Source organism: Lampris incognitus, chromosome 5 (assembly GCF_029633865.1).
Source record: "Lampris incognitus isolate fLamInc1 chromosome 5, fLamInc1.hap2, whole genome shotgun sequence".
Taxonomy (NCBI): domain Eukaryota; kingdom Metazoa; phylum Chordata; class Actinopteri; order Lampriformes; family Lampridae; genus Lampris; species Lampris incognitus.
The window spans coordinates 46,555,800-46,627,888 of record NC_079215.1 but is presented as its reverse complement, the minus strand read 5'-3'; the positions used below and the strand labels follow the sequence as shown (position 1 = coordinate 46,627,888).

The following is a 72,089-nucleotide window of genomic DNA, read 5'->3' as shown; positions in this document are numbered from 1 at the left end:
TGCCCCGGGGCCGGGGGAACCGTCCCATGATTTTTTTCCCCAATTTTTTTTTTTACCTTCGGACCAGAACCGGTATTTTCGACAAAATAAGGCAAACGAAGTGTCTCCGCGGGCGGGATTACTTTTCTGAACGGCCGGTCCCCACCTGGAGCTCACAGAGGGGGAGAAACATTTAAAATAGGCCGGATATAGGGAGGTCAGACTGGCCAGTGACCATCCCAGCCGACCCTCCCCGCGGGTCTTTATGCTCTGGAATGAAAGGTGGAACCTGGCTAACCTGTGACTAGCAAAACAAAGTTATGTTAGTGGGCTAGCTATCATTAGCTATCATTAAATTAGATATCTCTGGCCACAGACTAAGCTGGTTATGTTCATCAGGTACATTAATAATGTTATTTTGTTAGTAATACCTTGATATGTTGATAATGGTAATAATCAATGTGTGGGTTAAAGTAACAGTAATAATGCTGTAGCAAATTCGGGGGGCAACCACAGGAACTGCCTCGGCCGGGACGCGAACCCGTATCTCCCGCACCGCGGGAGACATCGCCAGTCCGACCCTGTAGACTGGTTAACGTTTGTTGCTTGCGGTGTGGGAGACACGGGTTCGCGTCCCGGCTGTGGCGACGGTTCCCGGGCTGCCCCCTGAATTCGCTACATTGGTGTCAAAGTGGGATGCTGAGACGGTGAAGGTCATTGGAAGCGCGTGCGCCCAGAGGCGTGAAGGAGCTGATATGCTTAAGCCCGGGGACGCGCTTCCCGAAAGGGGGGGGGGTGTAGTGTAACGTGCATGGATAAGTACACACGTTGGCCCCTGGCTAACGGTGGTTGGCTACTTATCCATGCACGTTACACTACCCCCCTCCTTCGGGAAAGCGCGTCGGCGCGTATCCCACTTCTGACACCAATGTAGCGAATTCGGGGGGCAACCACAGGAACTGCCTCGGCCGGGACGCGAACCCGTATCGCTGACCACTCGACTAAAGGATCAAACCCCTTAGCCAGCGGCCAACGTGTCTACTTATCCATGCACATTACAATACATTAGCTATAATAGCTATCAAAAATAGCTAGTAGCAAGCCTAGCTTGGAGCAGACGGGTATTTTTGTTGATTTTGGATGGATTAAGCTGGCCATGGGGGTCTGCTATACTGCGAAATACATTGCTGACATTGCGCTTCTTGCGTTCTGGGTTTCGAGAAGGGAAAGAAAATTACATCCCCTCCAAACTTTTCAGATCCCTAGTATCCGATTTGCAGATCCCATAGGCACACCGTTTCAGCATTTTGCTGTCTGTTTGAAAGCTTAACGGACCGCCCACACATAGAAACCGTTGCTACGGTAGGAGATTGGACAATCACAGTTCTGGGGCAGTACTTTACGAAAGGTCAATTGTGATATTCACAGCATATAGGTATTGTTCACAATGAACTACGCCACCCGGTGGATGTAGAGAAGAAAGGGCATGTGGTCATTCACGAGCCAGAGTGAACGGCGTATAATCATGTTAATAAAGCGCGTTGTTGTTCAGTAAGAAGTCGTCCGTCTGGTGCATAAGTACAAAACAGAAATATTACACTGGTGACGAGGTGTAGAAGTAAAGACACACGAAGTCAACACGGACACCGCGGTTGTCCCGAAGAGAAAAGAGGGGGAAAAGATGGACAAGTGGACTAGTGAGGCTAAGCTAAAATAGAAAGCTAAGCTAACAAAGACAAACGTGACTGGCAGTCAGGGCACCGCAGCAAGCATGGCGGGGAACATCGCTGCTCTCTCACCTTTCGACAGTGAAACCGACCCTGTCTCTGTTGGACCTTCCTGGAATAAATGGCTGGAAAGGTTTGAAAATTACACCACTGCAATGAGATGCTAGACTGTAAGCACTATTGTTACACATAGCAGGAGAACGAGTGCATGACATTTATGACATGTTATCAGCAGACGATGACAAATGTGCAGACACGAAGCAGAAGTTATCTTGATACTTCAGTCCCAAGAAAAACATCCAGTATCAAGAGTACATTTTCAGAAAAAAAATGCAAGAACCAGGTGAAATTTTGGCAGTTTTCACACTTGGCTAAGGATGCTAGCTAAGAACTGAGTTTGCAAATGCTGAGGCAGAAATTAAAACGCAAATCATACAAAGCTGTGCATTATCCAGGCTGCGCAGCAAAGCGCTGAGGGAGCCTGAACTAAGCCTAGATGAGCTTCTTGACATGGAAGCACACTTGAACTGTTGAAATGTTGGATCAAAAGACTTGTGGAGAAGCATTCAAACAATGGTCAGTAAAACGACGTTCCGACCACTGCTGCAGGAACTGTTGAGGTAAATGTGCTCATGATGGTGAATGTCCTGCTAGAAACAAACAATAAAGAGCCTGTCGTAAACTATACCGTTTTGCAAACAATATCGCTCAAAATACAAAGAAATTAACATAAAACGACCACAAAACAAGGTTAACCAACACACAAAGGAAGTCTATCATATAACAAAGACTGCACCAGACGAGAAAATGGAGCACAACTCTTCAAGCAGTAATGATGCCTATGTTTTTGTAGTTGATTCTGACAAGGTCTCAGAGCTGCCACAGACCCACATCAAGCTGAATGGCAGTAATGTTAGTTTCAATCGATTCAGGAGCCTCAGCAAATTGTGTCAGCGAAACAAGTTTTAAGGAACTGATGTCATGTCGACAACTCAGCCCACCAAAACCAAGATCTACCCCTTCTGCTTCAAGGTTCCTTTGCCTGTTAGCGGTGCTTTCAAGTGCAGTGTGGAGAAGGGACAGAAAAAGACAATGTGCACATTCTTTGTGATTAAAGGTGACAGATTCAACGTCCTAAGCTATAAAACATCCAAAATACTGGGACTGATTAAAGTAGTCACAGCAATATCATCCACATCACAGTGTTGCACAGTTGCAGATGAGCTGGTTGAAAGTTATCCTGAATTGTTTCAATGGATGGGAAAACAAAGACTTTCAGGTTAAGCTTCACATAAATCCTGACATCAAACCCACATGCCATTCCACTTCTGCCAGAAAGACGAGAATGAGCTTCAGAAACTGGAGGCAGATGACATGATTGAGGAGGTCACTGGCCCAATAACATGGGTCTCACCCATTGTCACACCTCCCAAGCCCAAAGACCCTGACAAAGTAAGAATTTGTGTTGATATGCACCAAGCTAACACAGCCATAGAGAGGGAACGCCACATCACTCCCACCATGGATGATGTGATACATGAGTTAAATGGATCAACTGTGTTTTCCAAACTGGATCTGAGAGTGGGATACCACCAGTTAGAGCCTCATCCAGACAGCAGATACATCACCACATTCACTACTCACCTTGGATTAAGACACTACAAAAGACTTGAGTTTTGGCATATCTTCCACTGCTGAGGTATTTCAAAATGCCATATACCAAACACCGCGAGGTCTCACTGGTGTGAAAAACCTCAGTGATGACATCATTGTCTACAGTGCCTCCCAGGCTGAACATGATAACAACCTCCGAGCACTGTTCCAGAGACTCAGAGAAAGCAGCCTCACACTCAGTCGTGAAAAATGTGAGTTTAACAAATCCAGGCTCGAGTTCTTTGGTTTCATCTTCTCTGCACAAGGTGTTTCAGCTGATCCTAAGAAGGTTGTTGCAGTTCAGTATGCTGCAGACCCCCAGAGTTCAAGTAAAATCAAAAGCCTGCTGGGTATGGCCAATTATTGCTCCAGGTTTATCAAAGATGTGTCCTCAAACTCAAAACCGTTGCGCAAGCTCACCAGAAAAGATACACCATGGGTATGGAGCCCAGAACAGCAAGTTGCATTACAGACACTGAAAGACGGTCTTAACTAGTGACACCACAATGCCATACTTCTACCCAGGCAGAGACACAGAACTGATTGTGGATGCTAGCCCTGTTGAACTGGGTGCAATCCTCTGTCAAAAAGACGAAAGAGGGGTGAAGTACAGAAAAGCATATGCTAGTGGGTCTCTCAGCTATATAGAGGGAAGATACTCACAGACAGGACAGGAAGCACTGGCTATTGTGTGGCGCTGTGAGCATTTCCAACTGTACATTTACGGTCATCCTTTAACTCTTGTGACCGATCACAAAGCACTGGAAATCATATGGAACAATGCCAGGTCAAAACTACCCGTCAGGATTGAGCGATGGGGACTGAGGCTTCAGCCCTACAACTTCATAGTGGAATATAGAAAAGGAGCCGGAAATCCAGCTGACTACATGTCGCGTCACCCCATCCAATCTCAGACAGGTGACAGCACACGTGCAGCAAAAGTAGCAGAGGAGTATGTGAACTTCATCATGAGTCATGCAACACCTAAAGCCATGACACTCACTGAGATCAAGGCAGAGACACTTAAAGATCCAATCCTTCAAGAGGTTAGTGCTCATGTCAGACACAACACATGGCACAAAACTGACAAGTCACAACATGCTGACATATTAAAGCAGTTCAGACAAGTTAGCAGTGAACTAACAACCTCACATGCATCAGACACTGTACTGTGGGGCACCAGAATAATGATTCCCACTGCCCTACAGGATAGAGTGTTACAGCTAGCCCATGGAGGACACCAGGGCATTGTCAAAACTAAAGCACTACTCAGAACTAAGGTTTGGTTTCCAGACATTGATCGCCAAGCAGAAGCAGTAGTACACAGTTGTCTTGCATGTCAGGTAAATACACCAGTTGCACATACTGAGTAGGGCTAGGTATCACTACTGTTTTCCCAAAACAATTTGATTCCGATTCACAAGGTCACGATTCGATTTGATTCCTGATTCGATGTCGATTCGATTTGGGATATTTTAGTTACAATTAAAATTTTGCTTGAATATGAAAGAAATTATCAGAGAACTAATGCTGTAAATGGTACAAGGAACCCTCTAACCTTTTGCATTATTAAAAATAGCAATGTTTACATTAAGAATGGACCCCAAAGCAATTACATTAATGTAATTTTTATTCAAAATGTGATGCTGTACATGACAAGCATTAAACAACACAAGTTGTGCAACTCAAGACACTACAAAAAGCGCTTTCTTTAGTGCAGCCAGTGTAAATAAGGTGGCTACAAACATACCTGTAAACAAGACATCACAGGAAAACATACACTGTGATTGTCCTAAATAGCTTATTTGCATTAGAAATTAGGGTATTTTGGGGAACAAAAAACCTCTGGACAGTAACTGTAAAGTCTATGAAACTAAAACCCTTCATGACCGCTTCTTCATGACTGCTTTCTCACTTCTAAGATTTTTCTGCAAGAAAAGGAGCTGATCTACATGTTGCGGCATGAGGCAGCTCCTTTGTGCAGTAACGATATCGCCAGCGGTTGAGAACACTCTCTCAGAAGGCACACTGGTCCCAAGGACACAGAGGTACCACTTTGCTTGGTGAGCCAAAAGGGGATACTGCCCTGCATGCTCCATCCACCAGGCCAGTGGATTTTCAGAGATTGGAACAGGATTTACTTCCCTGTATCTTTTCACTTCTCTCTTTGCCTTGTCAGACTGACTTCTCTGGGGTACCATGGCTTTTAGGGTGTAGGCTGGTCCAAGGAGAGACATCAGTGCAGAAAATTACTTTGACCTCTTTGGTGGAGAAGGGGCATCACCCACTTCAACAGGAGGACTAAGGGCATTGTCTTGCTGCTGCACAGGTACCATTTCCTCATCCTCAGCTCCATCACCATCAGATTCTTGCTGTTGAAAGATGAAAATATTCAGGAATAAACTTAATTGGAAAATCAATCTATATTCAAATACTGTAGTGTACAGGAAAAATAAGGTATTTTTTTGATAATTTTTTATTATAGGTTTTCACACCCGCCACTATAGTCACACAAAAAAACAAACAAACAAAACAATTAGTACAACCATACTCTACTTCTACAACTTACACAAGATGCCTCTACTTGCTCCAGACCAGCAGCTTCAGTCATCAGTCTGAAGAATGTGTCCTCACAGGTCTCATCAGACAAGAAGGGCAGGGTCTTGAAGCAAGGAGCTAATGCTGATGCAACATACAGCTTGTCCTTCAGCTCCACATATCTTAAACAAATTTCACATACTTAAATCCTTTTATATCATTACATGCATACAGTTACACACACATCATTGCTCAGACAGACTAACACACATTCACCCCAAGTAATTTCTTTAATATTTTATAATGTAAAATAACCAAGCAAGTTATAAATTAATTAGCCTTTGCGAAACCCACTGATATTTGTTTCTAATCAAGGCTACCCCCCCCACACACACACACACACCGACGTTAAGTAGGCCTAAACTTACCTTGAATTCAAGTTGTTGTATACAGCAGTCTTGAGGTCCTTAATCACTGTGGAGTCATAGGGGGCACTATTCATCTCCCCCAGTAGCTGTATGTGCAGAGGTGCGATAAAATAACGGATAGAGTTGGGGACTTCTCTTCAGACATTACCGGTGTGGCTGCCTTCATTGGCCCAAGAGCTTTCACCACATCTTCTGCAACCATTATGTCAGCCTCTGTCAGAGTGCAGAGATCGTTTTCCTTCCTGCGCACTTCAGGTGACGACAGAGTTGCCGAGATGGCTAGTTGCTGCTCCAGGAAGCGTTCCATATCTCCAGAGCGCTGTTCCACCAGGTCGCCACATCAATCACAAGCTTATGTGCGGGCAGCTCCAGCATCCTCTGTTTCTCTTTGAGCTTTTGGCTTGTCGCAGTAGTGCGATGGAAAAATGAGGCACCAAGCAAGCGTGCAACAGCTGGGATTTTGAGAGCTGCTTGTGAGGCCAAGTTTAGTATGTGTGCAAAACAGTCAATATGCAACAGCTCCATCAATTGCACAGTGCAGACCATATTTGCAGCACTGTCCATTGTGATGGCTGGGTCTTTGTTTGTAAGCGCCCACTCTTGTATCGCCTCGGACAACAGGTCGGCAAGATTACTCAAAGTGTGGCTGGTTTTCAATTGCCCTAGTCTGTAGAACATGAGACATGAGACTCCAGTCGCTGTTAATTTAGTGACAAGTGATTGTCAGGTAGGGCTGGGTTAAACCCCCCCCCCAAAAAAACGATCTCCCGATTCAGAATCAATCTTCATTTCATTGAGCGATTATCGATTCATAAATCCAGAGATCGATCTTTTATGCCTTTTCCTGCAGCTTCAACCCACAATGAGATCTCGTCGCCAGATCTCGCGCAACAAGTTCTCTCATACAAGATCTTGTGGCCCAACGTTAGACCGCACTTGAATCATGGCGGGAGCTGCTCCGCTCAAGTTACCGCCAGGCCTAAAAGCAGATGTCTGATTGCTTTTCGGATTCAAAAAACATGACGGAAGAAAAGAGCTGGACAAAAGCAAAGCCATATGTAAGCTGTGCAATGTGGAGGTGAAATATTCTGGAAATACCACAAATCTACGAAACCACTTACTGAGACATCACCCAGACTTGCAATATGGAAAAGCAGATCCGAAACAAGCCTTGCTGGAGAAGACACTTGTTTGTAAATTAGCATCCACTTCTCAGTGTGCCCAAAGAATAACCAGCACTTTTGCAAGTTTCATATGCAAGGATATACACTCACTGGCCACTTTATTAGGTACACCTTGCTAGTACCGGGTTGGACCCCCTTTTGCCTTCAGAACTGCCTTAATCCTTCGTGGCATAGATTCAACAAGGTACTGGAAACCTTCCTCAGAGAGTTTGGTCCATATTGACATGATAGCATCACGCAGTTGCTGCAGATTTGTTGGCTGCACATCCATGATGCGAATCTCCCGGTCCACCACATCCCAAAGGTGCTCTATTGGATTGAGATCTGGTGACTGTGGAGGCCATTTGAGTACAGTGAACTCATTGTCATGTTCAAGAAACCAGTCTGAGATGATTCGAGCTTTATGACACGGCGCGTTACCCTGCTGGAAGTAGCCATCAGAAGATGGGAACACTGTGGTCATAAAGGGATGGACATGGTCAGCAACAATACTCAGGTAGGCTGTGGCGTTGACACGATGCTCAATTGGTACTAAGGGGCCCAAAGTGTGCCAAGGAAATATCCCCCACACCATTACACCACCACCACCAGCCTGAACTGTTGATACAAGGCAGGATGGATCCATGCTTTCATGTTGTTGACGCCAAATTCTGACCCTACCATCCGAATGTCGCAGCAGAAATCGAGACTCATCAGACCAGGCAACGTTTTTCCAATCTTCTATTGTCCAATTTTGGTGAGCCTGTGCGAATTGTAGCCTCAGTTTCCTGTTCTTAGCTGACAGGAGTGGCACCCGGTGTGGTCTTCTGCTGCTGTAGCCCATCTGCCTCAAGGTTCGACGTGTTGTGTGTTCAGAGATGCTCTTCTGCATACCTCGGTTGTAATGAGTGGTTATTTGAGTTACTGTTGCCTTTCTGTCAGCTCGAACCAGTCTGGCCATTCTCCTCTGACCTCTGGCATCAACAAGGCATTTTCGCCCACAGAACTGCCGCTCACTGGATATTTTCTCTTTTTCGGACCATTCTCTGTAAACCCTAGAGATGGTTGTGTGTGAAAATCCCAGTAGATCAGCAATTTCTGAAATACTCACACCAGCCCGTCTGGCACCAACAACCATGCCACGTTCAAAGTCACTTAAATCACCTTTCTTCCCCATTCTGATGCTCGGTTTGAACTGCAGCAGATCGTCTTGACCATGTCTACATGCCTAAATGCATTGAGTTGCTGCCATGTGATTGGCTGATTAGAAATTTGCGTTAACGAGCAGTTGGACAGGTGTGCCTAATAAAGTGGCCGGTGAGTGTACGTCCCTACAGCGTTGTTGAAAATGCTGGCTTTCAAAGCCTAATCAATGTATTAGAGCCACACTGTGTTTTACCGACACACAAACAGTTGAGTGAAGTGATAATCCCAAACATGTATGAGGATGTGAAACATGGCGTCGCAATATCACTTCAGGCAGCAGAGAGAGTCGCCATAACGTGTGACAGCTGGACATCCAGAGCAATGGATTCATACCTGACAATCACTTGTCACTATATTAACGGTGACTTGAGTCTCATGTCCCATGTTCTACAGACTAGGGCAATTGAAACCAGCCACACTTCAAGTAATCTAGCTAACCTGTTGTCCAAGGCGATACAAGAGTGGGAGCTTACAAAGACCCAGCCATCACAACGGACAATGCTGCAAATATGGTTCGCACTGTGCAATCGATGGAGCCGTTGCATATTGGCTGTTTTGCGCACATACTAAACATGGCCTCACAAGCAGCTCTCAAAATCCCAGCTGTCGCATGCTTGCTTGGCCGAGTGACGCACATCGCCTCATTTTTCCATCGCAGTACTACGGCAAGCAGAAAGCTCAAAGAGAAACAGAGGATGCTGGAGCTGCCTGCACATAAGCTTGTGATTGATGTGGCGACCTGGTGGAACAGCGCTCTGGAGATACTGGAATGCTTCCTGGAGCAGCAACCAGCCATCTCGGCAACTCTGCTGTCACCTGAAGTGCGCAGGAAGGAAAACGATCTCTGCACTCTGACAGAGGCTGACATAATGGTCGCAGAAGATGTGGTGAAATCTCTTGAGCCAATGAAGGCAGCCACACTGGTAATGTCTGAAGAGAAGTCCCCAACTCTATCCATTATTGCGCCTCTGCACGCACAGCTACTGGAGGAGATGAATAGTGCCCCCTATGACTCCACAGTGATTAAGGACCTCAAGACTGCTGTATACAACAACTTGAATTCAAGGTAAGTTTAGGCCTACTTAACATCTGTGTGTGTGTGTATGGGGGGGAGTAGCCTTGATTAGAAACAAATATCAGTGGGTTTTGTAAAGACTAATTAATTTATAACTTGCTTGGTTATTTTACATTATAAAATATTAAAGAAATTACATGGGGTGAATGTGTGTCAGTCTGTCTGAGCATGCATGTGTGTGTAACTGTATGCATGTAAAGACATAAAAGTGTTTCAAGAATGTGAAATTTCTTTAAGATATGTGGAGCTGAAGGACAAGCTGTATGTTGCATCAGCATTAGCTCCTTGCTTCAAGACCCTGCCCTTCTTGTCTGATGAGGCCTGTGAGGACACATTCTCCAGACTGATGACTGAAGCTTCTGGTCTGGAGCAAGTAGAGGCATCTTGTGTAAGTTGGAGAAGTAGAGCATGGTTGTACTAATTGTTTTGTTTGTTGTTTTTTTTTTGTGTGACTATAGTGGGGGTGAAAACCTATAGTAAAAAATGATCAAAAAATACCTTATTGTTCCTGTACACTACAGTATTTGAATATAGATTGATTTTCCAATTAAGTTTATTCCTGAATATTTTCATCTTTCAACAGCAAGAATCTGATGGTTATGGAGCTGAGGATGAGGAAACGGTGCCTGTGCAGCAGGAAGACAATGCCCTTCGTCCTCCTGTTGAAGTGGATGATGCCCCTTCTCCACCAAAGAGGTCAAAGGAATCTTCTGCACTGATGTCTCTACTTGGACCAGCCTACACCCCAAAAGCCATGGTACCCCAGAGAAGTCCATCTGACAAGGCAAAGAGAAAAGTGAAAAGATACAGGGAAGTAAATCCTGTTCCACTCTGAAAATCCACTGGCCTGATGGATGGAGCATGTGGGGCAGTATCTCTTTTTGGCTCGCCAAGCAAAGTGGTACCTCTGTGTCCTTGGGACCAGTGTGCCTTCTGAGAGAGTGTTCTCAGCTGCTGGCGATATCGTTACTGCACAAAGGAGCTGCCTCACGCCGCAACATGTAGATCAGCTCCTTTTCTTGCAGAAAAATCTTACCATCTCCAAGAAGTGAGAAAGCAGTCATGAAGAAGCAGTCATGAAGGGTTTTAGTTTCATGGACTTTACAGTTACTGTCCAGAGGTTTTTTGTTCCCCAAAATACCCTAATTTCTAATGCAAATAAGCAATTTAGGACAATCACAGTGTATGTTTTCCTGCGTTGTCTTGTTTACAGGTGTGTTTGTAGCCACCTTATTTATACTGGCTGCACTAAAGAAATAACTTTTTGTAGTGTCTTGAGTTGCACAACTTGTGTTGTTTAATGCTTGTCATGTGCAGCATCACATTTTTAATAAAAATTACATTAATGTAATTGCTTTGGGGTCCATTCTTAATGTAAACATTGCTATTTTTAATAATGCAAAAGGTTAGATGGTTCCTTGTACCATTTACAGCATTAGTTCTCTGAGAATTTCTTTCATATTCAAGCAAAATTGATATTGTAACTAAAATTTCCCTAATCGAATTGATATTGAATCGAATTGAATTGTGACATTGTGAATCAGAATTGAATCGTTTTGGGAAATCAGTAGTGATACCCAGCCCTCCTCCTGACACTCTTCTCCACCCAATCCAACCTACCTGCACTTTCTTCTTCACTGAACTCCCCGTTACTTTGAACAGCTGACCCCAAGTATTTGAACTCATATGCCTTCATGACCTCTACTCCTTGCATCCTCACCAGTCCACTGTTATTCTGTCCCCTGCGTGGGTGGCTCTACGCGAAGTGACAGATAGCTAAACAGATGTGCTAGGCACTGTAAGGGTTAATAATGACTCAGATGTGGAAGTTGAAGGCTGTTTACTTGTTAATCTTCGTCAAGTTGCTTTCTTACAATACCCAAAACTGAAAATGTGAAACGGAAAATAAATACAGAAGAAAATGTTCTTAATGTACATAAAAAGAGTGTAGAAATGTAAACAGTTGCTTATTACAACAAAACTGGACAGATGGCTGCACTACATGTGACAAAAAAGGGTTTAAGTAATTATCTATAAATCTTTACAAATATGAAATAAAACAACAACATATTCGTCAAACCTTATCTATAAAGATGTAACATATAATATAAATTTACGAACAAAGCTTCTCCAAGGCTCAACACCGGCGGATCCGATGGATTAAACAAAGAATGCTCTGGAGTACATCACCATGCAGATCTCAAAAACAAGATGGCTGGTCTGAACTATGACCCTAGCCATGTGATCGTAAATGACCAATAGGAAACAAGGACTTTAAATTTACAACAGTCTTTAAAATAACCACTAGGAAGCACTACAATGCTCTTCGTCTACATGTATAACATTACAGCCGTCCTCCCTCTCATTCACGCATATGCATTCCGTCTTGCTCCTACTTACTTTGATTCCTCTTCTCTCTAGCTCAGTGGTTCTCAACCTTTTTGGGGTCCTGGACCCCCTGCGTATTTTTGATCTACCCTGAGGACCCCCTCCACCTGATCTTGGGGGAGGGGGGTTGCAATTTGATAGAAACAGTAGAAACTGCATTTTAAATTGCATTATAGCATTTATTCACTCTTTGGGGCAAAAATAAGAGCTTTCAGTTGTAACTTAGATATAGTTAACAAAACAGAATTCTTATGCAGTAACTTTCAGATATATGTAACAAAACAGAATATGTATTCAGTAACTTTCAGATATATGTAACAACAGAATTTTTATGCAGTAACTTTTAACAATGCAAACGGGAGCGAGATCTCTTATTAAAATACAATAAATTACACTTGTGAAACAGATGTAATTAGAGAAAAAAGTCCTGTTACCCTTTATAGTTTAGGTAGATAAAGGTCTCAGTCACATTTGAGTAAAATAATCCTATTTCTATAAATGTCATAGGATCTTTTTTTTAAAGATATTTTATTTTCACGGACCCCTTGCAATTACACCACGGACCACTAGGGGTCCGCGGACCCCCGGTTGAGAAACACTGCTCTAGCACATACCGCCACCTCTCCAGACTATCCTCAACCTGCTCCCTAGTCTTGCTACAGATCACATTGTCATCCACGAACATCATAGTCCACGGAGATTCCTACCCGATCTTGTCCGTCAACCTGTCCATCACCATTGCAAACAAAAAAGGGCTCAGAGCCAATCCTTGATGTAATCCCACCCCCACATTGAACCCATCTGTCTTTTTAACCACACACCTCACCACTGTCACACTGTCCTCATCCTTCATCACTCCTACGTACTTCTCTGCCACTCCTGACATCCTCATACAATACCACACCTCCTCTTTTGGCACCCTGCTTTCTCTAAATCCACAAAGACACAATGGCCTAACTCTTTTTTTTTATAAATTAGGTGTTAAGTATCATCCTGTTACTTTTGGTAATTTTATCTCCTTTGAGGTTTTATGTTTTTTAATCACTGTCCCTCCCCCTTTACTCTGCATCTTAATTTATAGATCCCCTAATTCAGTTAGTTTTGTCTCTGAGTTTTCTGACCTATCTATTGTCATGCCAAAATATGACAGGGGGCTTATTCTTGGTGATTTTAATATTCATGTGTGCTGTCCTTCCCATTCCCTGACTTCACGTTTTTTTTTAATCATATAGACTCTTTTAACCTCATTCAATCTGTTAAAGGGACCACACATTCCAAAGACCACATTTTAGACCATGTACTTTCATCTGGTTTCTCTCTCGAATGTCTTAATCTGGTGGATATGCCTGTATCCGACCATAAAGCTGTTGTTTCCCCACTAGAGCTTGCTATTCCTAGTCGCTATCCTAAAACACACTCACATTTTCAACGCTGGCACTGCAGTTAAATTCTGTGATGCTTTTAATTCATCATCCTTTAATCCCTCTTTATTCCCCCTCAATCCAGATGCACTGTTAATTTCATTCGATGATCAGTCCCTATCTATCCTTGACCAAACTGCACCATTTAAAACGAGGAAACAAAAATCAAATAATGGCTGAATAGTGACACTTGGGCCCTTGGAAGACTATAGAAAGCCAGAATGACAATGTAAGGTCAAGAAGTCCAAAAATAGCACATAATACCCTTAAAACTCAAATGTTAACATACCAGAAGACAGTTAAGGATGAGATCAGCATACTTCTCTGAAAAAAACATCAAGGAATAACCATCATTCTTACGTTCTCTTTAGGGTGATTAATTATGTTATTAATAGTCATTCCACTTCTCTTTTTGAACCTGATGTTGAGTTGTAAAAAAAAAAATCTCACTCATTTTTTTTAAATAAGGTGGGGAATATCAGGTCCTAAATCCAGCCAGGCTGTTGCATTTATTCCATTCCATATATTAATTCTGCCTCTTTTAGCCAGTTTCAACCAATTGCAATTTCAGTGTTGGAGAGTATAGTCTCCAATATGAATCCGTCCTCCTGCATCTGATTCCCACTAAGCTGCTCAAGAAGGTATTTTCAACTATCAGCCCCAGCTCTGGTTCATTTCCAGACAGTCTTAAGCATGCCATTGTTCACCCATTGCTGAAGAAACCTAATTTAGATCCCCTATTCTTAAGTAACTAAAGACCAATCTCAAAATTGTCTTTTCTATCTAAGGCTCTGGAGAGAGTAATTTCATTTTAATTGATTTCTTTTGTGAATTCTAATAGTGTTTTTAACAATGTCTAATCTGGTTTTAGAGCACTTCATAGTACCAAGACAGCTCTAGTTTGTCACGGTCGTGTGGTTTGGGCCATCAAGGCTCACCTGTTCCCCATCTCAATTGGTGTTTCTTTTCACCTGTGCGCTGTGCCCCATTTGTAATTCTGATTGCCCCATTTACCTGATTCCTACATGACAAATAAAGTGTTCCTGATTCCTGATTCCCTCTGCTTTACTCACCTGTTCCCCTTTCTCTGGTTGGCTTTTCTGTTCCTGCCCTGCACTGCTCACCTGTGCCCAATCTCTGTGATTGGCTCCCCAATGTTATATATTCTCCCTGGTTGCCCTGGCGCTTTGTCGGATCGTCACACTCACACATACACATATATTGATGTTCTGTTTCGAGCCTTCCTTGCTGTCTGTAGTGTCTGTTCCTGCTGTCTGTAAGTTCATTTGGATTATTAAAACATTGTTCTAGCCCAGTCTGTCTCTGAGTCATGCATTTGGGTCCTCAATTCCTGCTCCCGGCGTGACATATAGCTAAGATCACTAATGACCTGCTAACTACAGACAGAGGTGACTGCTCAATTTTAGTTCTTTTAGACTTACGTGCTGGCTTTGACACAGTCGCTAACATCCTCTTACATTGCTTAGAGACTTGGGTTGGCATCAAGGGCTCGGTTTGTTACAAAGGATGATCGAGCTTTTGCAGTTAGAACCCCCACTATGGACATCTTTTTCTGTCGAACTAAGACTAACCAAGTCTCTAGCTTCTTTTAAATCTCATCTTAAAACTTTTCTTTTTATGAAAGCTTTTACAAATGTTTGATATTTATTTTTATTTATGTATACTATTTTTATTTTTACTCTTACTTATTTGGTCTTACGCTTTATTTTCGCCTTGTGTGGTTTTATTTATTTGTAAAGCACTTTGTAACACTATTTTAGAAAAGTGCTGTATAAATAAAGTCAAGTCAATTTTATTTGTATAACCAATATCACAAATTACAAATTTGCCTCAAGGGGCTTTATAGCAACACAACATCCTGTCCCTAGACCCTTGCATCAGATAAGGAACAACTCCCTAAAAAAAAAAAAAGAAAACCCTTTAACAGGGAGAAAAAATAGGATGAAATCTCAAGGAGAGCAACAGAGGAGGGCTCTCTCTCACAACGTGCAATGGATGTTGTTTACACAATTTACAGAATACAACATTGAAAGAGCCTTGTGATGGCCTCGCAGCCTGTCCAGGATGTCTCCCCGACTGCCGCCCAATGGCTGCTGGGATAGGCTCCAGTATCCCCGCAACCCTGAGAGCAGGATAAGCGGTTTGGATAATGGATGGTATATTGAAAGAGGATAAACAAAATTATAATGGAATTATAATTATTATTATTATCATGATTATTATTATCAGGGGCTATGCATATGGTTTCATGTTAAGTCATACCTGGTGTCGAGGCGTATTGTTCTTAAGGGTTGTGGCAGATTAGTCACAGAGGCAACGAGTACTAGCCAATCAGAGGCAGAGTAGGGGTGGGTCTTCGCGAAATGCAGTTGCAAAAAATAAGGCCTCAGTCAGTCACGCTTACACAGTCAAGTAACACTAAAAACATTACACTGCTGAAGTTGCTAACATGCTGCTTTATTCCATATTCCAATATACAAAATGAACATCCTTCCTACTCCACATAATGTATGTAACTTCTGTGAAACACCACACGTGACCGCTTAATCTTTCTTTCTTTTTTTTTTGTGGCCGCTTAACCTGTTAACCCTTTACCTCCTGGAGGTGACGTACACTATGTCCCTCCCCTTCTTAGACATTAACTTCCATCATATTTCAATAACAGAAACATGTAATGCTATGAAACTCTGCTCACAAATAATGTTAATATTTAGCTTTCAGTACAAGACCTTTTTCAAGTACTCACTGCGACCAATAATTCACAAATACAAGTGTTTACTGCAACTGCATAGTCAACAAGAATTCAGGCTTAAACATAAATTTGACGCCAACAAAAATTTAACCAAAACGTTTCCTTTCAATTCACACAAAACATTTTCTTTTCTTTTTTTTTTAACATAAACAATGACCCGAATGACCAAGGCCATTAAGACAATGCTGGAGATATTATGCTCCGTCATGGCAATTGTCTGTCTAAGTGACATAGTCTGTCAGATGGGCAGGCCATCGCCCAGCTCTTTGAGGCCTTTTTACTGCTGAGGAATTTCCTCTGGTGCTTGCATTTCAGCAGGTTGGTTGTTTGACCTCTCTCCAGCAACACTGAATGGTACTCTCTCTTGGTCAGGCTGAACCCAAGCTTTACAAATGACACATGACACATCATCTTCCTGCCATCCTTCTCAAGAATGACTGAATTTCCTTTTCAGTTCACAACAGTGTATGGGTGTCACTCAAATGGAGTTGAGAGTTTGTTCTGTTTGTGTTGATGGAGAAGAACTTTGTCACCCTGTTGCACTGCACTTTTTGCTCTTATCAATTTTTCTGCATACATAGGTCCTTTCTCGCCGCATCGGTTGGGCGAACAGCAACCTCCTGACCCGTAGGTCTCTGCTGGCAGTCCACTGACAGTTCAGGCAGTTCCGCTTTGATCTGGCGATTAAACAGCAGCTCTGATGGTCTGCGTCCAGTGACACTGAGGTGTGTTGCGGTAGGGCCATGAGAAAAACATTGAGCTAAGCGCACCAGTCTTTACCTTCAGCGTAAGCTGCACGTATGGCCTTACAAAGTGTCCTGTTCTGTCTTTTAACCTCACCATTTGCTTGTGGCCAATATGGTGTGATGCGGCAGTGTGTGATGCCACTTTCTTGAAGATATGTTTTGAGTTCTTTTGAAAGAAAGAGTGCCATTGCCCATCACAACGCACTCTGGGATGCCATGAGTAGCAAACGAGTGTCTCAGACATTTAATTATATTCACTGAGGCAGGCTTCGAAGGATCTCAACAGTCACCCACCTTGAATAGTAATCAGTCAGTACCAGTAGGTGGTCTCCTGATGGGAATAGTCCACACATGTCGAGAGCAAGTGTCTGCCATGGCTTAGCTGGAAGCTCTCTCCTTGTAGTAGGGACGTCCTGTGAAGATGAAAAGCTGAGTTGACAAGCATGACATGACTTAACCAACTCCTCTGCTTCCCGATCAATTCGGGGCCACCATACTTTTGTCCTTAGCATTTGCTTTGTTTTTACAATTCCTTGATGGCCCTCATGTGCTAGCATTTGCGTCTGTCGTCATGCAGCTTGTTGAATGACAATGTGTGTACCTCTCGATACTATTTTCCCAACAGTGGAGAGCTCAGTTTTGACAGTTGGATAAGCTATATCACATTTAGTCCAGTCACCAGTCTTGATGCATGTCCGCAAGGTAACTAGAGTGTGATCCTCTGCTGACAAGTCCTCCAGTTATTGTGGTGTGAAAGCATGTGGCAATGCATGTTGAGCCACAAAGTAGATGTGATCTTTAGCAGTACCAATGAGTACTGATGGGCTAACTGTGAGGTGTGACAGCGAATCAGCTGCATTCTGTGGCTCTGGTTTACACACAACTTTAAAATGATAGGGCTGCAGCCTTAATGCCCACCTTTCAACCCTGGCTGGTGGCTTGGACTTTGGCGAGTAGATAGTTTCAAGAGGCTTGTGGTCTGTGACCATCACAATGTCTTTTCCATAGAGGAATAAATTAAACTGTTCTCTCAGTCTGAGTAGTGATGCTCTATATCTGATAAGGCTCGGCTGGCATAATACACAGGTTTGTGTGTTCTGTCACTTTGTTTTTGGCTCATTATTGCGCCTAATCCCACCGGACTAGCATCTACTGTCACATGTGTCTCAGCATCCTAGTTGAAGTAGGCCATTACATATGAACTGGCCAACTGTCTCTTCAGCTCTACAAATGCCATTTCCTGCTCTGATCCCCATGTCCATTTGCAGGATTGCCTTGTGAGCCTCCGCAGAGGTTCTGATGTAATAATAAAAATAATAATAAATTAAACTTATATAGTGCTTTTCTAACACTCAAAGTCACTTTACAATAAACAGGGTAAAACAAGACAACAGATAAACATAAACATAACAGTAGTAGCCAGATTAAGAATGAATCTGCCGCCTCTGCGGTGGTGCAGCGGTCTAAGCATTGGCTTTGTGTCGATGTAGTTGCCCACCAGGGACTGGGGTTCTCGCCTCGGTCTCGCCAGATCCGACTATGGCCAGAGTCAATGAAGCAGCAATATTGGCAAATGCTGCTTCCAGAGGGGGGAGGAGTCAGCTTGTGTTCGTCACATGATATACATCTCTGTGTGTGCTGAGAAAACAGGTGTTGGCTTGGTTTGCCTTGTCACGGAGGTGGCGAGGCAGTTCCTCCAACACTGCCAGTCGGAGAGATGCAGTTGGTGAACACATACAGTACGAGGGTGGATGTTTGATCTAGAATAGGGATCAATTGGCCACTAAATTGGGAGAAAAAATCAGAAATAAATTTAAGAAAAAAAAAGAAAGAATGAATCTGCCACAGTAGTTCACAAACCCTAAGAAACTCCTCACCTCAGCAGCATTTGTTGGGCGGTGTGTGTTCTCCACTGCCTCAATCTTTGACTGAGCTGCCCCGATGCCATTTTTGGACAGCACATGACCCATGAACTCCAGTTCATTTATCCAGAACTGGCACTTTTTCCCATTGAGCGTCAGCTGCTTCTCCACCAATTGTTGTAAGACTTGGTGTAGTCTCTCATCATGCTGTTGTGTTGTTTCTCCTGAAACAACAATGTCATCAGAGATGTTGTGGACTCCTGGGAAGCCTTGTAGGACCTGTCCGATGATGTACTGATACTTCTTAGGTGCAGATGAGATTCTAAACATCAGTCTCTTATAGCGCCATAACCTGTGTGTGTGAAAAAAATGGTTATCAACCTGGACTCAGGCTCCAGCTCGATCTGATGATATCCCCACTTGAGATCCAATTTTGAAAACACTGTCGCTCTTGTCATATCCTCCAATATTTAATCTATAATGGGGATAGGTGCCATTCTCGCACAATGACTTCATTTGGCCTGCACATGTCTACACACAGTCTTGGCTATTTCTTACCATGCACTATAACTCATGGTGACACCCAGGGTGTTGACTCATTTACTCTATGACATCCATCTCCTCCAGTTGTTTGAGTTTTTCATCCACCTGTTTACTTACACTGTATGGTACTCTGTGAACATGCTGGGGTACTGGTTTTACACTGCTGTCTACATGAAGCACTAGCTGAAAATCCTTCAGTTTTTCTAAGCCCTGAAGTCTTTGTATTTCTCCTGTAACTCTGCCGTGAAGTCTGCTGTCTTTTTTTGATTGGATTGTGTTCACCTGATCAATAGGGCCTATGTGAAGAAGCCCAAACTGAACAGCAGTCTTTCACCCCAGTATACAGATCTGTGCCCCTTCGATCACTTGAATCTTTGCAGTGACTGGTTCTGATTCCTCTCTTGCTTTGAAATCAGCTGTGAAAATGCCTTTCACTTGCAGTGGTGTTGTTGAGCTGAATGGATACACTTTCTTCTCTAGGGGGTCTTAATTTAATGTCCCTTTTAGCTCTCAACTGACTGAATGTGGACACAGTCACAATGTTACAGGAAGCCCCAGAGTCTATCAACATTTCGACTGGCTGGTCATTTATTAGTACAGTTAGTGTTCCATCATTAGTGCGCTCAGGGACTGTAAATACATGGTCATCATCACTGTCACTGTGCTTAGTGGGTGTGGTTGTGGTTGTAACTCTGTTTACTTTATGTGTTTTCTTTGTTTTTGCATATTTTGGCAAAATGTCCTTCTTTGCCACCTTTATTGCACCTTTTGTTCTTTGCTATTGTGCATTCACGACTCACATGTCCTTCATGACCACACCGGTAACATTTTATGCTTTACACATCAATTTGTGACTGATCCTGATTTGTAGAGAATCTGGGAATTACCATTTTGCCCCTTCCTCTCTCTCCACTGCATTGACTGTTAATGTCTCCATCTTTGTGACTTGTTGGTCAGCTGACTCCATTGCCCTTGCAATTTCTTGGAGCTCTGCGCGTTTCAAGTCTTTTTCACGCAACAACCGTCGGCACAGTGTGTTTAAAGTGCATTTATCGATAACTTGGTCGCAGATGAAATCATGTTTGCTGTCACCAAACTTACACGTAGCTGCAAACTTCTTTAATCTACCCACCTGTAAGTTTGCATCAGAATTCATTACTCTATTGGACAATTTCAACCTCACCCATCACGCCACTTTCCCCACCCATGTCAAAGGCCATATCCTTGACCTGGTCTGCTCTGTCAATCTACTGGTACACAACATCCATTCATCTCCATATCTTCTGTCAGACCATAATCTCATCCAGTTCACTATTCCATCCCCAACTCCTTGGCCACACCTCCTCAGAGAAATAACATTCCGCAATACTAAATCTATTGACCCCCTCCAACTCTCTGATCTGCTCGACACTACTCTCCCCCTGGAACCAGCCTCTACCTCACCTGATGATCTCACCAATCACCTCAAATCCACTCTGTCTACCTCCTTCAACACACTGGCCCCTCTCAAAACAAAAACAGTCTCCTTCAACACCTCTGCACCCTGGTTCACACCTGAGCTCCGCACATTGAAACAGACTGCCCGCCAACTGGAACGACTCGTCAAGAAAACATCTCTCACTGTACATCAAGAAGCCCACAACCTCCACCTTTCTGCCTACAAAGATGCCCTCACCACCGCCAAGTCTGCCTATTTTTCCACCATTATTAATGATTCCAACCGTAACCCCCGCACCCACTTCTCCACTGTAAACAACCCCCTCAAGCCCCATGCCGATGCCCTCTCCAACTTTACTGCTGAACAATGCAACTCATTTCTCCAATTGTTTTGCAGACAAAATCGCTGCTATCAACAAATCACTGTCCCCTGCATCTGACTTGGCAGCACCTACTCTGGTCCCTCTTCTCCCCATTCCTCTTGACCTCCCTACCCCTCCCCCTGATCGCCGCCTCTCCCGGGTTGTTCCCGTTGCCCCTACCACTATCTCTGAACTCATCAGCTCATCAAAATCCACAACCTGCTCCCTTGATCCCTCCCCACCCCCTACTGAAGAAATGCCTCCCTGCCCTATGTCCCTACCTCACCAACCTTTTCAGTTCGTCACTGTCCCATGGAATTGTCCCCTCTGCCTACAAGACTGCAGCTATTACCCCAATTCTCAAGAAACCCGGTCTTGATCCATCCTGCCTCAGCCACTACCGGCCAATTTCCAATCTCCCCTTCCTCTCTAAAACCCTGGAACGCATTGTCGCCGTACAACTCCAAACCTACCTACACTCCAAAAACGTACTCGAACTCCTCCAGTCCGATTTTCGCCCACTCCACAGCACTGAAACTGCACTCCTTAAAGTACTTAATGACCTCCTCACCTCTTTTGATACTGGAGCCCTTAACATCCTCATGCTCCTCGATTGAAAGATGTCAGTCGGTATTGAAGGCACCATACTCAGCTGGCTCCAGTCCTACCTCTCCAACAGGTCACACTTCATCTCACTTCACAACCACTCCTCTGCTCCATCCACAGTCACACAAGTTGTTCCCCAATGTTCTGTACTTGGCCCACTCCTTTTCATCATCTCCATCCTCCCTCTTGGTCAGATTCTCCACCATTTCAACTTGGACTTCCACTGTTATGCTGATGACACCCAGATATACCTCAGCACCAAATCCCCTCACAATCCACCCCTTTCTCACATTGACTCCTGTCTGTCTGCAATTAAAGTCTGGATGCAGCAAAACCTTCTCAAACTCAACAGTGACAAAACTGAACTCCTCTTCATTGGCTCCAAGTCCACCCTCAGCCAAATCAACAACCTTGCACTCACCATCAATGGCACTACTGTCTCCCCTTCCTCCCAGGCATGCAACCTTTGTGTGATCCTTGATCCCACCCTCTCCCTTGAGCCACATATCCGCCGAATGGTCAAATCCTCCTTCTACCACCTTTGCAACATTGCAAAAAATAAGATCCTCTCTCACACACTCTGCTGCTGAGATACTGATCCATGCCTTCATCTCCTCCCGCCTTGATTACTGCAACTCACTCCTCTATGGCATCAGTGCTAGCTCTATCAAGAGACCCCAATTGGTCCAGAACAAATCCGCCCAACTTTTAACTTTCACCAAATCCTGGCACCACGTCACTCCACTCCTAAAAGACCTCCACTGGCTACCTATGTCCTAACGGATCAATTACAATATCCTGGTTCTTACTTATAAAGCCCTTCACAAACTGGCTCCCCCATACCTCACCGTTCTCCTCTCCCCCTACCAACCCTCTCGGTCCCTCAGATCCACCTCAGCCTCCCTTCTCTCTACCCCCAGGTCCAACCTCTGCGGCTTTGGTGACCAAGCCTTCTCCAGAGCAGCTCCCAGGCTCAGGAACTCACTTCCCCAAATCATTAGAGACTCAGAATCCCTCCCACTCTTCCAATCCCGTCTCAAGACACACCTTTTCTCCACTGCCTTCTCGTGCCCCCCCCCCGTGCCCCCCCGTCCGCTCATCCACCCCTGGTCTGGGGCAAGCTGGGGACTGAGCGCTCGACCTGTCCCCTCCCTCAACTCCCTCCCCAAGCGCATTGGACACTGCTGCGGGCTGCCGACATTTAGGTCATTGGTCGGGACTCACCTCTTCAGACTTCATCCGTGATTATGTGATTTATGATGTTTGTTTTTCTTTCCCTTTTGTATCTGTCCAAGTCAGAGTACTGCTGGCGTCGTGTGTGACTGCCACTTCTCCCTCTCGTAGCCCCCCTTCCCATCCAGCCCTGTATTTCTGTGTTATGTTCATCTGTCGTCTTGTTTCACCCTGTTTATTGTAAAGTAACTTTGAGTATTAGAAAAGCGCTATATAAGATTGATTTGTTATTATTATCATTATTATTATTATTATTATTATTAATCTACTCACAAAACTGTCCAGGGACTCTCCTTGTGCATGTTCTGCTTGCCTAATCACATGTCTCTCATAGGGGATGTTTTTCTGAGGCGCAAAATATTCATTCAACTTGTTTAATGCCAGGTCACAGTCACAATCTTCTCCCGTCTCGTCCAGCGTGAAGAAGATATGCTGGACCTCGGAACTGGCTAAGTGCAGCAGCAAAGCCCTTTTCCGTGTGTCACCATGGACTCCCAATGCAGTTAATAGAGTTTGAAACTATTTATCCATTTCTGCCCACGCACACCGGCATTATAGCTGAGTCGGACAACACATCAAAAGGAACAACTGCAGGCGAATGTAGCGCCATTCTTAACGAGTAGACTCCGCCGTTTTCCTTCCACCCCCTCTTCAGATCAAACTTCATACAGTAGCCAGTCACTCGAGCACAAGACAGCTTTCCATTTTACGTCCTTGTCACCAAATGTAATGTTCACATTCCAAGTAACACTAAACACATTACACAGCTCAAGCTACCAACATGCTGCTTTATTCCGTACTGAACGACCTTCCTACTCCACATAATGTACGTAACTTCAGTGAACAACCACATGTGACCTCTTAACCTGTTAACACTTTACCTCCTGGAGGTGACGTACACTACAGTCGCTCAGGGACATTCACTTTGTCAGGCTGGCCCACCAGTTGGTCCAGCCAAAAATACAGCAAATAAGGCTCGCGGTGTGCAGACAAATGCTCACAAGACAAATGCTCACAATACTAATAGAAAAAGAGACAAATGCTCACAAATTGTTTTACAATCTTTATTTTTCAAAAAGTCAACTGAACATTCTGTTGCATGTCACATAAGACATATCACATAGGCCTAAGCATATGAGAGGGATCACATCTCCCTGACAAATGAAATGGTGATCTTAAAGATAACCATGATAATGATACTATCAATTACTGTTTGGTAATACATAATCTTAATTAACCTTTATTCATGGAAAAATATTCCATTGAACAGTCTATTTTCATAATTAAATCGATATGTAAACATATTTCATATTTATATATCTGTATACTATCATTTTTCACTGTAAATATAGATTATAAAACAATTTGTGAGCATTTGTCTCTTTTTCTTTTAGTGTTGTGAGCATTTGTCTTGTGAGCATTGGTCTTGGGAGCATTTGTCTTGTGAGCATTTGTCATGGAATCAAGGCTCGCTCCAAAACCAGGGTGACTCGGGCTGACTCTCTGCTATTGGTGAGCAGTGAAGGACAGGATGGGGATGAAAAGTGAGTTGTGGGCTTCACATGTTGTCGAGCTAGGGAGGACGGGTGTTACAAGCTGGATGTAACAAAAGGAGACTATGCATGACTATGCACTTCCACCGAGTTGACTGATCACTGCCAGCTGTTTCAGCTTCCACCTTCGTGAGCGGCAGCTTCGTGAGATCGACAACTTTAATATTTCTTTTATTAGTTCTTTACATTCTGTCCTAACCTCCTCATTTTGTTTTGATTTAGCTATTTTCTGTGCTTAGTTCACTAATCGCTAGATTATGTAGTTTCTTTCTTATACGAATTTTGAGTTTAGTAGGTAGCTTCCCGTTCCCAGTTTGTTACTAGTTTTGAGCGTAGTCTAGCTTACCAGTTAGCTCTTATTACATTCGCAGTCAAAACAGCCTCGTTAAAACAATATTTGTGGTGACTGCTTCGTAGTTACAGACAGGTTGTCTCTACTAGAGAGACGTGTCTGTGAGTTAGAGCAGCTGCTTTCAGCTAGGATTACGTTAGATGTGACGGGCACTCCAGATAGCCTTGGCCCCGGGCCTGACAGCAGACCTGCTATTGTTAGCACTAGCTCAGCTTCATCGGCAGATGCGGCGGAGTTTGTCTCTGTTTACCGGCGCGGGAAGGCTCGAAAGAGCAAGCCATCGGTCGTGTGGCCTGGTCTGCAGTCACCTCTCCCGACTGCAAACCAGTTTTCTCCACTCACCAGCCCTGTTGGTAGCCCTACCGGCCATCGTGCTTCTCCTGCTTCTGCCGACAGAGTAAAGCAACGCACACTACTTGTAATGTCCGTAGACGCCTTGTCTTACTGACATAAGAATAATTCAAGAACGAGCCGACTTCGTAGGTTCTTAACTGTGTAGCTTTTACTAGCGTTCATCCGACATACAACCTTCATAACATGCGCTTCTAACTTCCTGTATACGTCACACGCACTGCACGTACATCCGTGAGTAGGTCAAGTTAAACACGTGACCTTTCATTCATTACATCTCCCCCTCTAAGATGATTTTCTAAACATTTCTCTGAACATTTACTGCCAACAATTTTAACCTGTATATCACCCCCCTTTTCACAAAAAATAAAAAATCCCCCGCAATACACAAGTCCATACGCCTCACAAATCCAGCCGGATTGCAGGCTTGCTCACCCTGCCAGAGCGAGTAACATATGGTGTGGAAGTTGGCATTTCTGCTGCTCGGGACTCATCCGTGTTTCCATTCTCCCCTGGAGTGACATGGTCAGGATCCCTGCTGACAAAGGTGAGTGTTTTGGGTCTGGCCAACAGGTGGCGCCTGTTCCTTCTGTAATGTTCACCTTGAGCTGTCTCCACTATGTAGGATCTGGGAGTGGAGCTCTGACTGTGAACAACTGCTGGGATTGTCCATGTTTTCTGTCCATCAAGTTTGGTGAGTACTGCGTCACCCGAGTTCAGTGGGCGCAGTGTCCGCACGCCGTTCCTGCGGTTGTAGTAGAAAGCCTGCCTCGATTTGGCTGCGGCGTCAGCGGTTTTGATCAGTTCCTCTTTAGGCCAGGCCGGTTTCAGGTTATGCTGCAATGTGGGTAAGGTGGTTCTGAGTCTCCTACCCATGAGCAATTCCGCTGGACTGGCTCCAGTGGAAGAAGAGGGTGTAGCTCTGTATGTCAACAGGGCGAGGAGAGGGTCTTCCTGCCTTAATATGCTTTTGGCTATCTGAACAGCCCTCTCTGCCTGTCCATTACTCTGGGGGTAGTGTGGGCTTGAAGTCACATGGATGAAATCATAATCCTCACTGAACCTCCTCATCTCTTCTGAAACTAGCTGTGGCCCATTATCACTAACTACAATTTCAGGGATACCAAAACGTGCAAATGTAGCCTTCAGCCTAGCTACAACCTGACTGCTAGTAGTTGTTGGTAGATTTAGGATCTCCAAAAACCTGGAATAATAGTCAGACACTATCAAGTAGTTTTGCTTTTTGTACTCACACAGGTCTATGCCAACTTTCTGCCATGGTCTGGATGGGAGCTCACTTGACATTAAAGGCTCTTTTCTCTGTGTGTTCTTGTGTTCTCTGCAGAATTGACATTGCTGTATCTTTGTTGTAATGTGCTCTGTCATTTTGGGCCACCACACTGACTGGCTAGCTCTCTCTCTGCACTTAACTATCCCCTGGTGCCCGTCGTGTATTCTGTCTAAGATCACCTCCCTCATCTCTGTGGGAATGACGATACGACTGCCTCTGATGACTAAACCATCTACCGCAGATAACTCCCCTCTCACCTGATAAAAGTCTCTGACTGTCTCCGGCACTTTATCGACATACTCAGGCCAGCCGTGTCTGATGAAGCCCAACACTGTCTGGAGCTGCAGATCCCCATCCGTGCTCTGTTTTATCTCCTGCATCCTTTGAGGTGTGGCAGGCACCTGGCACACGATGGCATCAATGTGCGCTGCAACATCATCATGAGAAGCACCATCTCCGTAGCACTGCTCTGGGCCTCTGGAGAGTGCATCAGCCACAGCTAAAGTTTTGCCTGGTGCGTATTCAGCCACTGCATTGAAACGCATCAGCCTCATTAACAGTCTCTGGCACCTAATGGGCACATTATCCAAGTCTTTGCTGTTCATGAGAGGCACTAGTGGTTTATGATCGGTGACAAGTCTGAAATTGTCAAGCCCAAACAAGTACTTCTCGAACCTTTCACATGCCCAGACGCTGGCTAAGCACTCTTTCTCGATCTGTGCGTACCTTGTCTCTGCGTCACTCAGCCGTCGGGAGCAGTAGGCCACGGGCTTCCAGTGTTCCCCGTGCTGCTGGAGCAGAACGCCTCCCAGCCCGTAGCTGCTGGCATCTGCTGACACCACCGTAGCCTTAGTGACGTCATAAAAGGTGAGTACCGGGGCGGTGGCGAGTGCTGCTTTAAGGTCTTGGAATGCTGTGTTCTGTGCAGGTCCCCACAGCCACTCTGTCGTTGCTTTAAGCAGTCCATAAAGCGGCTGACCTACAGTGGACAGCTCTGGGACGTATTTTGCCAAATAGTTCACCATCCCGAGGAACCTCTTGAGCTCCGTCACGTTCTGGGGCTGAGGAAAGTTCTCTATTCCGGCCACTTTGTCCGGGTCAGGTCTGATGCCTGCCTCGTTGATGATATGACCAAGGAAGCGGACTTGTTTCTGTTTGAACTTGCATTTCGCTTGGTTCAGTTTGAGACCTGCTGTTTCAATGACCCCCAGCGCCTCTGCTAGGCGCCGGTCATGGATTTCCTCAGTCTCTCCATGTATAAGGATGTCATCCATGTACACCTCTGTGCCCTCTAGCCCGGTCAGAGTTTCCGCCATCTTTCTCTGGAAAATCTCTGGAGCACTCGTTATACCAAATGGAAGGCGGCAGAAAGCATACCTCCCAAATGGGGTGATGAAAGTGGTGAGCCCCCTGCTGTCTTCATGCAAGGGGATCTGGTAAAACCCACTTGCTGCATCCAACGTTGTGAAGAACTTTGACCCTGCGAGCCTTGGCATTATTTCCTCCATAGTGGGCAGCACGTATTTCTCACGTTTCACTGCTCGATTCAGCCTCCTGAGGTCAGCGCAGCAGCGAACCTCTTTCTTGTTCGGTTTCAGCACCGGCACCATAGCGGCGCACCATTCTGTGGGCTGAGTCACTTTTTCAATAATGCCCTCATTTTCCATGCGCTGCAGTTCTTTCTTAACCAGTGGTACAAGTGGCAGCGGTATCCGTCTGGCTGTATGCACCGCGTATGGCTGGGCACCCTCCACCAGAGCTATTTTCACTGGGTCTGTTTTCAGCAGTCCACTTGAACCGAAAACTCCACTGACCTCATTCATCCGCTTCACTAGACCCATCTCCACTGCCTCTGGACGACTCAGCAGACAGCTGCCTCTCCCCTTGATCACATACACTGGAAAGGAGTATTGTTTCTCCTTGTAGTTGGTTGTGGCTTGAAACTGTCCTATGCAGCTGATGTTTCCACCTTGGCTTATGAAGCATGTGTCAGGAGGTCCCAGTTTTATGTTTGGCTTCAGCTTTTTAAATGTCCCTTGGTTGATAACAGTAGCGTCAGCCCCCGTGTCAATTTTAAAGGTTATTGGTACATCACTTATTGTTAAACTAACAGTCCAATCTTCCTGACTGCTCTCTTTGCCAACTTCTCCCAGAAAGTACAGCTGTTTAACCTCTTCAGTGACTTCTCTCACCGCTTTAGAGTGACATACACGCTCCCAATGTCCCTTTTTATGACACTTGTTGCACTTACTGTTCGTTGCAGGACACTTCCGCTCATCGGTGTGCTGCGTCTTGCCGCACCTCCCGCATTCGTCTACTTTGTTGGTTGCCGGACTGCCGCCACCATGACGCTGTCCGCCCTTTTTGTTTTGGCGTTCGTCCCGCCATCGGACAACATTGACGTTAGCCAGCAGGGCCTCTGGTTGGTTAGCTTGGAGGCTGAGCTGCTTTGTTATTGCCTCCGCCTGGCGCACTTGTTCAATGACTTTCACCAGAGTAAGGTCCGCTGTGAGCTGGAACTGACGGGAGAGCACCTTATCTTTTATGCCCACTACCAGACGATCTCTGATATGTTCATCCCTCTTGTCCCCAAACTCACAGTGTTCAGACAGCTCATACAATGTCCGGATGTACATCTCCGCTGTCTCTCCTGGCTGCTGGCTACGTTGATAGAAGCACGCCCTCTCATGTATGATGTTACGGCGGGGAATAAAGTAGCCGTCGAACTTTTTCAGTACGATATCATAGTCCACTTTATCACCCTCCGCCGCGAAGTCAAACGAGCTGAATATCTTTTCAGCCTCGCTTCCCATTGCATAAATCAGCGAACTCACTTGAATCTCCCCGTCGTCTTTATCCAGCTTTGTCGCGAGCCTGAAGCGCGAAAACCGTTGTCTCCACTCCGGCCATTCAACGGGGCAGTCAAACTTGAATTCACTCGGCGGATTAAACTTCGGCATGACCGCTCGTGTTCCGATACACAGACTATTCTGACACCATGTAATGTCCGTAGACGCCTTGTCTTACTGACATAAGAATAATTCAAGAACGAGCCGACTTCGTAGGTTCTTAACTGTGTAGCTTTTACTAGCGTTCATCCGACATACAACCTTCATAACATGCGCTTCTAACTTCCTGTATACGTCACACGCACTGCACGTACATCCGTGAGTAGGTCAAGTTAAACACGTGACCTTTCATTCATTACACTACTGATAGGAGACTCCATTACCCGCAATGTTAGATTAGCTTCGCCAGCCTTGGTTCACTGTTTACCCGGGGCCAGAGTCTCCGACATAGAGGCTAATCTTAGGGTGCTGGCATCACGTAGGGAGAGTCAGGGAACCCAGGCACACAGCACTACTACTTTCAGCAACATTGTTATTCATGTCGGCACCAATAATGCCAGGATGAAGCAATCCGAGATCACAAAAGCCAGCCTAGTCAGAATGCTTGAGTTTGCCAGAAAGATGTGTCGGCATCGATTAATTGTCTCTGGTCCCTTACCTGTGAGGGGTAATGATGAGATGTACAGTAGGCTCACCTCAATGAACCGTTGGCTGGCACGTTACTGTAATGAGCAGGGAGTCGGCTTTGTTGATAACTGGCCTTCTTTCTGGGGCCGCCCTTACCTGCTGAAAGCGGACGGCATTCACCCTACCGGGGACGGCGCCGCTCTTTTGTCTAGCAATATATATAGCTGTCTACGTTTACTTTGACACTAGGGACTTATCATTCAGCAGGTTGCAGGTGATTAGAGAGCCTGCTAGGTTTAAATCAAGTGCGGATGTGGAGTCAAGTAGTTTAATTAATGTTAGTCAGGGAATTTCTCATAGTGTAGATTATCAGCCTGATAGCTTGGTCTATAACATTGAGACTGTCTCCCTGCCCTGCTGTATTGCTCCTAAGCTCTCTTCTCCTAAATATGTGAATCACAATAATCTAGTAATTATTCCTACCACTGGTAGTGGTGAGATGTGCGACAAAGTACCTAATAATCTACAAAACCAAACGGCTAATGTTATCAAGAATGTGACCACATATTGTCGAAAGCGTTGGTGGCCAAAACTCTCAACAAGGTGTCTAATTCCAATTAATCTTTCACCTATTACTGGCTCTAAAGCTCTGCCTACTACTGATCACTTCCACAAGATGCTTAAATTTGGTTTCATAAATATCAGATCACTGTCCACAAAAGCCTTACTAATAAATTATCTGATTCTTGAACATAGTTTTGATATGATTGGGTTATGTGAAACATGGCTGAAACCAAATGTTTTCCTTCCCTTAAATGAAGCTTCCCCACCTGACTATACTTATTAGTCCATGGGCCAGACGATATTTCGGTACACTCAAGGTGGCAAAACTTACTTATAATTTTTGGAAGGATCCATGTCTGTAGATGATATTTTGGTATGATAACCATTCCTGAGTGGCAGCTGTATCACAGTTATCAGCTCATGAAGTTAACCACCCGCTAAACTAAATTGCATTTTAGACGCTGGTGCATATCCTGGTTTAGCCTCATGGTCAGGACATTTTTCAATGTTCTATAATATTGTCTTTGGTATCATTTTAAAGGGGACCTTCTTAGCTTTCATTCAAGCCCTGTTGTGGATATTTCTCACAAATATAGAGGTCACTTGAGCTCTTCAACCCGTCAATAACACACATCTTTCTGCAATTTTCGCCTAAACTATATACTTTCTTTTAGCCCTGTGGCATCTAGGAATATCAGGGACACAAAACACAAAAACTGGAATACTCACAGGACTGTAAAGATTCAGGAAATGTATAATATACCCATACTATTTCATTGTGTGAGGTGATTGTGAGCCTTAAATGAGAACTAGACCAAAGCCAGTTAGGTCACAAACTGGTCTCTATACATTTGTTTAAATACACAATCAAAATACATGATAAAAAGGAATACCATAGTGAGGTAATGAACTATTTTAATATTTTAAACAACATTGACATTTACATATACTTAGTCAATGATACATGTAATCCCATATCATTAGTGGGTATATGTAATGGTAATGGGTAGGGTAATGGGTATATGTGAATATGGTTACATTATTGTTATCAAGCTCTGGGTAACCAAGTCCAGAATCAACATCCTGTGCATCAATAGACTACTACCACAGTAATACCATCAGAATCATCACACTGTCATTCATCAAACTGCTCGTTTCTCTCATCATCTGACTCCCCAAGTTCAAAGTCCAGTTCTGGACCATCCTGCTGTTTTTGGTTACTGCAGGTCTGTAACCTGCACATGTCTGTGCATGGAAGTCCATTTGACAGGCACATGCAGCTTGGCATTTTGCATGAATGCACACACTTGCATGTTAGCATTTCCAAGACCACATCTGGTGCAGGTGGGGAGCGCATCCAGTAAATGGCCAGCTTGCCTTCATCGTCTGTCCATCCATACTCAGTAGGGCTTGGCACCACAGGGTTAGCCTGCAGACAGCACTTCCATATTGCTGCCTGATAGTTGGCTCGTTGAACATGCATAAAGAGACAGTCTCTACATGGTGGCAGCTGGCTGGACTCAACCTCTCCCCTTTTGGTGCAGAAGAGCTGGTAACGCAGTTTGTTCACCTCAGCAGTGCTGCTATTAGCAACATACATCCGACAGGTGAACTGCTCAATTTTCTGGAACAGCTCATCACTCACATTCCATGTCTGTCCCAGTTGACTAAAAGTCTCTTGGCAGGAAGTGTGCTTTCTCACTATCTTCAGGGCATTCAGCCTCCCTCGACCAGCGAATGCACTGACAGTGTCGCAGCCTGTGAAGGCATGTAAGCCAATTAGGCTGTCACAGATGCTGTCTCCAAGTGAACTTGCCAGTTTGGTGATGTCGACAAACCGTGTGCGGTTCTGAGTCCCACATTTCTGGTAGATGGGACAGGTGATGTCCTTCTGGAAGCCAAGACAAAGCACCATGACATCAGTGTCCTCAGCTGTGATGATAACTGACTTTGAGCCCGCATTTGCTGCATGCAATGCATGCAGGAGCAGACGGGTGTCAGCTTCTTCATGTGTGGAGTGCAGTTCTGCTGCTTCCTCACACCCATCTTCTGTCAACTTGTAGCAGGTTTCCTCACAGGTCATGTACAACACCTTGCCATGCAGCATAGCTCTGTATCGTGGGAGTTTCCACTCTTCCACCAGAAACTTGATGAGACTGGTCTTGTTGGAGGAACTGCACAGAAATTTTCTCCACTGCTGGACGTGGTGTCCCCCTGCAAGATTCTTGTACCGGAGAGTGATGTCTCCACCCCGGTTCAGTCGTTCAGCATCTTTGATCGAAGTCTGGTGATAGACATCAAAAACAACATCAATCCTCCCACTCTGTGCTCCCTCATGGAGGACCTGGGTCAAGGCTGACTCTGCCACCTGTGCAAAGGTTTTGTTGTTGCCATTCATTTTTTGGACCAGGCTCATCCCATCATTGATGGAAGTAGATGGGATTGGGATGTCTTCTGCAGGAGATACATTCTTTTCAAGCTCTCTGGCAAGTGCAGCCTTGTTTGTTTTTCGTAAGGACCCATCAGCATTTGCCAGTGCCCATGGTAGTGGGCCCACTGGGTAGGCAAGGACATCCTTCAGATTCACCTTCCTGCTTTCAGCCACCAGGATCATGTGACTGAAAAGGTTTCTATCTGCCTTCAGAACCACATCCTGTGCTTTCTTTCCATGAGCTTGTTTTGTGCTGACATTGGAGAATGTTTTCAGACTTTGCTTGGTCATCTTGTCGTGGAATTTCACAGGTGGTGGGTCTGCATCTAACCTTGTTTGCTGGAATGCTTGGTAGGCCTCTTCTCCTTTCTCAAGAGCTCTCAAGAGATCTATGGTCACATCAGGTGGAGCCATGTTGCCAGTGGAGAGGCTAACCAAATCAATCTCATCAGGGGACATAGGATTGAGCCAGTTATTCTCCATAAGGTCCATGACAGACTGGACATCTGCTTCATCTCTCTTGATCCTTGGACTCTGTAGATCTGGATGAGACCATTTGCACCTGCCTTGACCTGTCAGGTCTCTCAGCTGTCTGAGGTACATGCTTCTATACTCAGCTGTGAGATAATATTTGGTCACAGCTCCTGGCTTCAAGCTGAATCCCTTTGTCCCTCCAGCTGTTTGGGTGTCTTTGTTCACCGTTTCTTCTATAGCTTGGTCAACAGGGATTCGGCCAAAGGGATTGGTGGAGCCCAGTTGGACTGAGAAGCCTCCTTCCATGAATTCTGTGTACACATCTGGGTGTGTGATGGGCAGCTCAGACATCTGGGCGTAGTAGTAGGGGAGGTAGCATGCATAATTCATCCTGTCATAAGCAAAGCACCATGGGATCATTGCTCGAATGCTAGCCAAGTGTAGCATCCAGTCTCCCTCTCTGGATGCTCGGATGAGCCCCAACAAGATTTCAACCATGTCTAAATAGGACATCCAGAAGTTCGAGAGGCTGCCGTTTCCACCTCTAAGGAACTCACGGTAGACTTCAAATAGATCCATGATGCGTGTACAAGAGCTGTTCTCGAGGACCTCCTTCAAAGCATGTTGTGAGACTTCTTTCCCAAGGCTGTCAATGGTCTTCAGTGTCTCATTCAGGTGAACCATGTCATTCCTGTGAGTTTCTTCCAACCAGGACAGGAAACCATTCAAGGTCAGTCGCATGAGAGCCTCATACAGGAGCTTGTGTAGTCGCACTGCCCTGTTGTACTTGCGGCCATCCATAACACCAGCAATTGAGCCTTCTGCAATCATGCCAGACTCAATGCAGAGGTCTTTGAGTCCAGCATCTTGAAAACGCTTTCCTATTATTGCCAGCAGTGTGCAGATGGTGTGGAATACCCCAAGCCTAACGATGATATCATGGAACTTGTCGTGGTGTTTCCATGTGATCTCGACAGCCTTCGCATACAGGGCTTGGTCAAAGACACAGACAATCTTCCTCAGGCCTAAGCACTGCATGATGCTCAGTGACTGGTTAAGCACCTCGTTGACAGTAGACATTTGTGTCGCTGGAGCATCGATGGTAGGCAGATAGCCTATATTGTCGGGGATGACCGTCATCTCTCCTCGAGTCAGGATGTTGAAGCCTGTCCAGCTGCTGACTGACTGTTCTTCTTGTTGTGACATGCGTGCTAGGACCCAAAGAAGGTTTTTCTCTCTGGCAAGCTTAGTATTGGCTGCAGTATCGGCATCTGACTTTTTGCTTTGTGGTGGCCATACCCGTTGTCCAGCATTGTAAGTTGGTAACATTGGTGGGGGTCCATCAATGCTTCTCTTCTTTGTTTTGGGAACAGTGGGCATGGGTTGGACAGGAAGTGGGTTGACTGGCTTTGCTTGCACAGCAATCCCATTGACTCTGTGAGATGTTCCCTCACCACTGACAGTTTCTTCAAGACGGTCGATATTGTCCCAGGCTAAAGTTGTGAATATGCCAGGATGGATGTTAGCTGGAAGGGCAATGCCACTCCCTGATGATGAGAGTTTCTGGAGACACAGGGCAGTGTTGATCTCTTCCATCTGTGAATAGGACACACTGTGACCAAGTCGGTTGAGGATGTTTATCAACTCTACATTTCCTGTCAACGATTTGACACTGAATGGCAGAACAATGTGCTTGGAAGGCTTGGTATTTCCACATGTCACTGCATATACTATGTCATGGCCAAATGACTGCAGAAGGCACTGCACTCTCTGGGATGCATGATCAGGATCATTTGAGCCTGTGAGTAGAGAGTACAGGAAGATAATGAGCGACTCTGGAATGGTAGGACATTCTGCTTCTGGTTTGACTTCAGGCGGCCAGGTTTGAGGAACATCTTGACTTTTAATGTCTGCTCTCAATTTGATGGCTGCTTTGGCTATAACATCTTGTGCACTGACACTTTTCAGGGTCTGCAGCTCCCTTTTGAGAGACTGATTTTCTTTGGCAAGTTCCCTCATGGACAAGTTATCGGCATAGAGGAGGAATTTTCCTTTCTCATCAGGGAATATCTGCAAGGCTCCAGCAAACTCACTCTCCAGGTTTCGCCTTATGTGCTTCTTGGTTGATTCCTTGACTTGGGCAATGCCTTGGGAGTTCATTGAAGCTACCAGTCTAGAAGAGAGATCAGTCATTGTCATCACTTGAGGATTGCCAAAAAGCTCCATCCTGATGAAGAGGAACAGCTCATTGTATGCCTTATTCACAGCAGCTTCATACTGGGCTGCAGCATCATAATCTTCATTGCTGGCAACCTCTCCTTTGGAAACCTCTTCTTTGGTGTAAAGTCTATAGCATGACCTGTGGTAGTGCCCTTCAGCTGCTACAAGGTCTCTACTCACAATGGCAAGGATTCTGCTGTCCCTTTTCTTTGTGGCTGCACTCCTGATCTTTGCATCAGCTCGCAGTTCTCGACACTGCACCAGTACTTCTCTCGTATTCTGTCTCTTGGAATATTTGCTGTTTTTCTGACAAAATATGCACTCTGCATCATAAGTCCTATATGTACTTGGAGCATGTCGAGCTACTCTCTTAGATTGTTTCTCTTCAGCAGAGACACAACTTTTCTTTTCTTTTGCAAGGAGGCCATCAAGAATTTGCTTCATAGTGAAGATACTGCGACACTTTCTGTGGTAGTAGATTGCTGGAATCTGTCCCTCAGGAATGTCTTTTGCCAGTTTCAAAACTGGTGCATGATTTCGTATCTGAGCTGCCCTGAGCAGAGTTCTCCATGAGTCGACACTTTGTAGTGAAACCAGCTTATCTGTATCATCAGAACAGTGGATAATGCACTCCACCCGTGGGCGCTTTGGTATTGGGTAAAAACTTGCTTGTTCACCAGTGGCCATATTCAGTCAGTTTTCACCTGCCACATACAAACAAATACTTGTAACTTAGGTGTATGAACACCACTAAAACAAAGTTTACTTTGCTTCACCAGCGTCATATTACCATTATTTATCTTACATAGCCACAAATAGATACATTACCTAGTTGCTATGCAACAGCTGTATTTTGTCCACATGAGGCCGCTAAAATCAACACAAGATGAAAGTTCCTCGTAGCCACTTTAACTAATCATATTAACATATACATTAAAAGAACATGCTAACATTATGGGAAATTAGCTTACAATCTTCTCCACAGTGAGACAAGAAGATAGATAACAGTTTCCTCTATATGTGTTTAGTAGAAAGCTATCTGGCTGCACGTTAACCTAGCTTAGCACAATGAATGGAAGTACACAGTACTGGTTATCCTTGGTTGTTGGCCAACTAAGAACTGTCCCAGAGTGTAAGCTAGGCTAATCAGTACCAGGGGTGTTGAAATGCTATATTTGTAAAAATCTGGGCAAATACACAATCGTGAGAGGCACAGAAACAGGTTTCCTGAAAGAAAAATGAAATAGCTGCTCATTTGGAAAGGTTATCATGTATTATTTTACTTCTGTTAGTGTACCAAATAAAATGGCACCAGTGAAGTTGTGTCACCTTGGGTGATATCGTTATCTGATCTGACCCATGGACTAACTGGCTTTGGTCTAGTTAGTTTCTTAGTAATAATGCCCTTCTAATTTAAGGTTCACAATCACCTCACACAATGAAATAGTATGGGTATATTACACATGTCCTGAATCTTTACAGTCCTGTGAGTATTCCAGTTTTTGTGTTTTGTGTCCCTGATATTCCTAGATGCCACAGGGCTAAAAGAAAGTATATAGTTTAGGCGAACATTGCAGAAAGATGTGTGTTATTGACGGGTTGAAGAGCTCAAGTGACCTCTATATTTGTGAGAAATATCCACAACAGGGCTTGAATGAAAGCTAAGAAGGTCCCCTTTAAAATGATACCAAAGACAATATTATAGAACATTGAAAAATGTCCTGACCATGAGGCTAAACCAGGATATGCACCAGCGTCTAAAATGCAATTTAGTTTAGCGGGTGGTTAACTTCATGAGCTGATAACTGTGATACAGCTGCCACTCAGGAATGGTTATCATACCAAAATATCATCTACAGACATGGATCCTTTCAAAAATTAGAAGTAAGTTTTGCCACCTTGAGTGTACCGAAATAGGAAATTTTGGGCTCTGGCCCATGGACTATATGCCCATTTAGCTCGGGCAAATAAACAAGGCGGGGGTGTTGCCTTAATATATAAATCTATTTTCAATCTGACTTCTAGACTTGAATCTAAATTCCAGTCTTTTGAGTCTCTTATTCTTGGTCCATCTCCCTCAGCCATGAATAGACTCGGCTCAGTCCAAATTGTGATACTCTACCGGCCTCCTGGCTGTTACTCGTTATTTCTTGAAGAATTTGGAGAATTTGTCTCAGGCCTTGTTACTTACTCTGATGAGATTCTAATTCTAGGTGATTTCAATATTCATCTGAATAAGGTTGCTGATCCTCTAAGTAAAGCCTTTCTGGCACTAGTTGATACTTTTGGGTTCACTCAGTTTGTTCAAGAGTCGACTCATTGCAGTGGTAACACCCTTGATTTGGTTTTATCTAAAGGAATAGCTGTTTCTGATCTGAATGTCTTACCAACCACATCTGCTGTGTCTGATCATTTTCTCATCAAATTTGAATCATTATTGGCCTGTCCAGTTAATGTCAGCACAGATGAAATTGCCACTCGCCATATCGGTCCCTCCACTGTAGCTGCATTTGGCCAGCAGCTGCCTGAAGTCTTGGCTCCTTTCACTGTGGTAAATGACTCTGTTGAAAATTTCACTAGTGACTTAAATGTGGCCCTCTCTAGTCTCCTCGATTCAGTTGCACCTCTCACTACCAGAGCTAGGCGACTAAGGAGGCCTACACCCTGGTTTAATGATGAGACACGTGCTGTTAAGCGGACCTCCAGGAGACTGGAACGTAAATGGCGAAAATCAAAATTGGAAGATTTTTACCTATCATGGCATGAGTGTTTATTGAAATACAAGCGTGCTTTATCTACTGCAAAAACATCGTATCTCTCTCACTTAATAAATATTAATAAACATAACCCCATATTTCTCTTTGACACTGTATCTAAACTTACTAAAAAGCAGTCGTCTATTAGCTGCTCACCATTCACAGCCCATGAATTTCTAGATTTTTTCTGCAATAAGGTTGAGGAGATCTTAAACAAAATTAGTTCTTCAACTCCATCTACTCCTTCAGATCCTGTCATACTAAATTCATATCTACACAATGAGTCACTGTCAGTTCCAGTTATTACAGCTTTTGAGACTATCTCACTTGATACTTGGACTAAGTTCGTGTCAGCTTCTAAACCAACTGCTTGCCTACTTGATCCCTTACCAGCAAAACTTTTTAAAGACCTCTGGCCTTTTCTTGGACCTACAATGTTAGACATCGTTAATTTATCTCTTACTACTGGCATTGTTCCCAGCAGTTTTAAGACAGCTGTGGTTAAACCTCTACTTAAAAAAACCTCACCTTGATCCGGGGTCTCTTAATAACTATCGGCCAGTCTCTAATCTTCAATTCTTCTCTAAAGTACTAGAGAGAGTTGGGTATCAACAACTTTTGACCCATATAAAAGAAAGCGATCTATATGAACCTTTTCAGTCGGCTTTCAGGCCCTGTCACTCCACTGAAACTGCTCTGACCAGAGTGGTAAATGATCTTCTACTGGCTATCGACTCTGATTCCACTTCCGTGCTTCTGCTACTGGACCTCAGTACAGCCTTTGACACCATTGATCACTGTGTACTTTTGGATAGATTAAATTGTAATTTTGGTGTCTCTGGCTTAGCTCTCTCTTGGCTTAAGTCCTACTTATCTGGAAGAACACATTGTGTCTGCTGTAATAATATTATATCAAAATTTTCTGACATTAAACATGGTTTGCCACAGGGCTCAGTACTTGGCCCTCAACTTTTCTCTCTTTACATTACACCTCTTGGCCAAATTATACGCAGTTACGGAATAAATTTCCATTGCTATGCTGATGATGCTCAGCTGTATGTGCCTATAAGGGCTGATGATCATACTCAAATCACTAACTTAGAGGCCTGCTTGGCTACTGTGAAAAACTGGATGTCACTTAACTTTCTGTTTTTAAATTCAGATAAAACCGAGATGCTAGTCATTGGCCCTGCTAGACACAGACACCAATTTGATCAAGTAACGATAACAATCGACAACTCTGTGGTTTCACAAAGTGTGGCAGCCAAAAATCTTGGTGTTACATTTGATCCCAGCCTTTCCTTTGATAAGCACATTAAAGAAATCACCAAGACTGCCTTTTTTCATTTACGTAACATATCTAAAATTCGGTCTTTTCTCTCCATGGCTGACGCAGAGATTCTAATACATGCATTTGTTTCATCCAGACTTGATTACTGTAATGTTCTGTTCTCAGGTCTGCCACATTCTAGTACTAAAAGTCTTCAGATGGTTCAGAATGCTGCTCCTAGAATCCTAACTAAAACTACGAAATTTGACCATATTACACCAATTCTTGCCTCCCTTCATTGGCTTCCTATCCATGTTAGATCAGAATACAAGGTGCTTCTGCTGACTTATAAAATCCGAAATGGGCTTGCTCCATCCTGCCTGTCTGATCTCCTTAAACCTTACATGCCATCTCGAGCACTTCGTTCTCAAAATACAGGGCTCCTGTGTGTACCCAAAGTTAAAAAGAAGTCAGCTGGTGGCAGGGCCTTTTCCTATCGGGCTCCATTTTTGTGGAATAAACTGCCTGCTGCCATCAGACAATCGGAGTCTGTTGAATCCTTTAAATCCAAACTTAAAACTCATCTTTTTGCCTTAGTTTACAATTAGTTGCCTTTAAGTTGAGTGCTTCACAACCTGTACTGGATGGCGGGTTGGTTTTCTGTCTCAATGAATTTACCAACCACTCTTCTGCCGACGAGATTATCGAGTATAGATTATGACGAATTGATGACTTAATTGCTTATGGCTAATGACTATTGCAAACTGTTCTCTTCTCTAAAATGTTTTTTCTCTCTCTCTGAATAATGTCTTCTCCTTTCTCTTTTTCTGTGTTTGAATGGTGTCATGTGAGTCTCTCTTGCATGCATGTGCAGTCGGTTCTCCTCCCAGGTCTCCGTGGTGATGGTGGCCGCCATTTGCATGCTGCCTGCCCTTCCACTCCTCACCTAAGTTTTTCTTATTACATGATGATGCTGGTCATGTGGCTTGGGTCCTGGACTGCTCCGTTGGCACGTGGACACTGCTTGGCATCCTGTGCATCATGTTCTTCATAAATTTTATGTTCATTATAATTCTGTTATCCTTTTCAATGTTGTATTATGTAAATTGCGTGAACACAACATCCATTGCACGCTGTCCGTCTTGGGAGAGAGATCCCTCCTCTGTTGCTCTCCCTGAGGTTTCTTCCTATTTTCTCTCCCTGTTAAAGGGTTTTTTAGGGAGTTTTTCCTTATCTGATGAGAGGGTCTAACGACAGGATGTTGTGTTGCTGTTAAGCCCACTGAGGCAAATTTGTAATTTGTGATATTGGGCTATACAAATAAAATTGATTTGATTTGATTTTGAACTAAAGGTTAATGACATGAAATGTATTTAAGATAAACTCAACTCAAAATAAGCAATAGGATATAGAAGTAGGCGTTGTTATCTGTGACGCTATTGTGAATGCCAAACCTTGTAGAAAAACACAAAAGGGTGGATGTCATCTTCCAAAGGGGAGAGCATGAGAAAGACAGTGTGGCCATAACCTTTCTTTTCGAGTTGTTTTGGTGAGGGAATTCATTAATTCAGGGAATAACGGGTTGAAGTGTGACAAAAAAAACAACAACGTGAAAGTTCATGATCACACAAATAGGAAACATCAGCAGATTGTAGATTTCTCGAATATCACAAATTGAGTATTTTATTGGTAAGAAACATTAAAACACACGTAGGGAGCAGTTAGTTAAAAACCTGTACAAATTAGACTACTAAACACTGACTGCACAACCTGGACCAATACTAGTTGTCCACAAAGAAGAGCAGATAAGTTAAATACAATAAACAATAATGAGTTTGTTTTTTTATGGGAATTTTAATGAGAAAATTTTGGTGACGAATACCAGCAGTAGGACGTTATTTTTAAGTCTATTAATGACCACACTGGCATCGAAGGTCAGTGAAACTGCATGTTCGTTTGTGTGATGGGAGTAGTGAACTATGAGAGGGTACAAGTTTTTTTCAGTACCCGTTTTCCATTGTTATTTATTTTCTCTTTTTCTCTGAAGGGAGACGTGTACTCTTTACTACGTGCAAGATTTAAAGAGGATCGAATTGAAGGCGGACTCGTTGTGGCACTGGATAATACATACAGCACGCAAGATGGCCACTTGTTTTGGTTTGGCGCAGCCAGTGGGTTTCACTTCCCAAAACGCGTTTTGTTCCGACACGAAACTAGAAGCAGGCCACCGTACTTCGCTGCTGGTGACGTCAAGATCGATAACAGAACGTCAGGTAGAAACTTGGCGAGCTAGGCTGCTACTTATTTGTGTGTACATATGCGGAGCTAATGTGTTGATAGCCGCGCAAAATTGATAGGCGACGTTAAACACGTCACGAATACAACAGGCTGCCGGTTCCAAGGAGTTTGGGGTCTTCTCAATAGCTGCCAAAGGCTCGCCAACGAACGTTCGTTAGCTTGCTCCTGCTAAGCTAACAGTGACTACTAACGGAGCGATTATACGAATATCCCACACGATACAATTGGAAGCGCCTCTCAGTTGTACACGCGTTTTTATGTTGATATACGTAACGAGTATTTGTTTTATTGTATGCACGTTAAACACCTCCAGTAATATCTGGCTGCCGTGATCCTGGACAAATGTTTTTTATTTATCGTGGTGTGCAAGATACGTCAGCAGGGTCGCATTTTCCTTTATTTTGATGCCTCGGATCTGACATGCAAACAATAACGGTGTATCCTCTCCATTCTTTGTTTATCTCTCACTCACACAAGCACACGAACTAATTTTCCGTGTGCTTTGGAGATTGTATTCTCAAACTCGGTGACTTGACTGTCCATCATGTCAGATCTGGATACCCTCGTCGTCACATTCCAGTCCCAGCTTTCAGAAGTGCTGGAGACGGTCTTAAAGACAGCCATGTACGAGGTGACCAGACTGGTGGAGGGGGGCCTCATGGAGGAGGTGAGGCGCAGGAGCCAGGAAGTGGAATCACTGCAGATGCAGCTTCAGTGGGCCCAACGAAATCTTAGTGATAAAGAAATGGCAAGGAAAGACAGGTGTGTTGACTGTGGAAAGGCTGATGTAAAAGTGTCAGCTGACATGGCAGAAGAAATGATTACTGAATTGCAACATGGTAAGTACAACGCTATTAACAACAAAACGTTTGATAAAGTAAAAATGTCTGTCTCATGCCAAGTTGGTTTTCCCCACATTTGCAGTATCACATCCATATAGTTGGGACTTGGGACATGTTTGCAGCATTTACACCTGTGTCAATAAACCACAACCAAAATGCATACTTTCAGAATAGACTCAATTGATGTTTTTTTTTTTAGGAGAAAAATACTTTTCTATAACTATATGCCAAATTTTGACTAATCCAGGTGTAGTTATTTTTAAGACCCTGAGCCATCACAAACAGTATCTGGGTTATTATGTCTGCTTTGGTTGCTTGTTTAGGTGTGATGAGGGGGTCTGGCTTAAAGCAGGAGGACCACTTTGTGGACAGGTGGACAAGAATCTCTGGACTAGAAGGGATGTCTAATTCAGAACAAGAGACAGATAACCTTTCATCCATTTTCAGCCCTGTGACAGAATCACAGGTGAGTAAAATATTGAATCGCAAGAATCTCAGTAAAGAAACACTTATCTAAAGACCAAATTTCCATCTCACATGATCAAAAATGATGTGCCCATGGAACGATTGCCAGTGGCTCTAGATCAGCATTTCTGTTCACAACATTTTGTCAAACAGGAAAACTATCCACACAATGATCAACTAGTACACTTCAGATACATTTTATGTATCCTCTGTTGAATGTAGACAAGAGAAGAAGACAGCTTGAGGCCATTTTTGGAAGTGAAGGAGGAAGAAGTTGATCAGCCATCTTGTTCTATTGAGCATGAGGGAAGGTGGGCTCCTAGCCATGATGGTGAGTATTCTGCTGCATTAATTTATGTGGGTACATTTTTTTTAGAACATACTACACGTAAACAAATCTTTGCTCTTAGAATCAAAGAAAGTTGAATCAGTTCATCTGGGTATAACTTTGATTGAGAAACATTTCATCACTCATCTAAGCAACCTCTTCAGTCTAAATGTCTTTATGCATGCTCATGCTCATGCCAGAAATTGGTCCACCCCAAGGATCACGGCCCCCCGGCACAAACAGAGCAATATAGTATACGCTGTTAAGTGCCAGGAGGATTGCTGTGACTTGTACATTGGAGAAACTAAACAGATGCTGGCCAAGATGATGGCACAACACAGAAGACCTAACATGTCGGGCCAGGACTCCGGAGTCTACACCCATCTACAGGCCAGTGGTCACTCTTTCAAGGATGAGAATGTGCACATCCTTGATCGGGAGGAACACTGGTTTGAACGGAGAGTCAAAGAGGCCATCTATGTGAAGAGGGAGCAACCATCCCTGAACTGGGGTGTCTAAGAGTACATCTGTCCCTAAACCGGGGGGGGGGGCTAAGAGTACATCTGTCACCATTTTACAGTGCTGTGATTACAAACATTCCCAAATCCCTCTGTGAATAGTACACATGACCATTGAAACTCCAGTTAATGCTCATGCCTGTTTGCATATTAAGAAACTGATTGTTGGTTTTGGTCATAATGCAACTGTATGGTTTATTTGGGTGGGGATACCTGCAGTCAGTTTAGACTGAAGAGGTCATATAGATGAGTGATAACATGTTTCTCTCAATAAACGTTGTGTCCAGATGAACTGATTCAGCTTTCTTTGATTTTCTTACATAGATTATTGAGCATGCATAGAAACATTTTGACTTTGTTAAAATGTATTTTTCCATGATTGTTTTTTTTTTTAAACATCAGCCCCTAAAAGAATGTAATGCCAATGTGGCCATTTGATAGCATTTTTCTGCTGTATTGCATTATTATTCTTGATTTTTTTTTCTATGGTTACCGTGTAAGTAAATTTCCCTGAGGGGTGAAAAACACAATAGAAAAAAATCTATATGCATAAAGAATATAAGATATTTCTATGTTCTATGTGTTAGGTCCTTTTTAAACTGTTTCTCAAAGGCAGTTTGATCAGGTTGTGCATGTCAGCTTTTTTATGCTGTATCAGAATATGTATAATGTAAATATACTTAATCAAATATGTTTTGAGGACAGATTTAAAGACATTGGGGAAAAAAAATCACAAAAGTGAAGATCTTTTGATTATAAGTTTGAACAGTACTTTTGCCATCTTGAGAAATGTTTTTAATGTTCCATATAATCAATGAGATGTGATTGGATTTGGGAGGGACAATATTCGAGGAAAAACTGGTCCTTTGGATAATGCAATCTTAAATGTTGGTTTATGCAGTAAGTTCACCCTCCATTCAGAAGTCAGTGTAGGCAGCTATACTACAGCAAGTGACTAGTCACTGGAATAGCACAGAAAATGCTGAAATTATTAAAGAAACGTTTTGTGCTTACTTTAATTGAATTGTATGTCTATGAGGAGCTTAGAATAATTTATGACATCATCAGTCCTCTCCACTCAAGATTCTGCCAATAATTTCAAAGGGGATTTTTTTTAACAAAACACTACTACTACTACTACTACTACTACTTTTGGCTGCTCCCATTAGGGGTCGCCACAGCAGATCATCTGTTTCCATCTCCTCTGCATCTTCCTCTGTTACGCCAGCCACCTGCATGTCCTCCCTGACCACATTGATAAACCTCCTCTTTGGCCTTCCTCTTTTCATCTTGCCTGGTAGCTTTATATTTAGCATCCTTCCCCCAATATACCCAGCATCTCTCCTCAGCACATGTCCAAACCATCTCAATCTTGCCTCGCTTGCTTTGTCTCCAAACTGTCCAACCTGAGCTGTCCCTCTAATATACTCATTCCTAATCCTGTCCTTCTTTGTCACACCAAACAAAAATCTTAGCATCTTCGACTCTGCCACCCCCGGCTCTGCCTCCTGTCTTTTCGTCAGTGCCACCGTCTCCAAACCATACAACATAACTAGTCTCACTACCATCTGGTAGGCCTTCCCTTTAACTCTTGTTGGTACCCTTCTGTCGCAAATCACTCCTGACACTCTTCTCCACCCACTCCACCCTGCCTGCACTCTTCTTCTGCACTCCCCGTTACTTTGAACAGTTGACGCAAGTACTTAAACTCATCTACCTTCATCTCTACTCATTGCATCCTCACCATTCCACTGTCCTCCATCTTGTTCACGCGTATGTATTCCGTCTTGAGCCTACTGACTTTGATTCCTTTTGTCTCCAGTGTATACCTCCACCTCTCCAAGCTCTCCTCAACCTGCTCCCTACTATCACTACATATTACAATGTCATCCGTGAACATAGTCCACGGAGACTCTGCCTGATCTTGTCCGTCAACCTGTCCATCACCATTGCAAATAAGAAAGGGCTTAGAGCCGATCCTTGATGTGAACACATATCCACCTTGAACCCATCTCGTCATTCTTACCGCACACCTCACCACTGTTACACTGCCCTCATACATGTCCTGCACCACTCTTACATCTCTGCCACTTCCAACTTCCTCATACAATACCACACCTCCCCTCTCAGCACCCTGTCATATGATTTCTCTAAATCCACAATGACACAATGTAACTCCTTCTGACCTTCTCTATACTTCTCCATCAACATTCTCAAAGTAAACATCGCATCTGTAGTCCTCTTTCGTGACATAAAACCATACTGCTGCTCACTAATCATCACCTCTCTTAACCTTGCTTCAGTTACGCTTTCCCATATCTTCAGGGCAGCATGGTGGCGCAGCGGTTAGTGCATTCGCCTCACAGCAACAAGGTCCTGAGTTCAAACCCTGGGGTCGTCCAACCTTGGAGGTCATCCCAGGTCATCCTCTGTGTGGAGTTTGCATGTTCTCCCCGTGTCTGGTGGGTTTTCTCCGGGTGCTCCGGTTTCCCCCACCATCGAAAAGACATGAATGTTGGGGTTAATATTCCTTTCTGTACCCTGGACCGAGGCATGGCAAGAAGAACAGGAGTTGGTCCCCGGGCGCTGCACAGTGGCTGCCCACTGCTACTAGCTACACAGCTAGGATGGGATAAATGCAGAGCGTAATTTCCCTATGGGGATCATTAAAGTATATCAAATCTAATCTTCATGCTGTGGCTGATCAACTTTATACCTTTGTAGTTAATACAGCTCTGCACATCACACTTATTCTTGAAAATCAGTACCAGTATGCTTTTTCTCCACTCCTCAGGCATCCTCTCACTTTCCAAGATTGTGTTAAACAATCTCGTTAAAAACTCCACTGCCATCTCTGCTAAACACCTCCATGCATACAGGTATGTCATCTGGACCAGCCGCCTTTCCACTCTTCATCCTCTTCATAGCCGCCCTCACTTCCTTCTTGCTAATCCACGACACTTCCTGATTCACTATCCCCACATCATCCAAGCTTTTGTCTCTCATTTTCTTCATTTATCAGCCCCTCAAAGTACTCCTTCCACCTTCTCAACACACTCTCCTCGCTTGTCAGCACATTTCCATTTCTATCCTTAATCACCCTAACCTGCTACACATCCTTCCCAGCCTGGTCCCTCCATTTAGCCAATCGGTACAAGTCCTTTTATCCTTCCTTAGTGTACAGCCCCTTATAAAACTCACCATATGCCTTTGCTACCTCTTTGCTTTACACTGCATCTCCTTGTACTCCTGCCTACTTTCTTCATCTCTCTGACTACCCCACTTCTTCTTTGCCAACCTCTCCCTCTGTATACTTTGCTGTACTTCCTCATTCCACCACCGAGTCTCCTCGTCTTCCTTCCTCTGTCCAGATGACACACCAAGTACCTTCCTAGCTGTCTCCCTCACTGTTTCTGCAGTGGTTGCCCAGCCATCCAGCAACTCTTCACTACCACCCAGTGCCTTTCTTAACTCCTCCCTGATCTCCACACAACAGTCTCCCTTCTTCAACTTCCACCATTTGATCTTCCGCTCTGGCTTCACTTTCTTCCTCTTCTTGATTTCCAAAGTCATCCTACAGACCACCATCCAATTATGTCTAGCTACGGTCTCCCCTGTCACCACCTTGCAGTTTCCAATGCATTTTAGATTGCGCCTCCTGCATAAGCTATAGTCCACCTGTGTGCACTTTCCTCCACTCTTATACGTCAGCCCTTTTCTTGAAGTATGTATTCAGCACAGCCATTTCCGTCCTTTTTGCAAAATCCACCACCATCTGTCCTTCCACATTCCTCTCATTGATACCATACCTGCCCATCACCTCCTCATCACTTCCTTTCCCTTCACCAACATGCCCATTGAAGTCTGCTCCAATCACCACTCTCTCCTCGTTTGGTGCACTCTCCACCACTTCATTCAACTCACTGCAGAATTCTTCTTTCTCTTCCATCTCACACCTAATTTGCAGGGCATATGCGCTGATAAGATTCATCATCACACTTTCGATTTCTAGCTTCATACTCATCACTCTGTCCCAGTCTCTTCGCCTTCAACACACTCTTGACATACTCTTCCTACAGAATTACCCCTACCCCATTCCTCCTCCCATTCGCACCATGATAGAAGAATTTGAACCCACCTCTGAGGCTCCTGGTCCTTACTCCCCTTCTACCTGGTCTCTTGCACCCACAGTATATCTACCTTCCTTCTCTCCATCATATCGGCCAGCTCTCTCCCTTTACCAGTCGTAGTGCCAACAATCAAAGTTCTGACTCTCACCTCCACACTCCTATTCTTCCTCCTCTCCCACTGGACAAGGCTTCCCCCTCCCTTTCTCGTTTGCCGAACGGCACCCTGCTGGCCAACAGTACTGGTGGTGGTTGTTGATAACCCGGGCCTTGATCGATCTAGTATAGAAATCTGATTTATGATCCGCATATTTGATATAGCAAAGGTTTACGCTGGGTGCCCTTCCTGACGCAACCCTCCCCATTTATACGGGCTTGGGACTTGCACTAACTTAAAAAAAAAATTAAAAATGCAGTTTTAAAAATTTGAAATCAGCGATAACTACTTCATGTTTTAATAGCCAAAATATTCCACTGTAAAAACTAATGTAATAAAAAAGGCAAAAAGCAACTTTATTGTTGTGCAAATACTGGCAATGTTTGAATAATAGCAAAATATTGAAATAATCTGATCCACTCACCAAGTTTCAAACCCAGTTAAAACAGAGTTGATGAAATAGAGGACAGGATGGGGTCTCATGCAACTAAAACACCAGGATTTGTTTGGTGTATGTTAAATGGGGCTTTCCAGGAAATAGCTAGAATCAATTTGGCAGGGTGTGTTATGGTCTGAGTGTTTCCTCCTCCTCTCTCCAAGTACCTGCAGGATGGGCTGCGACATGGAGGCGGGGCTGACCTACTTCTGGGCTGAGTGCAGCAAGGCACACCTGATCCCCATGTGCAATCACCCACCTCTCCTCCATAAAAGCCTGGTTCAGTCTTTACCACTTGGCCAGATAATTCTGTTAGGGCTTAGGCGAACGCGCGGACCCAAGGAGGCAGGAGACAGTGCAGTGGTGCTAAAACGGGTTTATTCGTCTTAGCCAAAAGGTCGGCAACAGAAAAAGGCAGGAGGCGGTGACTGAAGGCAGGCTGGCGCCTTCCCAGGATCTGGGCTGAAGCAACGAGGTCCTGGATCTGGAAATGGCAAGGGGGAGAGTTTGGTCAAGAAATAAACAAACAAACGGCCAGAACGTTTTTGCACCACTGCACTGTCTCCTGCCTCCTTGGGTCCGCGCGTTCGCCTAAGCCCTAACAGGGTGGAAGTGAGTTTTATCAATAATCCCAAGAAACTCAGGACAATAACAGGATTTTGGTGTGAAAGAAGTTTGATAAGCATGAATGGAATGAAAAAAAAAATGGAATCGCCTTCCCATTGGGGAAATTAATAGTCGGCACTAACCAAATACATCATCTTGTAAAATCTACCACCCACTTTGACAGAAATAATTGATTGGGTATCCTTTTCATTTTCTATAGTTATTGTGTTTGCTTCAGCAAGAGAGCTCTCACATTCTTACTTCCTTGTTATGTCTTTAGTGGAATTTTTTGGTACTTTAGTCATTTTAGACAGCTATAGCTATAAAATCCATTCAACTTTTAAAAGAGTATATGTGTGAAATTTCAGATCTCTTGAAGCATAAAATGACCAGTGACATTTCAGGAGGCGTTTCTTAGTGGTACAGACTGACACAAAATAAACACCCACCCCAGTGGTAGTTGAAGGGTGTGTATGTATGTGTGTGTGTGTGGGGGGGGGGGTGTATTGGTTAAGATAGATGTTGAGGTTTGGAAGGGACAGCATGACAACAGTCACACATGTGCTTAGTTATGAAATATTTTCTCATTCCAGGTTTTTTTCAAAAACTACTTCAGACCTTAGAAAAACATGGTTCTGGCCTATAGTTTAGTTCTGTGATTAGACTCCCCTTTTGGGGGCATCCAAGTAGCGTAGTGGTCTATTCCATTACCTGCCAACACGGGGATTGCCGGTTTGAATCTCCGTGTTACCTCCGGCTTGGTCAGGCGTCCCTACAGACACATTTGGCCGTGTCTGCAGGTGGGAAGCCAGATGTAGGTATGTGTGCTGGTCACTGCACTGGCACCTCCTCTGGTCGGTCGGGGTGCATGTTCAGGGGGGAGGGAGAACTGGGGGGAATAGCATGATCCTCCCACGTGCTACGTCCCCCTGGTGAAACTCCTCACTGTCAGGTGAAAAGAAGTGGTTGGCAGCTCCACATGTATCAGAGGAGGCATGTGCTAGTCTGCAGCCCTTCCTGGATCAGCAGAGGGGTTGGAGCAGCAACCGGGACGACTTGGAAGAATGGGAAAATTGGCCAAGTACAATTGGGGAAAAGAAGGGGCATGGGAAGACTCCCCTTTTGGTTATGACAGCATATTTTTTTTTAGTAGTTCTTTTCTCAATATACTTTTGATCTGTTAAGAATTAATTTTATTACAATATTAATTTGCTACAGTGTCCACAAGCATTAGTATGGATAGACTTTAAATATCTGTTTTAGATTTCTTTCTATATATACATCAGATAGTGCCATTAACAGATAGGGCCATTAATGGAAGGTGAGGGATGGTGGTTTTACAAAGGGTTGATTTTTGTCAACATGTTTAACAGAGAGCATGACATATCCTTGCATCTTACCTAAGATTGACTCCTGACCCACCCCCACCACACCCCCAGATGTATGTATTAAAAAACACAGTAACTGAGAGCCCTTGCAGTCAAACTCTTGATAGCCACAGCTTTTACATGCATTCTTGCTGTAACTCAAGTCAATAAACATGATATAGTGTTAAAAATGTACTGTTACTTTGTGATGTTTTAGATTTATGATTATAGTTCAAAAATTAATGCCTCAAAGAAGTCTTTTACTTTGGTCATATTGTGACATCATGACCTGCAGACCAACAACGTTCCAAATCAGTTTGGCTACACAGCTTTGGATCCGCTACCTCTCTAATTGAATTTGCTTATCTTCCCTATTTTTATTAGCAGTTGTTAATAACATCGCTGGACAATAGAGGTCAGCACCCAGACCAGCATTTCAGTCTTATGTGTGCCTCTGTTATATTTTGATAATCCTAACACTTTTGAGATATTTATTTATTTTTACTCCACAAACGTTCTCTTATAAATGGATCACAGCAATGTTTGGATCTCCTAGATTAAAAGGGACTGATGATGTCACATTGCGCTTAAAGTTTCTTTTAATCTTACACTGAATTTACAATTAAGCTTAAGCAAGCATGCATATTTTCTTCAGGAAATTTGGCTTGTTTTAGTTTATCTTGAGTCCTTAACTAATTGTTGAATGGGAATCTTGCCTTTAGAAAATGTAATCGGCATGATGATTCATTTTGAAATGCAATACACATGTGATTGTTTGCAACATGTCCACAGTTATAATTTCACAAGTAAATGTAAAACACATATATGATTGTTTTACTTTAACACATATTTTCAAACATAGTGCAATATAAATGTCCCAATATTGCTTTTTCCAGATAAGATGCAGGTATTTCATTGAAAGATTTGTATTAGATATTTAATTTGATACAAAAACTGCATATCGTTCAGGAAAAGTGACATTGGCACATTTTTGTCTCAGTATGTGTAAAAATTCAAAGTAAAACAATCAAATCTGTGTTTTTCTTTTTCTTGTGGCATCATGCTTCTGTACATATGTTGGAAAGCAATCATATTTGCATTGGATTTCATTTCATTCATTACATTGGATATCTCATGTTTGAACATGTCCGAAAGTCATACAGTGGCTAATGGTAATGCTGTAAGGCTTTGTATAGCCCATGTAGTTAGTAACCAAAATATTATATTAATTATTTTCTCTTATTCAGTCGGTATAGTTTAATGACACAGTTTGTGCATGATATATAAATAGATACTTTATTGTCCTATGAGAAGATATTTGTTTTCACCTAATGTATAGAGCCTCACATACAGTAAATACATGTACACATACTATACAGTGCATCCAGAAAGTATTCACACCCCTTCACTTTCCCCACATTTTGTGATGTTACAGCCTTATTCCAAAATGGATTAAATTCCTTTTTTCCTCATCAATCTACATACAATACCCCATAATGACAAAGAGAAAAAGGTTTTGTAGAATTTTTTGGAAATTTATTAAAAATAAAAAACTGAAATATTGCATGTACATAAGTATTCACACCCTTTAGTCAGTACTTGGTTGAGGTACCCTTGGCAGCGATTACAGCCTCAAGTCTTCTTGGGTACGAAGCTACAAGCTTGGCACACCTATATTTGGGGTATTTCCCCCATTCTTCTCTGCAGATCCTCTCGAGCTCTGTAAGGTTAGATGGGGAGCATCGCTGCACAGCTATTTTCAGGTCTTTTCAGAGAAGTTCAATGGGGTTCAAGTCTGGGCTCTGGCTAGGCCACTCAAGGACATTCACAGACTTGTCCCAAAGTCACTCCTTCATTGTCTTGGCTGTGTGCTGAGGGTCGTTGTCATGTTGAAAGGTAAACCTTCGCCTCAATCTGAGGTCCTGAGCGCTCTGGAGCAGGTTTACATCAAGGATCTCTCTGTACTTTGCTCCATTCATCTTTTCCTCGATCCTGACTAGTCTCCCAGTTCCTGCCGCTGAAAAACATCCCAACAGCATGATGCTGCCACCACCATGCTTCACTGTAGGGATGGTATTAGCAAGGTGATGAGAGGTGCCTGGTTTCCTCCGGACGTGATGTTTGGCATTCAGGCCAAAGAGTTCAATCTTGGTTTCATCAGACCAGAGAATCTTGTTCCTCATGGTCTGAGAGTCCTTTAGGTGCTTTCTGGCAAACTCCAAGCTGGCTGTCATGTGGCTTTTTACTGAGCAGAGGCTTCCATCTGGCCACTCTACCATAAAGGCCTGATTGGTGGAGTGCTGCAGAGATGGTTGTCCTTCTGGAAGGTTCTCCCATCTCCACAGAGTAATGCTGGAGCTCTGTCAGAGTAACCATCGGGTTCTTGGTCACATCCCTGACCAAGGCCCTTCTCCCCCAATTGCTCAGTTTGGCTGGGAGGCCAGCTCTAGGAAGAGTCCTGGTGGATCCAAACTTCTTCCATTTACGAATGATGGAGACCACTGTGCTCTTCGGGACCTTCAAAGCTGTAGAATTTTTTTGTACCCTTCCCCAAATCTGTGCCTCGATACAATCCTGTCTCGGAGGTCCACAGACAATTCCTTTGACTTCATGGCTTGGTTTCTGCTCTGACATGCTCTGTCAACAGTGAGACCTTATATAGACAGGTGTGTGCCTTTCCAAATCATGTTTGATCAATTGAATTTACTACAGGTGGACTCCAATCAAGATGTAGAAACATCTCAAGGATGATCAGTGGAAACAGGATGAACCTGAGCTCAATTTTGAGTGTCATAGCAAAGGATGTGAATACTTATGTACATACAATATTTCAGTTTTTTATTTTTAATAAATTTGCAAAAATTTCTACAAAACCTTTTTCAATTTGTCATTATGGGGTATTTTATGTAGATTGATGAGAAAAAAAGGAATTTAATCCATTTTGGAATAAGGCTGTAACATAACAAAATGTGCGGAAAGTTAAGGGGTGTGAATACTTTCCGGATGCACTGTACATCATACATGAAATATATAGAGAATGGGGACAAGAGTTAATTAACACAAAAGTTTAGAGGTTTAGCGAGTGGCTCAACTTAATGGCAGAAGGTCTCCAGGTAAGGGACCTGTACCTGGGACCAGATGGAAGCAATTTTTAGAATGGGTTAAGGGGGAGAGTGGAATCCTGAGGTATGGTTAGTGCTCTGTGGACCATTTACTTGCTTTTGAGGTCTGATAGGTTGGGGGCAGGAAGGCCAGTGATTTTGGATGCGCTGTGTGAGATGCGGATGTGCTGGTTCTTATTGGTAACTTAAGATGGTGAAGAATCATTGGAGCAGTGAAGTAGTTTGGGCTGAATTATACTTTTGTACAGTAGCAAGAGAAGTTGAGATTTGCCAGAAAGTTTGACTGATGTCATAACATTATTGCCTGAGTATGCAACTTATTTCAGTGGGACATGTATTCTATTGTGTGTGAAGCGTTATCTTGAATAAATAGTTTCACCAATATGAAATATTTGTTACCCTTGTTTATCAATGGAAAAAGAAAGTGTTAATTAATAACTGTACCACAAAAAGATTGTAAAGCTTAATTTCATCCATTTAATAGGTGGGGCTAGATCTGAATCTCAGAGCCCGAGTGAAATAACGGATGTGCAACTGAAACAGCCACAGTGGAATGGTGAAGACTCATTGAGAGCTGTCGTCAGTCAGGATGCGCAGAACTCTTCTACCCAGAACTTAATAGAAGATGGTGAGGACACACACACTCAATGCACACACGTGGTTACAGAGCCCCCACAAATCTTGACTTTGGAGATGGAGTCCACACAAACTGGACTGACACTCCAAAAACCTGGACAACTCCATAACCAGACACTTCAAACTGACAAGGACTGTGAACCAGCCACCACCAGGGGTTCACCACAACAGGCTGGTCCCAAACCCATGGATTCAGTCACATTAAACCAAGCCCAGGCTAACCTACAAATAGTCAGGAGTAAAATTTCATCTCTAGGTTCCCCTCAGGAAAGACAACAAAATAGAAGTGTGGGGGATGTGGTGATAAAGCAGGAGCTTGTTGAAGATTCTGATGGGACCAAGAAAAAGGAGGTAGAGGAGAAAGAGATGACTGGGCCCGGAATGCAAACCTCATCATGTTCAATGAAGTACAGGTTGAGACGGGAAGTTCTCAAGCAAAACATTTCTACTAAACCCACTGTGCAGGAAGTATTGAAGCTTCATTCTAAAGTGGGGACGACTATTGCATTGCAGGCAGCCATCCAACACCTGCAGCCGCCTACTAAAAAAACATGTCTCACACACATGACTGCAACCGACACAACTCCCTCTCAACGTGCTAATTTAAATACCCTCAACAGAACTTCTGCTACATCAAAACCAGCTTCTTCTCCTTCCATCTCTGTCCAGCAAACAGACAATGGTGCCAAACACTTTGCAGGACTAACCCGGACTTGTCCCCCATGGGTTAGCATCAGAACCCACCATCAGACCCCAAACTCCACCCCACCCCACCCTGCAGACCCACACCCAGGCTCTCACTTTCACTCTCAACTGGGGCCCCGGCAGCTGCTGCGTTGTGGCCAGTGTGGAAAGTGTTTCCCACACCCCAGCAACCTCAAAGCCCACCTTCAAATCCACACTGGGGAAAGGCCCTTCTGCTGCTCCTTGTGCGGTCGCAGCTTCACTAAACTGAGCAACCTTAAGGCTCACCGTCGGGTTCACACCGGAGAGAGGCCATACTGCTGCTTGGCCTGTGGCAAGCGCTTCACTCAGAAATGCAACCTGAAACGCCACCAGAGGATTCACTTGGATGTATGATGATGATGTGTACCCCATGCAACAAGAGCATGCAAAGGGTGTGAGCGTGTGCATTCCAGAGAGCGAGCATTCTGCATTGCATTCTTATGCAGTGGATTTAGTGGCTCACCAGGCTGTGTCCTTTGTTATGGTGTGAATATTCTGACATGCTGTGTTTATTCTCCCTGTTATATTAAAAATGTTTTGAGGTTCTGTATGAATTTCAAGGAAGGGCGTTCAATATTGTGAGTGCATTCCTCTAATATTTATATGAACAGGAAAACGTGACTTTTGGTTGGCAATCGGGCTGTCTATTCTGTGAATATTCATGTTCTTCCATGGTGCGAATGAGTCCAGTGGCTATGTGCGCACACAAGTAAAGAACATCAGCACTTACAGTGTCTTCAGTCATGGCCAGATGACATGACCATGTCTTGATTGTCACCAGGTAAACCCTTTTGCAAGGATTCATTTGTTTTACTTGAACGTTTATGTCATCCATTGTAAGATGAGTAGTTTTTCTGTCCTTACTGTCTTAAATATAAAAATATAAATGTTTTGTTTTTTTCCTAAATCATGAAAACCTTTTTGAGAAACACAGGTTTCATCTTGCAGCTATGGTATGTGTTTCAACATGACCATGAAAAATAATTTGATTTCAGGTTAGCACTTTTTATTAAAGTTACTTAATGTTGATTTTTTTGGGAGGTTATATTTAAACGGGCATGAAACACAGAATGAAAGCCCTGCTGCGATCTAGCAGCTAAAAATTTCAGCCGCTAAATGGCAGGATTTTCCATAGACATATATACATACACTCACTGGCCACTTTATTAGGTACACCTTGCTAGTACCGGGTTGGACCCCCTTTTGCCTTCAGAACTGCCTTAATCCTTCGTGACATAGATTCAACAAGGTACTGGAAACATTCCTCAGAGAGTTTGGTCCATATTGACATGATAGCATCACGCAGTTGCTGCAGATTTGTCGGCTGCACATCCATGATGCGAATCTCCCAGTCCACCACATCCCAAAGGTGCTCTATTGGATTGAGATCTGGTGACTGTGGAGGCCATTTGAGTACAGTGAACTCATTGTCATGTTCAAGAAACCAGTCTGAGATGATTTGAGCTTTATGACATGCTGCGTTATCCTACTGGAAGTAGCCATCAGAAGATGGGAACACTGTGGTCATAAAGGGATGGACATGGTCAGCAACAATACTCAGGTAGGCTGTGGCGTTGACACGATGCTCAATTGGTACTAAGGGGCCCAAAGTGTGCCAAGAAAATATCCCCCACACCATTACACCACCACCACCAGGCTGAACCGTTGATACAAGGCAGGATGGATCCATGCTTTCATGTTGTTGACGCCAAATTCTGACCCTACCATCCGAATGTCGCAGCAGAAATTGAGACTCATCAGACCAGGCAACGTTTTTCCAGTCTTCTATTGTCCAATTTTGGTGAGCCTGTGCGAATTGTAGCCTCAGTTTCCTGTTCTTAGCTGACAGGAGTGGCACCCGGTGTGGTCTTCTGCTGCTGTAGCCCATCTGCCTCAAGGTTTGACGTGTTGTGCGTTCAGAGATGCTCTTCTGCATACCTCGGTTGTAATGAGTGGTTATTTGAGTTACTGTTGCCTTTCTATCAGCTCGAACCAGTCTGGCCATTCTCCTCTGACCTCTGGCATCAACAAGGCATTTTCGCCCACAGAACTGCCGCTCACTGGATATTTTCTCTTTTTCGGACCATTCTCTGTAAACCCTAGAGATGGTTGTGCGTGAAAATCCCAGTAGATCAGCAGTTTCTGAAATACTCAGACCAGCCCGTCTGGCACCAACAACCATGCCACGTTCAAAGTCACTTAAATCACCTTTCTTCCCCATTCTGATGCTCGGTTTGAACTGCAGCAGATCGTCTTGACCATGTCTACATGCCTAAATGCATTAAGTTGCTGCCATGTGATTGGCTGATTAGAAATTTGCGTTAACGAGCAGTTGGACAGGTGTGCCTAATAAAGTGGCCGGTGAATGTAGATGCTGCACTGGCCGCTTCGGCCCTTTGCTGCAATATGTCAACGTCGCCGCCATATTGGACCGGGCACAATTGGCCTATAAACAAATACAAGTAAACGGGGGAGCCGTGGTTTTTCTAGATAAAACGCACTATAATGTTCAAATTTCTCGACCGATTTCAATGAGTTGTTTTTATATTGAAGGGTTTATGATCTACGTGGAGTATAAAAAAAAAGTGTTCTCTCCAGTTACTTAGAATCTCGATAGTTAGGCTATAATCGCTGCTAGACAGTTGATAGGAGTGTGTATCAACGTTAGGCTTACATGAACTGAATTACTTACGTGGTGGAAAATAATTCAAGTATATCATGTCCGATATGCCTGTGTATATTTTTTCTATGGCCTTTTCAGCCTGGGTTTGATAGTTTTAGTGAGCTTGCTTACATCTAAAGGTTAAAAACCATCTCAAATTTAAAAACATGTCACCCTGGATGTACAGTGCATCCGGAAAGTATTCACACCCCTTAACTTTCCGCACATTTTGTTATGTTACAGCCTTATTCTAAAATGGATTAAATTCCTTTTTTTTCTCATTAATCTACACACAATACCCCATAATGACAAAGTGAAAAAGGTTTTGTAGAAATGTTTGCAAATTTATTAAAAATAAAAAACTGGAATATTGCATGTACATAAGTATTCACACCCTTTGCTATGACACTCAAAATTGAGCTCAGGTTCATCCTGTTTCCACTGATCATCCTTGAGATGTTTCTACATCTTGATTGGAGTCCACCCGTAGTAAATTCAATTGATCGGACATGATTTGGAAAGGCACACACCTGTCTATATAAGGTCCCACTATTGACAGTGCATGTCAGAGCAGAAACCAAGCCATGAAGTCAAAGGAATTGTCTGTGGACCTCCGAGACAGAATTGTATCGAGGCACAGATCTGGGGAAGGGTACAAAAACATTTCTACAGCTTTGAAGGTCCCGAAGAGCACAGTGGTCTTCATCATTCATAAATGGAAGAAGTTTGGATCCACCAGGACTCTTCCTAGAGTCAGCCAAACTGAGCAATCGGGGGAGAAGGGCCTTGGTCAGGGAGGTGACCAAGAACCCAATTGTCACTCTGACAGAGCTCCAGCATTCCTCTGTGGAGATGGGAGAACCTTCCAGAAGGACAACCATCTCTGCAGCACTCCACCAATCAGGCCTTTGTGGTAGAGTGGCCAGATGGAAGCCTCTGCTCAGTAAAAAGCACATGACAGCCAGCTTGGAGTTTGCCAGAAAGCACCTAAAGGACTCTCAGACCATGAGAAACAAGATTCTCTGGTCTGATGAAACCAAGATTGAACTCTTTGGCCTGAATGCCAAACGTCACGTCTGGAGGAAACCAGGCACCTCTCATCACCTTGCTAATACCATCCCTACAGTGAAGCATGGTGTTGGCAGCATCATGCTGCAGGGATGTTTTTCAGCGGCAGGAACTGGGAGACTAGTCAGGATCGAGGGAAAGATGAATGGAGCAAAGTACAGAGAGATCCTTGATGAAAACCTGCTCCGGGGCGCTCAGGACCTCAGACTGGCGCAAAGGTTTACCTTTCAACATGACAACGACCCTCAGCACACAGCCAAGACAACGAAGGAGTGGCTTCGGGACAAGTCTCTGAATGTCCTTGAGTGGCCCAGCCAGAGCCCAGACTTGAACCCCATTGAACATCTCTGGAAAGACATGAAAATAGCTGTGCAGCGACGCTCCCCATCTAACGTTACAGAGCTCGAGAGTATCTGCAGAGAAGAATGGGAGAAATATCCCAAATATAGGTGTACCAAGCTTGTAGGTTCATACCCAAAAATAATTGAGGCTGTAATCGCTGCCAAGGGTGCCTCAACCAAGTACTGAGTAAAGGGTGTGAATACTTATGTACATGCAATATTTCAGTTTTTTATTTTTAATAAATTTGCAAAAATTTCTACAAAACCTTTTTCGCTTTGTCATTATGGGGTATTGTATGGAGATTGATGAGAAAAAAAAGGACTTTAATCCATTTTGGAATAAGGCTGTAACATAACAAAATGTGGGGAAAGTGAAGGGGTGTGAATACTTTCTGGATGCACTGTAGGTGTATCAAAGAACCAGCATTAACATTACTTTTAACCTTTGTTAGTACTGAATGTCTGTCAGTGCTAATAGGTGAGCTGGTACACCTAAATAAAACATCCATTAATGTTATTAATTGCAGCTGTGTTTATCCTGCTATGCTAACACCACAGAGTACCAAGACCAGCCTGCCATGTTTTAACCTTCAATTGGTTTTTAACCCGTAGATCTCAGTAAACTCACTAAAATGGTCAAGGGTCAGGTTACTCTTTAAAGAGGTTTCTGTTGAATTGAATATTTAAAAAATGGCCAAAGATTGAATTATTCATCTAAATTATCTTTAAATCTTAAACTTGCTAAGTCTAGGCAGTGTTGTATGGTTCACTGCAATAGATATAGCAATAGCTTTAGCCAAGCTATGACAAAAGTGCTGTAATTTACAGTATTTGAGGGTGTTTTATGATGTTGGGAACTGGATTTAGTTCAACTATACTGATATCCTGAGACACTTGAGATGTACTGATCAATTTAGAAAAAGGAGGAGTTTAAAATAAAATGTAAGTATATTTCCATCATGAAGCTCTATCAGCTGAACTACACCAATATCAACTTTTGGGGATGCAGGCTGTTGAACTAATCAAATTTCTGCCTTTCCATAAACTGAATTTAATAGAGGCGTGAGCTGAAGTTGTACAGTGCACAGATTTGAGGCACCACAGCTATTCAGCCATATTATGATATACACTGTATTTGAAGCAGGGGTGTAAAAAACCAGGTCCAGATAGTAAAAGTCATGTACTAAACCAACTGATTTTGACCCTGCATTCAAGTCATGTCAGATCTAGTTTTCTCAGTCAGGAATACGTCACAACCCCGCCATCCGAGTGGTTCATGTTCACATGCTTTTACTTGGAAAAAATGGAGAGAAGATGGAGGTGAGTGTCTGCTGTATGTTTGGCTTCCATGGGATATTAAATGCTGTAGCACTGTCAAGGGATATCGATCTATCCATCTGTCTGTCTGTCTATTTCTTTTTTTTACATTTCTACTTCTGGTTCATTTTTGGCTCTTTTTTTTAACGAAATTTCTGTTCACATAGGACTAGCCGCGTTCAACCATACTTGAATGAACAGTTACGTAGCCAGCTGGTGCTGCATCTAGAATTACGATTTCTTCGATGTGACTATCCGACATGTTCATGTGGCACTTCCTGGTCGGAAACTTGTTCAGACCTCAGATCTGACACCACTTGAATGCAGGGTATTCAACAACACCTTAAGCTAGGTAGTGGAAACTACTCGTGTCAAATGCATACTGCAAACTAATTCTAAATGTCTTTTTAGTTGTCTACACATTCTCACTCCCAACTCATCACACATGGACGCTTGTTGAGGACGACCTCTTCGTCACTGTCCAACGCTTTAGGCACCCCTTTAACCAGGGACGTAACGAATCAGCACCGGGCCCTAATGCAAGATGGTCAAAGCGGGCCCTATAGTAATAGGTGGGATCACCATAATGCGCACCTCTAAACACAGATGAAAACATAATGGTGACAGCGCACCAACACATAGGCCTACATAAACATGGTGACAGCTCACCAACACGTATATAACACCGGACATTGACAAGTCAAATAAATAATAAGTTCTGCTTACATCATAGGCGCACTCTCCAGGCTTTTCGCTGTGTGAAGTCATCAATTAAACCATTAAGATCCAGCTGGCGTTGATGCTGCTGCTAGCTACAGCAGCAGCAGGTGCAGTTGGCGCTTGCTCGGCTGAATTAGCCTGCTTTGTACCTCGTCTTTCTTTCTTTCTTTTTTAAAGACTATTTTTGGGAGCCTAGCTTTTTCCTTCTCTGCTGCTTCTTTTAATTTTCTTTTTTGAAACCTGCTTTTTGTGTTTGTACTCCATGCTGCTTGCCGTCAGTTTAGTTAAAGTTACTGGTCTAATTTAAACTAGCTGTAGGCTATGGTATAGTCTCGTCACATGATCGAATTGAGACTTGACATTGGATAACAACAACATGCATGCACAGTGTTGGGAGGGTTACTTTTAAAATGTATTCCGCTACAGATTACAGAATACATGTCATGAAATGTAATTTGTAACATATTCCGTTAGATTACTCAATGTGAGTAATGCATTATAAATACTTGGGATTACTTTCATATTTTCTTACATATTGTGTAGCAGTATATGTAGCATTCACAAAATACTCCTTACTTGAGTTGACTATTCTGTTTTTTCTATTGTATCAACTGGCTGAATGCATTTGAGTCACCTTAAAAATATATTAACAGAGGCTAGAAGAGTATGTAAACACAAAAGAACTATAATTTTTTTATCTGGTTAAAAAAAAAAAGGAAGAAGAACCTTTCCATGTCCTTTCCTTTATTTCCATAGCTGATAGAATGAAATACCTTGGACAAAGATGACAATGTAGCATACTGTTTTACTGAATTTACTGTTGAACTAACATTTAGGTATCACTTTCACTGCATTTTGTGTCGCAATCCTCTTAAAATAAGAATGGCACCAAAGGAAAAATAAAAAGTAATCCATTAATTTCAAGAATGTAACTGCATTATGAATACCATAAATTTAAATTGTAACTGTATTTGAATACAGTTGCTCATATTTTGTATTCTAAATACGTAACGCCGTTACATGTATTCCGTTACTCCCCAACACTGTGCATGCAGTATTACCCAGCAATCATTGCATATTGTAACGATCACGGATGAAGTGGCTCGGTAGCCCTTGGCTAACGGGTCGGACCCTTTAGTTGACTGGTTAACGTTGTCGCCTGTGGTGCGGGAGCCACGGGTTTGCGTCCCGTATGTAGCGGTCCCCTCCATCAGATGCGCTTGCTGAAGAAGGGGGGGTAGTGTAACGTGCATGAATAAGTAGACACGTTAGCCCGTGGCTAACAAGTCGGACCCTTTGGCGGTTAGCGTTGTCGCCCGCGGTGCGGGAGGCAGGGGTTCGCGTCCCGGCTGTGGCGATGGTTCCCCAGCTGCCCCCCCCCCCAATTATCTGCAATATTATGTGTGAAATTATGACAAATATACCAAAATAAGAAGCACTCATTCATTTAATTGATTAGTTTTAGTTTATTCATCGTGTTTCATAGTTTATAGATTGCTACAGGCTACTTTGTGTAAAAACCACAACGGAGAATGCCTTTTTGCGGGTATATATGGCTCGCTCCACAGGCCCAGTCACCTCCGTGGGCGGGGTCCCAGTGCAGCCGCGCTGCCTGCCTTGGTCGTATTTGGCCGTGCAGGGCGGGCCCCAAATCATCGCGGGCCCCTATGCAGCTGTATACCCTGCATATGTGGTTGTTACGCCCCTGCCTTTAACGTCAACTTTCGACGTGGAGGGTAGTTGAAGGCACACACACACACACACACACACACACACACACACACAACAAAAAACATTCGAGAATATCCGGCCTGTTTTATATACGAAGCACAGTCTAAATCTATATTTTATCTGTCTGTATTCATCACCATTATCTCACAGAAATACGTGAAATGACTACGACCTCTTAACACTCGCATTATGTGGTTGTGGCACGTAATGTGTTGTATTATAAAAAACACTGATTTGTGTGTGATATAACTAATTTTGATGTAATGATGTTAGGGTTAGTGTTATGGTTAGTTTTTTTTTTGTTTTGTTTTTTGTTTTGTTTTTTGGTGCCTATGAGTGATCTCAGTCTCTCGACGTTGGAAGTTGACGTTAAAGAGGTACCTAGAGTGCTCAAGTGACGAAGAGGTCGTCCTCAACAAGCGTCCATATGCGACGAGTTAGAAGTGAGAATGGGCTCGTGTTCCCACTGAAAAACAAAATGAAGCAGCTTTACTTAAAAATGCCAACATGCACATACTATAGCCGCTCCATTTTTGAGTGGGCAGTAGGTGGCCAGTGCGTTTTTGTAACGGCGGAGCCGGAAATGTGAGAAAGAAGTGGCAGGCAGCGACGCAACCCAAGGCCAAGCTGCAAGCCATCACTTAACGAGCGAGAACAGAAAACAAGTAGGTAACGAGTAAGTAAACAGTTGAAGTAGTATCTACCGGAGCGTTTCTGCCGTCTCAAAGGAGAATGGTGGAAAGAATAATTGATGAAAAAAAAGTAATAAATCCAGTTAACATTTTAATGACTTTTTGTTTGAGATTGGCAGATTCTCCTCTGTCACTGTAGATAGTTGTTCTATTGTGCGTGTGAGTCAATGATCACTCTGACTTGTACCAAAACCGTTGGTTTATTAACACCAAATAGCGTGTTCACATGAGACCGGTAATCTTGATTAGTCTGCCTGGTAAGGACGAACTAGTAGATGACAGAGCACATCAATAGATACACACACACACACAAGCACGCACACAAAAAACAGTAAGTTATCAGCCCCCCCCGCGCGCTCCACCAACTACAGGTATGCACACTGACTGACCATAACATGCATGATTGGCTGAGAGAAGTGGTATTATAATAGATTGACTCCGCTAATCAGCACTCCCAACAGCACAGGGTCGCTACAGTATTAATTTGGTACACAGCTCCAGTTGGTGAAATCAGTTGGTTTAAATGCAAATACACGGTTTGGATTTGTTTTTTATCACAGAAAGTTGAATCAGTTCATCTGGACACAATGTTTATTGGGAGAAACGTTTCATCACTCATCTAAGTGTCCTCTTCAGTCTCAACTGACTGCAGGTATCCCTACCTTTATAAACAATACAGTAGCATAACGATCGAAAACAATGATCACTTTCATGTGCAAACTGCCGTGACTTTTCAATGGCTATGTGTACTATTCACAGAGGATTTGGGAATGGTTACAATCAGAGCATTGTAAGATGGCGACAGATGTACTCTTAGCCCACCTGGTTCAAGGATGGTCATTCCCTCTGTATGAGTCATAAGGCCATCTATGACATAGATGACCTCTTTGACTCCCCATTCAAATCAGCGTTCCTCCCCATCAAGGATGTGCACATCCTCATTCTTGAAGGAGTGGCCACTGGCCTGTAGATGGGTGTAGACCAGGGGTGTCAAACTCCAGGCCTCGAGGGCCGCAGTGTCTGCAGGTATTTGTTGCAACTATGCACTACACCACCTGATTAAACTAGTTCCTTTCCCTCCTTGATCCAGGAGGTGAGCTAATTAGTTAAATCAGGCGGTGTAGTGCACGGTTACAACAAATACCTGCAGACACTGCGGCCCTCGAGGCCTGGAGTTTGACACCCCTGGTGTAGACTGCAGAGTCTTAGCCTTACGTGTTAGCTCTTCTGTGTTGTGCATTCCTCTTGGCCAGCGTCTGTTTGGTTCCCCCCATTTGGTTTCTCTTTGACACACCTGATTCTATTAGTCAACCAATAGTCTTTGCTAAGGACCTTGATTTGTGGACTCAGGTGTGTAACTGTTTGGTTGGAACAAAGACCTGCACCCACACTGAACCTTTTTGGATCACGTTGCCCATTCCTGGTCTAGACTGATTTCCTTAATGACATAAAACAGCGGTGGCTAACCATGTGCCACGGAGAGCCATGTGTATGCAGGTTTTCATTCACCTAGTGGAGTCTGGCTGGAATGAAAACCTGCATACACATGGCTCTCCATGGCACATGGTTAGCCACCCCTGACATAATTTTAGCTGGCCACTTGGTGGCAGTCTTTTGCTTACTTATCAAGGTATGTATGCTACGGTAGATGAGGAGTATGCTAGTTTGGAGAGTTTGGAGATGACCAGTCTACTTGGTTTGATGAAAGGGAGGAACACAAATACTCTTTTCATTAGTGGATGATTTAATGTAACACTATCTAAGGATCATATTTCTGTGGGTCTGTGCCCATAGATTTGCATATGTGTATTTGTGTATCACATGTCCAATACATGATTAAGCTTGCAATGCTGGTAACTCAACTTCAAGTCAGGGCAGCCCTGTGCAGGTGGTATGGCTGATAACATTTTAATCACATTTCCAAGGTGAGAAAAAGAGCTACGAGAAGCTGAACTCAGCATTTGTGTGTGTGTGTGTGTGTGTGTGTGTGTGTGTGTGTGTGTGTGTGTGTGTGTGTGTGTGTGTGTGTGTGTGTGTGTGTGTGTGTGTGTGTGTGTGTGTGTGTGTGTGTGTGTGTGTGTATTTATGTTTGTGGGGTAGTGGTTGTGCCTGTGTGAGAGGGAGACTGGAGTCAGGCAATGTTTATTTTTCTGTAGTAGATTATATCTTTCTTTTTGATGTTTGAATCCAATACCAAAAGTTATCTATGAAGAGAGATGGAAGAAATACCTCCTTATTTGAACCCAGAGAGAGATGAGATTGTGATCGCTGGGTGAGGGGGAGGACTGTGAAACCAGCTTTTTTTGCTCATTTTGCTGTGTCCATTGGAATATTCATACAAACACAAATGCATATACATGTACCATGTCATGAGTATATCATGTATATGTTTTGGTATTTTGGCTAGTTCCTATATGCTTTTGTGAGTTTTAGGCTGATCCTCGGTCCTGCTTCTGGTCATTCTGTTTCTTCAGCATCTGTTGCCATGGCAGCGGATCAGGACCACAGAGCCCAGATTAAAAACTCAAACCTTTTTAAGTGTGCCATTGTATGCAATGATTCAAACATGTTTGAGTGTAGGCTTATGGGGGTGCTTGTTTATGTGCGCCTCTTCCTGCCTTTCTCCCTCTCATTTTGGCTCTTTAATTGGACCACTGCGTTGTAATCGTGACCACCGCAGACGCTTAATTGCTCTTAAAACCAACACCCCACAAAACACTCATTTCCCACTTGCCCACTATTTGGCCTCTTCATTTGCTCACTTTTCTATTTTTCTGCACAGTGTTTTACTGCCAGCTCCCAAGAGGATGCTAAGCCACACAAAAGTGCAAGTGTAGTGAGGAATATGAAATTACGAGTTTTATCTCCTACACTGGAAATCCTCAGGTGGATTCTTTGGGTATCAAAAGTTGACGTGACAGTGCATTAAGTTCAGGAATCACTTTGTATTTAAAATGTGTTAAATGGTTATGTGTGCAGCTGAGGATTCTGTTTTTCAGCAACAGGCTAATGTCTGCCTGAGGCTGAGCGAGAATAAGGAAAGTTGAAAGAGGCAAGACAGAGTACAACAAAGATTTCTCAAGAAATTTAGCTGGTTTTAGGTATATGGCAAATCTCTTGGAGAAATAGACAAGAAAAAAAAACGTGTTTTAAATCTCAAAATTCCAACCTCTCAGCAGTTACAGAACAATATAAAAAAATATAATATAACTGCATTGCAGATGACACAACCATCATTGGCCTATCCAGGATGGTGACGAGTCAGCATATAGATGGGAAGTGGATCAGCTGGCCCTCTGGTGCAGACATAACAACCTGGAGCTGAACATGCATAAAACATGTTCAAAACAGTGGACTTCAGGAGGAGCACCCCAACATTGCCCCATTTACAATACTCAACAGCACAGTGTCTATGGGGAAAACCTAAAGATTGCTGGGTTCCACAATCTCCCAGGACCTAAAGTCCTGGAGTCGTGTCTATCCAACATAGACACAATCATGAAAAAGGCCAAGCAGAGGATATACTTTCTCTGCAGCTCAAGAAGTCCAGCCTGCCCATATTATCTATATTATCTTGTTCTACATTATTTGTATATTCTGTATATACTATATTGTAGCGAATTCAGGGGGGGCAGCCCGGGTACCGCCACAACCGGGCCGCGAACCCGTATCTCCCGCACCGCGGGCGACAACGTTAACCAGTCGACTAAAGGGTCCGACCCATTAGCCAAGGGGTAGCGAGCCTATTTATCCGTGATCATTACATTGCCCCCTTCTTTGGGACTCGCGTCCTCATGAATTGCCACAGCCAGGACACGAACCTGGGGCTCCCTCACCCCGGGCGACTACGTTAATCAGTCGCCTAAAGGGTCCGACCCTTTAGGCAACTGATTAACGTTGTCGCCTGCGGTGCGGGAGATATGGGTTGTTATGGACTCTGATTCCACCTCTGTGCTTTTACTCAATACAGGACCGCAGTGCAGCCTTTGACACCATTGATCACTGTATCCTATTAGAAAGAATAAAGTGCAATTTTTGGGCGGGGCAGTGGTGAAGTGGTTAGCGCGGTTGCCTCACAGTGAGAAGGTCCTGGGTTCAAGCCCCGGGGTAGTCCAACCTTGGGGGTCATCCTGGGTCATCCTCTGTGGAGTTTGCATCTTCAGCCCCATGTCTGTGTGGATTTCCTCTGGGTGCTCTGGTTTCCTCCCACAGTCCAAAGACATGCAGGTCAGGTGAATCGGCTGTACTAAATTGTCCCTAGGTATGTGTGTGTGTGTGTGTGTGTGTGTGTGTGTGTGTGTGTGTGTGTGTGTGTGTGTGTGGGCGGGCCTTGTGATGGCCTAGCGGCCTGTCCAGGGTGTCTCCCTGCCTGCTGCCCAATGACTGGTGGGATAGGCTCCAGCATCCCTGTGACGCTGAGAGCAGGATAAGTGGTTTGGATAATGGATGGATGGAAATTACAGTTTTGGTGTCTCTGGCTTATCTCCTCTTGGCTCAAGTCCTACTTATCTGGAAGAACACAGTGTGTCTACTATAATAATATTACATCGAAATTAGCTTATATTAAATATGCCATACCTCAGGGCTCAGTTCTTGGCCCTCTGCTTTTCTCTCTTTATATTTCACCTCTTGGCCAAATTATACGCAGTCATGGAATAAATTTCCATAGCTATGCGGGTGATATTCAGCTATATGTGTCTATAAGGGCTGATGATCATACTCAAATGACTAATTTCGAGGCCTGCTTGGCTGCTGTGAAAAATTGGATGTCACTCTATTTTCTGCTTTAAAATTTGGATAAAACTGAGCTGCTGGTTACTGGCCCTGCTAGATACGAATTTGAATAACAATCGACAACTCTGTCATTTCACAAAGTGTGGCAGCCAAAAATCCTGGTGTTACGTTTTATCCCAGCCTTTTATTTGATAAGCACATTAAAGAAGTCACCAAGACTGCCTTTTTTCCCACTTATGTAACATAGCTAAAATTCAGCCTTTCCCATCCATGGCTGATGCAGAGACTCTAATACATGCATTTGTTTCATCCAGACATAATTACTGTAATGTTGTGTTTTCAGGTCTGCTAGTGCTGTTGGTACTAAAAGTCTTCAGGTGATTCAGAATGCTGTAGCTAGAATCCTAACTAAAACTTGAGCATTTGATCATATTACACCAATGGCCTCCCTTCATTGGCTTCCTATCCTTGTTAGACGAGACTTCAAGGTGCTTCTGCTGACCTATAAAATCCTAAATGGGCTTGCCCCATCACACCTGTGTGATCTCCTTAATCCGTACATTCCATCTCGAGCTCTTTGCTGTCAGAATACAGGGCTCCTGTGTGTACCCAAAGTTAAAAAGAAGTCAGCTGGTGGCAGGGCCTTTTCCTATCAGGCCCCGTTTTTGTGGAATAACCTGCCTGCTGCCATCAGGCAATCAGTCTGTTGAGTCCTTTAAATCCAAACTTAAAATGCATCTTAACCTACAATTGGTTGTCATTAAAATGAGTATTTCACGACCTGTACTGCATGGCGGGTTGGTTTCTGTCTCAATGAATTTACCAAGCACTGTTCTACTGATGAGATCATAGAGTATAGATTATTGACTATTGTGGCTTTTCTCTTCTCTCATATGTTTTTTTTCCCCTCTCTCTCTGAATGATGTCTTCTCTTTTCTCTTCTCCTGTGTATGTGAATGGTCCGATGTGAGTTTCCCCTGTGTGCACATGTAGTATGTCCTTCTCCCAGGTCACCAACTGGAAATAGATGGGCATCCCCCTCATCACATTTTATTTTTACATGTCTTATAAATCCATGTAATTTAGTTATCCTGTTTCAATGTTATATCCTTCTGTCACTCCAAATGTGTGACTATTTTTTTCCTTTTCTCTCCTCCCGTTTAAATGAATGGTGTGATGTGCATCTCCCTTCTGTACATGTGCAGTCTTTCAAGTCAAGTCAATTTTATTTGTTTAGGCCAATATCACAAATTACAAATTTGCCTCAAGGGGCTTTACAGCAACACAACATCCTGTCCTTAGACCCTCACATCAAATAAGGAACAACTCCCTAAAAAAAAACAAAAAAAAAACACTTTAACAGGGAGAAAAAATAGGAAGAAACCTCAGGGAGTGCAGCAGAGGAGGGATCTCTCTCCCAAGATGGACAACATGCAACATGCAATGGATGTCGTGTTTACATAATTTACAGAATACAACACTGAAAGAGGATAACAGAATCCCAATGGAATTATACAATTTATGAAGAATATAATGAGGAGGATGCCAAGCAGTGTCCAGATGCCACCGGAACACCCCACAACTCGATGCGACCAACATCCCCATGTAAAAATAAACAAATAAATAAATAAATAGAATTTCCTCCTGCCAGATCTACATGGTGACGGTGGTCATGCGGCTCAGGTCCTAGGCTGTTCCGGAGGCATCTGGACACTGCTTGGCATGCGCCTCAACATATTCTTCATATATCTTATGATTCCATTATTAGTCTGTTATCCTCTTTCAATGTTGTACTTTGTAGATTGTGTTTTATTCTGTACACACAGCGTCCATTGCACGTCTGTCCGTCTTGGGAGAGAGATCTCTCCTCTGTTTTTCTCCCTGAACGTTCTTCCTACTTTTTTTTCCTCCCTGTTAAAGGTTTTTTTTTGTTTTTTAGGGAGTTTTTCCTTATCCTATGCGAGGGTGTAAGGGCAGGATGTTGTATTGCTGTTAAGCCCACTGAGGCAAATTTGTAATTTGTGATGTTGGATTATGCAAATAAAATTGACTTGACTTGACTATTGGTGATCGCACATTGCCAAGAGAGATTCACACAAATGTTTTATCATGTGCATGTAAAAATAGCTGTGTTTGACTTCCTCCAATGCCAGTCTCACAGTTTGATGCTTGTTTGTCCTTCAAGCCTGGCAGAGGACTTACAGATCACACCTCCTGCATGCTAGTGTGTGTGTATCTGCGGGTGTGTTTGTGTATGGGTTTGAAGTTTTGAGTGTAGCTGAAAGCTATGAATACATATCCCAAAAAACTGTATTTTTAGGGTAAAATCACCACATTTAAGTGATTGAATTGATGAACTTTAGGAGGGGACTGATCTCTGAGCTGTGTGCGAATGCATGTGTGAGCATGCATGTCATGCCTCTTGATCGCTTTCCCTCCCTCCTGCCTTCATCTTGGCACTTACCCTGTGTTTCGTCCAACCCATTTCCCCTCCCCTCCTCCATGTTTGATTCTCCTCCACCCGCTCCACACAATCTTTCTGTTGATCTCTGGTGTAAATGGCAATTATCACTGTATGAGGTGGACAGAAGCACTGCGAGGGCTGAACACTTTGATCACCCTTCTATCCATTTATCATCGGGTTGCAATGCACACATGTTCGTTTCTTATGTAGTGTCAAGTTGCCAGCCAGGCAGTGGTTGGAAATTATGGAATATTACAAATGAGTAACAACAGTACTGCCAGGGTCTAAAATGCTGAAATTTAGTATTCGGACACACTCATTTAGCCGTGTAAAAAGATCCGCCCAGACTTCCTAACCCAACAGTTTTCTCTGGCATCGTCATGGTGCAGTGGTTTTCGACTTGTTTGGCTGTATTTTAAATTACTTTAAATTTGCTTGCAATGGTGTGATTAGGTATGCGTGTGTGCGCTGTAGTCGTGATTTCAGGGTCTCTCCCTGTCACCCGAATCTACTACGACGACTACTTTCGGCTGCTCCCGTTAGGGGTCGCCACGGCGGATCATCCGTTTCCATCTCTTCCTGTCCTCTGCATCTTCCTCTGTCACACCAGCCACATGCATGTCTTCCCTCCCTGCATCCATAAACCTCCTCTTTGGCCTTCCTCTTTTCCTCTTCCCTGGCAGCTCCATATTCAGCACCCTTCTACCAATCATGTCACCAAAATGTAGAATATAAATACTGTCACAGTTTTCAGTTTGTGCACATGTCAGGATTCAGTGGGTGGTGTTGGTATTTTAGTGAGCCTATTGCTGTGGCTCTGGATTATGGATGGTGCTGCAACATCAAAAAGAAAA

The 72,089-nt window shown here is 43.6% G+C and overlaps 1 protein-coding gene across 2 annotated transcripts; it reads left to right on the top strand.

Annotated features, from left to right (window-relative positions):
• Window positions 1-41,997: 41,997 nt before the first annotated feature.
• si:ch73-109d9.3 (zinc finger and SCAN domain-containing protein 21) lies at window positions 41,998-56,652 on the top strand. Of its 2 annotated transcripts, XM_056280611.1 has the most exons (5): window positions 41,998-43,015; window positions 43,342-43,484; window positions 43,706-43,814; window positions 47,124-47,208; window positions 54,629-54,754. In XM_056280611.1, exons 1-5 carry the CDS (start codon window positions 42,721-42,723, stop codon window positions 54,636-54,638), a joined length of 642 nt encoding a protein of 213 aa, XP_056136586.1. In that variant the 5' UTR covers window positions 41,998-42,720; the 3' UTR covers window positions 54,639-54,754. The 2 variants fall into 2 exon arrangements, with proteins under 2 accessions (XP_056136586.1, XP_056136585.1); XM_056280610.1 differs by lacking the exon at window positions 47,124-47,208 and having other exon boundaries at window positions 54,629-56,652.
• Window positions 56,653-72,089: the final 15,437 nt, after the last annotated feature.

Coding starts and splice junctions, on each gene's coding strand:
- si:ch73-109d9.3 (XM_056280610.1), top strand. CDS start 42,721: ATGTCAGATCTGGATACCCTCGTCGTCACATTCCAGTCCCAGCTTTCA. Junction 43,016..43,341: donor GATTACTGAATTGCAACATG/GTAAGTACAACG, acceptor TTGCTTGTTTAG/GTGTGATGAGGGGGTCTGGC. Junction 43,815..54,628: donor GTGGGCTCCTAGCCATGATG/GTGAGTATTCTG, acceptor TCCATTTAATAG/GTGGGGCTAGATCTGAATCT.